At 40.4% G+C, this 72,089-nt stretch overlaps 2 protein-coding genes and 1 pseudogene across 2 annotated transcripts; all 3 read left to right on the top strand.

Annotated features, from left to right (window-relative positions):
• The first annotated feature begins 32,181 nt into the window (after positions 1-32,181).
• LOC123860245 (filaggrin-2) lies at positions 32,182-36,398 on the top strand. Its single transcript, XM_064587522.1, has 3 exons — positions 32,182-32,319; positions 33,128-34,982; positions 35,038-36,398. Exons 1-3 carry the CDS (start codon positions 32,182-32,184, stop codon positions 36,396-36,398), a joined length of 3,354 nt encoding a protein of 1,117 aa, XP_064443592.1.
• A 24-nt stretch (positions 36,399-36,422) lies between these two features.
• Positions 36,423-41,041, top strand: LOC135364037 (filaggrin-2-like). The gene is made up of 2 exons (XM_064587521.1): positions 36,423-36,518; positions 36,560-41,041. Exons 1-2 carry the CDS (start codon positions 36,423-36,425, stop codon positions 41,039-41,041), a joined length of 4,578 nt encoding a protein of 1,525 aa, XP_064443591.1.
• A 16-nt stretch (positions 41,042-41,057) lies between these two features.
• Positions 41,058-70,483, top strand: LOC123860246 (alpha/beta hydrolase domain-containing protein 17B-like; annotated as a pseudogene).
• Positions 70,484-72,089: the final 1,606 nt, after the last annotated feature.

The raw sequence follows: 72,089 nt of genomic DNA, 5'->3' as shown, positions 1-72,089 counted from the left end.
AGATAATATATTGGGTGCCTGGGTGTCTCAGTCAGTTAAGCATCTGTCTTCAGCTCAGGGCATGATCTTGGGTCCTGGGATTGAGTCCTGCACTGGGCTCCCTGCTCATCTGGGAGTCTGCTTCTCCCTCTGCCCCTCCACCCTGCTCGTGCTCTCTCTCTTTCTCTCTCTCTCATGCATGCACGTGCATGCAAAAATAAACAAATAAAATATTTTAAAATAAAATTTAAAAAAAGATGTCATATACTGTCCAGAGCCTGGCACTTCAGGAAGTGTCTCTGATGTGTGCTACATGGACTCTGTTGCTGAGTTTTGGCTGCTCTTTCCCTTGGGTCAGTCCTCTGCAGAGCTTCTCCTTGCATGCAGTAGGGAGTATTTGGACCTTGTTTTTACTAGGCATGCTCTGATCTGCTTGTTAAAAGAGGCCAGATCCTATTTCCACTAGAGCTGAAGCTTTGCTGCACTCTATGGTCAGTAGACTTGGTGCATGTTGGGGGTTTATGCTGGTCTTCTGGGGGGTGGGGAGCACACTGCTCTGGATCTCAGGCACATTTGCCCTAGTAAAGAAGGACCTGTAGAGCACAAAAGGGTGGGCATTGGTGTAAGCATCTCAGGCTTTCACTGTGGGTACTGTGCTGCTCACTGAAGTCAGTCCATGCTGATAGGTGGTGGAGAAAAATGGTACCAGCCCTCTCCCTCATCCCCAGAGAGGGGATTTGACATCCACTGCTGTCCAGGTAGCCCTCAGAGAAAAGCAATCTCCCCTCATGTGTCCTATGTGTCCCTCGGATCCCTACATTCACCCTGTCCATGTCTGAGCCATCTGTCCACCTAGCAGCTCAGTGCACCTATGTTTTATCTCAGGCATATTGGCTGAGTTTCAAAAGTCCAGACTTTAGGAAACCAGTGTGGCACGAACTCACACTGTTCCCCTGAAGGATAGTCTTGCCATGCTGGGGCTGGTGCAGATTTGTCCCCAAAGCGTAGTCACACCAATGCCCAGGAGTTTGGAGTTTAGAGTAAAGTGCAGGAAAAAGTCTGTATCCAGGTTAGCTGTCCTCAGCAGGTGTCTCTACCCCTGTGCTAAGGAACAGGGCAGTGCAATATCACCCACCAGCTCTTTTGTCCTCTGAGAGGCAATGGCACCTCTCCCAGAGGTGCTCCAAGAAGGGGAAACTGTATCTCCCAGTGCATCCTAGGGGATCCTCAGATTGCACCCTCTGCTCCCAGACCTCTGTCCTTTTCCAAAGGAGTACCACTGTGCCCACCAGGCTCCACACTGACCTCAGTGCAGACTTCCAAAACTCCAATATTTGAGCTCTGCTGGTTGTAAAACCCATGATAATCAGCCCCTCTTGCTTTCCCAGTCAGTGGTTTTAGGGAAGTGTTTTTCTTCTGCAATCTCTTCTCTCTCTCTCTCTCTCTCTCTCTCTCTCTCTCTCTCTCTCTCTCTCTCTCTCTCCTCTCTCCATGATCACGGCTCCCTCCCCTCCACAGAACCTCCAATGCTTTCCTACCCCAAAATCATATCTCCACACCTCCTACCTTCCATGATGTGGCCTCTTCTCTCCCTCTAGTTGTGCAGTTTGTTCTCTCAGTCTTCAGATCAATTTCTTAGGTGTTCAGAATGATTTGATATTTATCTATCTGTGTCAGAAATGAGGCAAGCATAGGGTCCTCCTACTACTCTGCCATCTTAACTCTCTGTATCTGATTTTGGACATTACATTTATAGAGCCCAGAATGTATATCAGTTAACCAACAGATACTTATTAAGTGTCTACATCAATGTTACTGAAATCAATCAATAAGTAGTTCTCAAACTACACCATTACAACCCTAAAGTTGATGACTAAGGATGCATGGGATCTTGGAAGTGAACAGATAGGAACCATCTCATTTGGGAGTATTTAAAGGTGTATGCAACACTGACACAGACTAACAGTAAGTTTTTACTGCATTAGTTACTTGTTGCCACTGTAATAAATTACCACAAGTCTAATGGCTTAAAACAACACAAATCTTTCTCTTATAGTTCTGGAGGTCAGAAGTCCAAAATGGTGGTGCCTGGGTGGCTCAGTTGGTTAAGCAACTGCCTTCAGCTCGGGTCATGATCCCAGGGTCCTGGGATCGAGTCCCACATCAGGCTTCCCTTGCTCTGCAGGGAGCCTGCTTCTCCCTCTCCCTCTGCCTGCCACTCTCCGTGCTTGTGCTCTCTCTCTGTCAAATAAATAAATAAAATCTTTAAAAAAAAAAAAAGAAGTCCAAAATGGGTCTTAAAAGTTAAAATCAAGGTGTTGGCAAAGCTGTATTCCTATTTCTATAAGTTCTAGGAGAGAATCCATTTCCTTGTCTTTTCCAGCCTCTATAGGCCATCTGCATTCTTTGGTTCAAGAACACTTCCTCCATCTTTAAGGCACATCATTCTGACCTCTGCTCCCATCGTCACATCTCTTCTCTCTGACTTTGACCCTCTCGCCTCCTTCTTATACAGATACATGGGATTACACTGGCCACCTGGATAATCTAGGACACTTCCCCCACCTCAAGATCCTTAATTTAACATATATTAAAAGTCTTTTTAGCCATTTTCCCTTCCGTTCCCATATGATCCTCTATTTTGTTTCTTAAATTCTACATGAGTGAAATCATATGATAATTGTCTTTCACTGGTTGACTTATTTCACATAGCATAATACCATTTAGTTCCATCCACATCATTACAAATGGCAAGATTTCATTTTTTGATGGCTGAGTAATATCCCATTATATATATATATACACCACATCTTCTTTATCCATTCTTTAGTGTGATTAACAGGGATTACATTGTGGCTGATTTGCATTTCCTTGATGATTAGTGATGCTGAAAATCTTTTTTTTTATTATTTTCTGCCAACTTTTATTATTACTATTTTTTATTATGTTTAATTAACCAACATATAGTACATCATTAGTTTTTTATTTTTTATTGTTATGTTAATCACCATACATTACATCATTAGTTTTTGATGTAGTGTTCCATGATTCATTGTTTGTATATAACACCCAGTGCTCCAGGCAGAACATGCCCTCTTTAATACCCATCACCAGGCTAACCCACCCCCAAGCCCCTCCCTTCTAGAACCCTCAGTTTGGTTCTCAGAGTCCATCGTCTCTCATGGTTCCTCTCCCCCTCTGATTTAACCCCCTACATTCTTCCTCTCCTGCTATCTTCTTCTTCTTCTTTTTTTTTTTTTTAACATATATTGTATTATTTGTTTCAGAGGTACAGATCTGTGATTCAACAGTCTTACACAATTCACAGTACTCACCATAGCACATACACTCAACAATGTCTAACACTTAGCCACCCCATCCCTCCCACCCCCCACACTCCAGCAACCCTCAGTTTGTTTCCTGAGATTAAGGATTCCTCATATCAGTGAGGTCATATGATACATGTCTTTCTCGGATTGACTTATTTTGCTCAGCCTAACACCCTCCAGTTCCATCCACATCGTTGCAAATGGCAAGATCTCATTTCTTTTGATGGCTGCATAATATTCCATTGTATATATATACCACTTCTTCTTTATCCATTCACTGTCGATGGACATCTTGGCTCTTTTCATAGTTTGGCTATTGTGGACATTGCTGCTATAAAAATCAGGGTGCATGTACCCCTTCGGCTCCCTACATTTGTATCTTTGGGGTAAATACCCAGTAGTGCAATTTCTGGATCTTATGTTGCTCTATTTTCAACTTTTTGAGGAACCTCCATACTGTTTTCCAGAGTGGCTACACCAGCTTGCATTCCCACAAACAGCATTCCCCTTTCTCTGCATCTGCACTAACATCTGTCCTTTCCTGACTTGTTAATGTTAGCCATCCTGACTGGTGTGAGGTGATATCTCATTGAGGTTTTGATTTGGATTGCCCGGATGCCAAGCGATGTTGAGCACTTCTTCATGTGTCTGTTGGCCATTTGGATGTCTTCTTTGCAGAAATGTCTGTTCATGTCTTCTGTCCATTTCTTCATTGGATCATATGTTCTTTGGGTGTTGAGTTAATAACTTCTTTACAGATTTTGGATACTAGCCCTTTATCTGATATGTCATTTGCAAATATCTTCTCCCATTCTCTTGGTTGTCTTTTGGTTTTGTTGACTGTTTCTTTTGCTGTGTAAATGCTTTTTATCTTGATGAGGTCCCAATAGCTCATTTTTGCCCTTGCTTCCCTTGCTTTTAGCAATGTTTCTAGGAAGAAGTTGCTGCGGGTGACGTTGAAGAGGTTGCTGCCTGTGTTCTCCTTGAGGATTTTGATGGACTCCTGTCTCACATTGAGATCTTTCAACCATTTGGAGTCTATTTTTTGGGGGGTGTAAGGAAATAGTCCAGTTTCATTCTTCTGCATGTGGTTGCCCAATTTTCCCAACACCATTTGTTGAAGAGACTGTCTTTCTGCCATTGGACATTCTTTCCTGCTTTGTCAAAGATTGGTTGACCATAGAGTTGAGGGTCCATTTCTGGGCTCTCTATTCTGTTCCATTGATCTCTGTGTCTGTTTTTGTGCCAGTACCATACTGTCTTGATGATGACAGCTTTGTAATAGAGCTGGAAGTCCGGAATTGTGATGTCGCCAGCTTTGCTTTTCTTTTTCAACATTCCTCTGGCTATTCGGGGTCTTTTCTGGTTCCATACAAATTTTAGGATTATTTCCTCCATTTCTTTGAAACAAGTGGATGGTATTTTGATAGGGATTGCATTGAATGTGTAGATTGCTCTAGGTAGCATTGACATCTTCACAATATTTGTTCTTCGAATCCATGAGCATGAAACATTTTTCCAATCCTTTGTGTCTTCCTCAATTTCTTTCATGAGTATTTTAGAGTTTTCTGAGTACAGATACCTTGCCTCTTTGGTTAGATTTATTCCTAGGTATCTTATGGTTTTGGGTGCAATTCTAAATGGGATCGACTCCTTAATTTCTCTTTCTTCTGTCTTGTGGTTGGTGTATAGGAATGCCACTGATTTTTGTGCATTGATTTTATATACTGCCACTTTACTGAATTCCTGTATGAGTTCTAGCAGTTTTGGGGTGGAGTCTTTTGGATTTTCCAATAAAGTATCATATAATCTGCAAGGAGTGAGAGTTTGACTTCTTTGCCAATTTGGATGCCTTTTATTTCTTTTTGTTGTCTGATTGCTGTGGCTAGGACTTCTAATACTATGTTGAATAGCAGTGGTGATAGTGGACATCCCTGCCGTGTTCCTGACCTTAGGGGGAAAGCTCTCAGTTTTTCCCCATTGAGAATGATATTGGCTGTGGGTTTTTCATAGATGGCTTTTATGATATTGAGGTATGTACCCTCTATCCCTATACTCTGAAGAGTTTTGATCAAGAAAGGATGCTGTACTTTGTCAAATGCTTGTTCTGCATCTATTGTATGGTCTTTGTTCTTTCTTTTTAATGTATTCTATCACGTTGATTGATTAGTGGATGTTGAACCAACCTTGCAGCCCAGGGATAAAGCCCACTTGGTCGTGGTGAATAATCCTTTTAATGTACTGTTGGATCCTATTGGCTAGTATTTTGGTGAGAATTTTTGCATCCATGTTCATCAAGGATATTGGTCTGTAATTTTCCTTTTTGATGGGGTCTTTGTCTGGCTTTGGGATCAAGGTAATGGTGGCCTTATTGGACGACTTTGGAAGTTTTCCTTCCGTTTCTATTTTTTGGAACAGTTTCAGAAGAATAGGTATTAATTCTTCTTGAAATGTTTGGTAGAATTCCCCTGGGAAGCCATCTGGCCCTGGGCTTTTGTTTGTTGGGAGATTTTTGATGACTGCTTCAATTTCCTTAGTGGTTATAGGTCTGTTCAGGTTTTCTATTTCTTCCTTGTTCAGTTTTGGTAGTTGATACATCTCTAGGAATGCATCCATTTCGTCCAGATTCTAATTTTCTGGCACATAGTTGCTTATACTATGTTTTTATAACTGTTTGTATTTCTTTGGTGTTTGTTGTGATCTCTCCTCTTTCATTCATGATTTTGTTGATTTGGGTCATTTCTCTTTTCTATTTGATATGTCTGGCCAGGGGTTTATCAATATTATTAATTCTTTCAAAGAAGCATCTCCTAGTTTCATTGATCTGTTCTACTGTTCTTTTGGTTTCTATTTCATTGATTTCTGCTCTGATCTTTATTATTTCTCTTCTCCTGTTGTGTTTAGGCTTTATTTCCTGTTCTTTCTCCAGCTCCTTGAAGTGTAGGGTTAGGTTGTGTATTTGAGACCTTTCTTGTTTCTTGAGAAAGGCTTGTATTGCTATATACTTTCATCTTCGGACTGCCTTTGCTGTATCTCAAAGATTTTGAACAGTTGTGTTTCCATTATCATTTGTTTCCATGAATTTTTTTAATTCTTCTTTAATTTCCTGGCTGACCCATTCATTCTTTAGCAGGATGCTCTTTAGCCTCCATGTATTTGAGTTCTTTCTGACTTTCCTCTTGTGATTGAGTTCTAGTTTCAAAGCACTGTGGTCTGAAAATAGGCAGGGAATGATCCCAATCTTTTGGTACTGGTAGAGACCTGATTTGTGACCTAGGATGTGATCTATTCTGGAGAATGTTCTATGGGCACGAGAGAAGAATGTGTATTCTTTTGCTTTGGGATGGAATGTTCTGAATATATCTGTGAAGTCCATTTGGTCCAGTGTGTCATTTAAAGTTTTATTTCCTTGTTGATCTTTTGCTTAGATGATCTGTCCATTTCAGTGAGGGGGGTGTTAAAGTCCCCCACTATTATTGTATTGTCAATGTGTTTCTTTGCTTTTGTTATTAATTGGCTTATATAATTGGCTGCTCCCATGTTAGGAGCATAGATATTTACAGTTGTTAGATCTTCATGTTGGATAGACCCTTTAAGTAGGATATAGTGTCCTTCCTCATCTCTTATTACAGTCTTTGGTTTAAAATCTAATTTGTCTGATATAAGAATTGCCACCCCAGCTTTCTTTTGGTGTCCATTAGCATGGTAAATGGTTTTCCACCCCCTCACTTTCAATCTGGGAATGTCTTTGGGTCTAAAATGAGTCTCTTGCAGACAGCATATTGATGGGTCTTGTTTTTCAATCCAATCTGATAGCCTGTGTCTTTTGATTGGGGCATTTAGCCCATTTACATTCAGGGTAACTATTGAAAGATAGGAATTTAGTGCCATTGTATTGCCTGTAAGGTGACTGTTACTGTATATTGTCTGTGTTCCTTTCTGGTTTATATTACTTTTAGGCTCTCTCTTTGCTTAGAGGACCCCCTTCAATATTTCTTGTAGGGCTGGTTTCGTGTTTGCAAATTCCTTTAGTTTTTGTTTGTCCTGGAAGCTTTTTATCTCTCCTTCTATTTTCAATGACAGCCTAGCTGGATATAATATTCTTGGCTGCATATTTTTCTCGTTTAGTGCTCTGAATATATCATGCCAGTCCTTTCTGGCCTGCCAGGTCTCTGTGGATAGGTCTGTTGCCAATCCAATGTGTCTACCATTGTAGGTTACATATCTCTTCTCCTGAGCTGCTTTCAGGATTTTCTCTTTGTCTCTGAGTCTCGTAAGTTTTACTATTCGATGTCAGGGTGTTGACCTATTTTTATTGATTTTGAGAGGGGTTCTCTGTGCCTCCTGGATTTTGATGCCTGTTTCCTTCCCCAAATTAGGGAAGTTCTCTGCTATAATTTGCTCCAATATACCTTCCACCCCCTCTCTCTTCTTCTTCTGGGATCCCAATTATTCTAATATTGTTTCGTCTTATGGTATCCCTTATCTCTCGAATTCCGCCCTCGTGATCCAGTAGTTGTTTACCTCTCTTTTGCTCAGCTCCTTTATTTGCCATAATTTGGTCTTCTATATCACTAATTCTCTCCTCTGTCTCATTTATCCTAGCAGTTAGAGCCTCCATTTTTTATTGAACCTCATTAATAGCCTTTTTGATTTCAACTTGGTTAGATGTTAGTTCTTTTATTTCTCCAGAAAGGGTTTCTCTAATAACTTCCATGCTTTTTTCAAGCCCAGCTAATATCTTTAAAATCATCATTCTGAACTCTAGGTCCAACATCATACTAATGTCCGTATTGAGTAGGTCCCTGGCTGTTGGTACTGCCTCTTGTTCTTTTTTTTTTTTTTTTTTTTTGAGGTGATTTTTCCGTCTTGTCATTTTGTCCAGAGGAGAATAAATGAATGAGAGAACAAAATGCTGACAGGGTAACAACGTCCCCAGAAAATATACTCTAAACAAATCAGAAAAGATCTGAAACCAGGGGAAAAGAAAGGTAAAGAAAGAAAAAAGAAAAAGAAGGAAAAAAGAAAAAGAAAAAGATAAAAACAAACAAAAACAGAACAAAAAAAACAGAATATGATCAAATATGATCAGGCTGGTGCATAGATCAGTGCCACACACTAGATTTGGGGTGTCTTTTGGTCTGTTAGAAGAAAGTGCCTCCCAAAATTTTAAAGAAAGAAAAACTTATATATGTACAAAAATAAGGGTTGATATGATGAAGGGATGGAATATGACTGTAAAGATGAACATTATAAAAGATTTTATAAAAGGAATTGATAAGATAAGAAGTTATTTGAAAAAAGAAAGAAGAGGATTTTTTAAAAAAAGAAAGAAAAAAAAGGGGTGAGAGAATGTGATCAGTCAGGAGACTAGAACAAAGCCATATACTAGAGATTTAGGGTATATTTTGATCTTTTAGAAGAAACTGTATCTCAAAATTTTAAAGTGAGAACAACTTATATATATATGCCAAAAATAAGGGTAAGTACTATGAAGGGATAGAATATGACTCTAAAACTGAAAAATAAAAAATGTTTTTTAAAAAAGGGATTGATAAGATGTTGGTTGAGAAAGGGAAAAAGAAAAATTTAAAAAAAAAAGTTAAAAAAAATTAACTTTGAAAGACTAAAGAACCATGGTAAAAAAGCCATGAGTTCTATGTGCAGTATTCCCCTAGCACTGGATTTCTGCCATTCTCATTAATGGGTAAATTTGGTCTTGGCTGGCTGTTCTTGCTGATCTTCTGGAGGAGGGGCCTGTTGCCATGGTTCCTAAGTGTCTTTGCAGGAGGCGGAATTGCCCCACCCTTGCCAGTTCCGGACTAAGTAATCCGCTCAGGTTTGCTCTCGGGAGCTTTTGTTCCCTGCAAGCTTTCTGTACAGCTTTGGAGGACAAGAGTGAAAATGGCGGCCTCCCAATCTCTGCCCCAGAGGAGCTGAGAACTCAGGGCCCCACTCCTCAGTGTGCCCCCAGAGAAAAGCAGTCAATCACTCCTGTCTCCCTGGTCTCCGGCCACACTCCGTGATCACCCAGCCTCTGACCAAGTGTTTTTGTCTCTGGCACCCGACCCGGTGTGGAGTCTCCAAACCCAGCAGATTCCTCCAGTGCGCTCCCACACCGCTCCTCCCAGGGGATGAAGGCGAGTCTCCCTGCCTCTGCTACTTGTTGGGTCCCTTCCAAAAAGTGGTTGCTTTTTTGTTCAGAGAGTTGTTGCTATTCTTTTCTTCGATCTCCTGTTGAGTTCGTAGGTGTTCAGAATGGTTTGATCCCTATCCAGCTGAATTCCTGGGACCAGACAAAATCCAGGTCTCCTACTCCTCCACCATCTTGCTCCTCCCTCACATCAATACTTTTTGATGTTGTGTTCAACGATTCATTAGTTGCGTATAACGCCCAGCGCTCATCATGTCACATGCCCTCCTTAATACCCATCACCTGACTACCCCATCCCCTCACCCCCCTCCCTTCTATAACCCTCAGTTTGTTTCCCAGAGTCCAGAGTCTCTCATGGTTTGTCTCCCTCTCTGATTTCTTCCCATTCAGTTTTCCCTCCCTTCCCCTATGGTCATCCGCACTATTCCTTAGCTCCACATATGAGTGAAACCATATGATAATTGTCTTTCTCTACTTAACTTACTTCACTTAGCATAATCTCCTCCAGTTCCAACCATGTCAATGCAAATCGTAGGTATTCATCCTTTCTAATGGCCTAGTAATATCCCATTGTGTATATGGTTCACATCTTCTTTATTATTTATCTGTTGAAGGACATTTCGGCTCCTTCCACAGTTTGGTTATTGTGGACATTGCTACTAGGAACATTGGGGTGCATGTGCCCTTTCTTTTCATTATATCTACATCTTTGGGGTAAATACACAGTAGTGCAATTGCTGAGTCATAGGGTAGCTCTGTTTTTAATGTCTTGAGGAACCTCCATACTGTTTTCCAGAGTGGCTGTACCAGCTTGCATTCCCACCAACAGTGTTCCCCTTTTTCTGCATCCTCGCCAACATCTGTTGTTCCCTGTCTTATTAATTTTTGCCATTCTAACTAGTGTAAGGTGGTATCTCATTGTGCTCTTGATTTGTATTTCCCTGATGGCTAGTGATATGGAGCATTTTTCATGTGTCTGTTAGCCATTTGTATGTCTTCTTTGGAGAAGTGTCTGTTCATGTCGTCTGCTCATTTTTTTAAAAAAGATTTTATTTATTTATTTGACAGAGAGAGAGAGAGACAGTGTGAGAGGGAACACAAGCATGGGGAGTGGGAGAGGGAGAAGCAGGCTTCCCACTGAGCAGGGAGCCCAATGTGGGGCTCGATCCCAGGACCCTGGGATCATGACCCGAGCCGAAGGCAGACGCTTAACAACTGAGCCACCCAGGTGCCCCTGTCTGCCCATTTTTTGACTGGATTATTTGTTTTTTGGATGTTGCATTTGAGAAGTTCTTTACAGATTTTGGATACCAGCCCTTTATCTGATATGTCACTTGCAAATATCTTCTCCCATTCCATGGGTTGCCTCTTTGTTTTGTTGACTGTTTCCTTTGCTGTGAAGAAGCTTTTTATTTTGATGAAGCCACAACAGTTCATTTTCACTTTTGTTTCCCTTGCCTTTCGAGACCTGTCATGAAAGAAGTTGCTGTGGCCAATGTCAAAGAGGTTACTGCCTATGTTCTCCTCTAGGATTTTTTTTTTTTTATGTTCAGTTAGCCACTGTATAGTACATCATTAGTTTTGATGTAGTGTTCAATGATTCATTAGTTAAGTAAAACACCCAGTGCTCATCACAACACGTGCCCTCCTCAATACCCATCACCCTATTATCCCCACCTTCCTCCCCTCTGAAACCCTTAGTTGGTTTCCTGGGGTCCATAGTCTCTCATGGTTCATCTCCCTCTCTGATTTCTCCTCCTTCAGATTTCCCTCCCTCCCCCTGTGGTCCTCCGTGCTACTGCTTATATTCCACATATGAGTGAAACCATATGATAATTGTTTTTCTCTGCTTGACTTACTTCACTTAACATAATCCCCTCCAGTTCCATCCATGTTGATGCAAATGGTGAATATTCATCATTTCTGATGGCTGAATAATATTCCATTGTATATATGTACCACGTCTTCTTTATCCATTTATCTGTTGAAGGGCATCTTGGCTCCTTCCACAGTTTGGCTATTGTGGATATTGATGCTATGAACACTGGGATGCATGTGTCCCTTCTTTTCACAGCATCTGTATTTTTGGGGTATGGATTCCTGTCTCACATTGAGGTCTTTCATCCATCGTAAACTCTAAAGAGTAAGAGAATGATCAAGTTTCATTCTTCTGTATATAGCTGTCCAATTTTCCCAGCACCATTTATTGAAGAATGAAATAAGTCAAGCAGAGAAAGACAATGATCACATGGTTTCAGTCATATGTGGAACATAAGGAATAACATGGAGGACATAAGGGAAAGGAAGGGAAAACTGAAAGGGGGGAATCAGAGGGAGAGATGAACCATGAGAGACTATGGACTCTGGGAAACAATCTGAGGGTTTCAGAGAGAAAGCGGGTGGGAGGATGGGTTAGCCTGGTGATGGGTATTAAGGAGGGCACGTATTGTAATGAGCACTGGGTGTTATACGCAAATAATGAATCATGGAACACTACATCAAAACTAATGATGTACTATATGGTGACTAACATAACACACAGAAAAGAATTGGGTCAATTTCTGGAATTTAAGAAACAACACAAGTGAACAAGAAAAAAAAGACAAACAAAAAAACAGACTCTTAAATATAGAGAACAAGCTGGTGGTTGCCAGAGAGAAGGTGGGTGGGGGAATGGGTGAAATAGATAAAGGGGATTAAGGCTACACCTATTTTGATGAGCACTGAAAAGGTGTAGAATTGTGGAATCTTTATATTGTACACCTGAAACTAATATAACACTGTATGTTAATTATACCTGAATAAGAAATTTCTTTTCCTGGACGTTCTACTCTATCCCATTGTTCTATATGACTAACCTTCTGTCCATAAGATACTTTCTTGGTTACTGAGGCTTTATGGTAAGTCTTGAAGTCAACCAATGTGGGTTCTCCAGTTTTGTTCTTTTTCAGGTTGTTTGCCTACTCTAATTCCTTTGCCTTTCCCTGTAAATTTTGGGATCAACTTGCTCATTTCTACAGAACAAAAGAAAAAGCCTATTAGGATTCTTATTAGGATCTTGTTGAATCTACACAACATTTTTTTAAAAAAATTTACAACTTAATATTGAGTCTTGGAAGGCTAGAATCCATGAATATGGGTAACTTCATTTATTCAGATTTTTTTAAATTTCTTTCATCAGTATCTTATAGTTTTCAGCACACATATCTTGCACATATTTTTTTAGAATTATACTTAAGTATATCATGAATTTGGTGCTCTTGTAAGTGGTATTTTTATTTCAATGGTTTATTAATATTATGTAGAAATATAATTGACCAATGAATGGATAAAGAAGATGTGGTATATATATATATGCAATGGAATATTACTCAGCCATCAAAAAAATGAAATATTGCCATTTGCAATGAAGTGGATGGAACTAGAGGGTATTACACTAAGTGAAATAAGTCAGGCAGAGAAAGACAAATACCATGTGATTTCACTCATATGTGGAATTTAAGAAACAAAACAGAAGAACATAGCGGAAGGGAAGGAAATATAAAATAAGATAAAAACAGAGAGGGAGGCAAACCATAAGAGACTCTTAACTATAGGGAACAAACTGAGGATTGTGGAGAGGAGGTGGGTGGGGGGATGGGGTAATTAGGTAATGGACATTAAGGAGGGCACTTGATGTAATGAGTACTGGGTGTTATAGGCAACTAATGAATCACAAAATTCTACCCCTGAGACTAATAATTCACTGTATGTTAATGAACTTGAAGTTTAATGAAATCTAAAAAAAGAAGAAAAAGAAAAAAAGAAACATAACCGCTTTTTTTTTTTTTTTTGTATACTGACCTTATTATCCCAGGACTTGATAAAACTCACTTATTAGTTCTAGTTGAGGTTTTTTGTTTTGGGGTGTTTTTCTTTCTGTAATTTCTTTGGGGTTTTTCTACATTGACAATCACAACATCTGTAAATAAATAAAGTTTTACTTTCTCCTTTCCCACCCATAGCCTTATTGTACTGGCTAAGGTCTCTACTATGATGTCGAATATGAGTGGTGAGATTCATACTCCCAATTTTAAAGGGAAAGCATTCAGTCTTTACCATTAGGTAAGATGCTAGCTGTAGGAATTTTCTAGATGCCTGCTATCAGTCTGAGAAAGTTACTTCTATTCCAAATTAGCTAAGAGATTTCTTATCACAAATGGATGCTGAATTTCATCAAATGCTTTTTCTGCATCTATTGAGATGATAATATGGTTCTTTCGTATTTTGATATAATACATTACCTTGATTGATTTTTGAATATTGAATCAACCTGGGATTCCCAGGATAAACCCCACTTGACCATAACATATTATAGTTTTAATACATTGTCAAATGATTTACCAAATTTTCTTTTTTCTTTTTATTTTTTTGAACTCTTTTAAATTTTATTATGTTATGTTAGTCACCATACATCATTAGTTTTTGATGTGGTGATTTGCCCAATTTTCTTAAGAATTTTGGCATCCATGTTAATGAGGGATATTAGTCTGCATTTTTCTTTTCCTATAATGTATTTGTCCAGCTTTGGTATCAGGATAACGTTGGCCTCATAGAATGTGTTGGGAAGTATTCTCTCCTCTTCAACTTTCTCAAAGAGTTTATAGAGAATTGGTATTATTTCTTCATTAAATGTTTGATTCAATTCACCAGTGAGGCCATCTAGGCCTAGGGGGTTTTTTTGTATGTGTGTGAGAAGGTTTTTAACTACATATTTAATTTATTTAATACACATAAGGCTATTCATAAGGCTATTTATCTCTTTGTGATATCTTCTTTCTCATTCTAATATTGAAAATTTATGTCACCTCCACCTCTCTCTCTTTCTCTCTTCTACTTAGTCTTACTAAAGGTTTTCAATTATTTTGATCTTCTCCAAGAGCCAGATCCTATTTCACTGATTTTTCTCTATCATTTTTCTGTTTTCTATGTCATTGACTTATTCTTTTGTCTTTATTATCTTTTTTCTTCTTACTTTAAGTGAAATTTGCTCTTCTTTTTTCTAGTTCTTCTTTTTTACTTAAATTCAATTAGCCAAGGTATAGCACATCATTAGTTTTTGATATAATGTTCAATGATTCATTAGTTGAGTATATCAGTCAGTGCTCATCATATCACGTGCTTAAAGTGGAAGCTTAGGTTATTGAGTTGAGGCCTTTCTTCTTATCTAATATAGATATTTTAGTGCTATAAATTTTCCTCTAAGCACACTTTAGCTGCAATTCACAAATTTTGTGGGTTTTTTATTTCTATTCAGCTCAAAATACTTTCTAATTTCCTCTTTGATTTGTTGTTCTTTAACTTATAAGTATTTTGAAGTGTGTTTTAGTTTCTGAATATTTAAGAATTCCCAGATATCTTTCTGTTAATTCCTAATTGCAATCAAACACAGTCTGTAGCACTTGAACCATTTGAATCTATTGAGACTTGTTTTATGGCCCAGAATTCAGTCATTCTAGATAAATGTTCCAAGTGCACTTTAAAATAATATGTATTCTGCTGCTGTTGAGCGTTCTATAAATGTCACTTAGGTCAAGTTGGTTGATAGTGTTCAAGACTTCTATACACTTACTGATTTTGTGTCTACTTATTTTACCTAATACTGAGGGAGTTTTGAAATCTCTGACTATAAATGACTATTTCTTCTTGCAGTTCTATTCAGTTTTGGTTCATATTACACTTAGAATGGTAATGTTCTTTTGACAAATTGACCCCACCTAGGTTTTCTCTCATGTTGCAGCCTGAAAACTCTCTCTAGGTTTCAAACTGAGGATCACTTCATTTATTTCCCCCATGTTGCATGCTGTCCAATTCATGAAAATATTTGTTTCATTTTTTAACTAGATTGTAGCTGACAAAAGTGGGAAGGTAAAATTCAATCCATATTACTCCATCTTGGCCAGAAGTGAAAATCCCAAAGGCAATAGCTGAGCATAGACTTAAAGGAGAAAAAGGAGCAATACCTGTGAAAGAACACTCCAGAGAGAGGAAACTCAGATGAGAGACCAATGTGGTTGCAACAAAGAGAATAAGGGGAGTAGCAGGGTGAGGTCAGAGACCTTATAGTCCCTCTCAGGCCTCTGGTTTACTCTGAGAAAGACAGGAGACACTCTAGGGTGTTAAGCATAGGAGAGACATGGTCAGCCTTCGGTTTTGAAATGTTCAGACTGTCCACTGTTAAAGAGTAGGAGCAGCATATCAGTTCGGAGGCTAAGAGTACCCACAAGAAATGGTGGCAGTTGAACCTGGGTAGTAGCAGTGGTGATGGTGAGAACTGTGCAGATTCTGGTTATAACCTGAACATAGAAACAGTAGGATTTGTTGATAGTGTGACTTTGAGGTATGAAAGAAAGAAAGAAGTCAGGAATGATCTAGAGTTCTTTGCATTATACTGTATCATATTTATCTTTTATATTTTCACAAAAAGGTTTGGGAGTAGCTCTCCTATTATTGTGACTGTGTCTAGAGAATGAGCACTGGTGTATATGTGGTACTTTTTCTCCTATTCCTTTTTCAATGATCCAGCAATTACCTGCTCCTATGAATATTTCTAGGGTATAAGAATAAAGCATATGGGACTGACTTATTTCAAATTGGCTAAGGGTTGAAGTACAGTCCTCTGCCATGAACTTGACACAGGTGTGGTTTAGGACAGCCAACCTCTGCATTTCTTAGGGCAGGAGCACAGAATCTATATTTAAATTAATATACAAAGGACCTTCCCTTCACTACCATTCTCAAAATGGAAACTCAGTCTGCCTTATCATTCATGATGCTGTTTGACAAATAGCCCAGCCTAGGCCCTAGATTGCTAGGTTGTGGAACTAACAGATGAGAGAACCAGTCCTACAGCAGGCAGGATCTGAACTTGGCTGGTATGTACCTGACTCAATTTGCCTCTGGCTTTACTTAAAGATCTAAATTGGGTTGGATTTTGCCTCAGCTGAACTCCAGGCACTGGCAGGTTTGAGCAGCTTGCTGAACAAAGAAGTGGCTGGACTTGATAGCCCAGCTTTACATGTAGGTAGAGGAAGTTTCTAAAGCTGCAAAATATGCCTCAGTCAGCAAATGTCTCCCTGATATTTAGACCAATCCAAATCACACAAAACTACTTCTCTATCACAATTCTTTCGAATGGATTAACTGGGTTTTGGGTATTAAGGAGGGGGTGTGATGGGATGAGCACTGGGTGTTATATGCAACTAATGAATCATTGAAAATACAACAAAAACTAAGGATCTATTTTAAAAAAAAAAAAAGAATTCTTTCTATGTAGGCACCTGGGTGGCTCAGGCAGTTAAGTATCTTTCAGCTCAGGTCACGATCCCAGGGTCCTGGGATTGAGTCCCACAATGGGCTCCCTGCTCAATGGAGAGTCTGGTTCTCCCTCTCCCTCTACTGCCCCCCCTGCTTGTGCACACACTCTCTCTGTCAAATAAATAAATAAAATCTTAAAAAAAAAAAGAGTTCTATGGGAGTATAGGGTAAGAGGCAGTGGAGGAATCCATAAATCCACAATCCATTACAGACTGCTAGGAATCTGGCTTCTTTATGAGAGAAGGGACAGAAAGATTTTTCTACTTATAAAGCCCCAAAAGAATCCATGGTCTCTATATTTGGGGAGAGAAAGCCTTTCTGATTAAGATGAGGTGGCTAAAAACCATAGACAACAAACCAGGAAGGGGCTTCCAGGGGCTAGAGCATAACCAGAGAAAGGAAGGTTATACATTATAAAAGCAAGATAAATGCATCATACCCCCTCTGCCCCCCACAGTAGATAAGCCATAGAATGAATAGAAGAGAAAGAAGACAATCTATGTACCCTGCAGTCAAATCTCAATCCTGTTCCTTGACCTGCTGAAAAATAAATAGGTCTGATCTGAGGATTCTATCCTCATTATGAACAGAGTTTGTGTCATCATCATCACCACCACCACAAACAGCACCAAGATTATAGGCATAATAATTATCTTTAATCAATGTGACCCACTAGCCAACTGAGCCAGAACCAAGGCCTTCTTCCAAGCAGACTAATCACAGGTCACCTTGTATAGTATTTGATGTCTAGAGAAGCTGATTAATCCAGAGTACAATGTCTGACATATGATTTTGGCTCTCAAAACAAACTGGCAAAAGCAACATTCATGTTGATGATATCATCCAAAAAATGGACATAGAAAATATCAATATTTCAAGCAAATGCAAAAAAAAAAAAGGTGGGTTTGGGGTTTTTTTAGTAAAAAAAATAGTAACTTATGCCTCTTTTTAAATTTAAATTCAATTAGCCAAAGTATAGTACATCATTAATTTTTGATATAATGCTCAATGATTCATTAGTTGAATATAACACCCATGGCTCATCATATCACATGTCCTCTTTGCTTCTTAAATGGCTCTTTTGTTCCAGGCATTTGAATTAATTCTTTTAAATTTTATAACTACCCTCTGAAGGAAATTCCCCATATTTACAGAAATATTAAATCACATAACTAGTGAGTGTCAGAGGCAGGATTCCAACCTAGATTTGTCAGATTCCAAGGTTTATGCTCTTAATCACTAGGCTAAACAAGTTTGCTAATAGATTTTGTTTTAGTCTTTAGGGAGAACCCAAGAAACATTCTTTCAAGAACCCTACCCTACCCTCTGTTTGCCCTGAATTATTCTACGTGGACCAGACTTAGGTGTGTGAGAAAGGCCCTGGCAGAGGCCTAGGCTAATAGCCTCTCCTTTTGTGGCAAAGGCCCAAGCCCCACTTTCCATGAGTCCATCTGCCTCTCAAGCCATAACCATCTCAAAAATTAGTAGAATGTCATCTTTGAACATCTTAAAAAGCTAAGTATTTGTCTCCTAGACAAGGGGTCCTGGACCTTCAGGGAACAGTTCTGTTCCACGTTGTCTTTGACCTGCACAAAACTAGGGGCAGTGGGTGAAGCAAATGGATTAGAGGTCAATCCCGGAGACCTTAGTCATCCTTTAACAGTTAACACAAAATAATTACTCTCTCTGCCTTTTGCATTTACCTTGCTAAGCTGGTGATCTAGTGTCCCTAATTTAAGATACCAGTCCTCAAGAAAGAAAACCTCCTACTAAAATAAAAATGAGGTATATGTGTTATACTCAACTAATGAATCGTTGAACACTACATCGAAAACTAATGATGTACTATATGCTGGCTAACTGAACATAATTTAAAAATGAACTAAATTTAAAAAATAAACAAATTTATCAACATAAAATGCCAATATTTTAACCTACCAAATTATATTTAAAAGTATATACTGCTCTAAACGCTTTGAAGGAGGAACTTCCCCCAACATTTTGGGCACATACTTACAGCCTTTCAGGAAGCTTACTTTGGTACATGTTCTAGACTATTTTAAGAAAAAAAAAAGATCAGCTGTCTTATTTGTCAAAATACAAATTCTAGATCATCTAGTGAATCCTAGCATTCCAGAGCTAATGCAAGTTCCTCCTCTTTCAAGTTAGGTTTATGTAGCCAGGAAGTTCCCAAAATCCATACTGTCATCACAGGTTATTGATATTGTGGCCACAAAGACCATTTAAGCATCTGAGACACAGCCTTCCGAAAGGACCCCAAGTAGAATTCAATGAGCATCTAGAGGTCCCAGATGGTACATCTCAGTTAGATCTGGATGGAAGAAGTTGCTGAAGCCCCCTATTCCAGACTGAAAGCCTGGGTGTGTCTGTCAGCAGCATCTCTTTGTGAGACTATTGCTCCAGCACATGGGTCTTGAGATATCAACAAAATTTGGTAAAATAAGAAAGGAATCTGGGGGTATTCTCATCTGGTGAAGCTAGTGGTTCCACCTTCCCCATGGACTTTTCATAACATAAATGTAAAACTCCTTTGAAGACTGTGTTCCAACAGTTCAACCCAATTGGCCTCTGATTTCACTTTGGAAGAGTGGCTACTAGGAGTGAAGAGAGTTAAGAATCATATCCAGGAACCATCACCCCCAAATGCTATTGATAAACTACTAATCAGATTAACCTTGAGATTAAGAAGGAAAAGAAAAGAGAATGTGTTAAATTCCTATCAGGTACTCAACAGTATCCTAATATTATCTCATCTAATTCCCATATGTCTGATACTATTCTCATTATCCCACAGGTGCAGAAACAGAGACACAGATTTAAAAACTTGCCCAAGGTATTACAGGGGGTATGTTGGAGCTTGTGTATAGAAACAGTATGCCTTACTACAGAGTCAATGTTCTTCCTACTGCATCATACCATGAGTCAAGAACAGCTCCCTAAACCACCTTTAGAGAAAAGAGGCATTTAATATGCTCTAGTCCCCTAGAGCAGTACCCAGGTATCAGCTCTAAGGTGAGTTCATTGAAAAATCCCAAAATCAGGGCTCCTAAGAGTCCCAGCACAGAGAAAGTGCTTGGCTGTTATGACAGGCACAGCCCCACTTAGGCCCTAAGGCAAGGCATTAAGGAATTCCATTTGAACATGATAGGAAACCAAAGCAGAAGTACTTTAACTTAAAAAAGACCCCCCTTTGAACAGGATGAGCCATAGAAACAAAATTCAGCTGACATTCGGTGAAGAAAAAACAAAAGCTGGTACTTTCACAGGTATAATTACCATTATTTTTAACATTCCAAATTATTGCTTCTGCCTCAAGACAATCCAGTGGCCAGTAATGCACCAGCTTCACCAAATGGGCCTAAAATCGAAGAGAGCCCAGAGCAGTGTAAATGTGGAATGAGCAGAGGGTGATGAGATAAGTAGAATAGGGCAGGAAGGAGGCCCAGACCCAGAGAAATGGTGTAGCTGAAACTGCACCCTAGCTCCAGGCTCCAGGGTTCTGCTTCACTGGACTAAACCACCTTTCAGAACCCAGGCAGGCAAAATTCTCTGCAGGTGTCATCCAATCAATCCTTAGAGACCATCACTTTGGTTCCTTTCCAAAAAGTGGAGCTCTGGTAGGATCCTAACTGTTTCTGAGAATTGCAGCTAAAATGGCCTGACACGAGTCCACTTGCACCCTGACACTAATACCTCTTTGTGGTTATTACAGAGGGAAAACTGAAGCCTTGACAAGTGAGGTAAATTACTTAAGAACACAGATATCATGACAAGCCTGACTTAGTTGCACAACTCCGTGACTATATTAAAAACCACTGAATTGTACAATTTAAAAGGTTGAATTTTATTGTATATAAGTTATGGCTCAATAAAATTGTTATTTTTTTAATAAAAAGAATCATGAGCTATCATGCTTTTGACAGAGAAGTAGTATTTCTGCCTTTAAAGGCCTACTGTTGGCTCTCCTAACTTAATTTTTACCTAACATGATTGAGTGCCTCCTATATGTGATATTATCTTAAGCAATCTCCACTAGTGAGGTTGGTGTTATTATTCCTACTTTTATAAAGTTGGAAAACTGAGGCTCAGAAGATTAGAGAACTTCCCAAGGAACATAGCCAGGAAAAGAGAGAGCTCAGATTGGAGCTCAAAATCATTCTCACTGCTACTCTTCTCTCTGATAACAAGTCAGAAGAGGAAGAGAGACCTGAACACACAGAACATACAAGAGTGCATAGTGGAGTTCCAAAGAGGCAAGCAATGGAACTGGCTTCAAAGTTCTAAACTGGATTTGCCATGCAAGGGGGGCTTTAAAACCTGTCTTGGCGTGGAGTCTGGGCTCTGAAAATCTTACTGACATTGCAGTCATCTCAGCAAAAACAAGCACAGTTCCAAAGATGCCTACCATTGAAAATGACCACAATATCCAGGGGACAACACAACTTTTTCTGTGGCCATTTTGGTTTAGGGCTCCCTGGCTACAAGAGCAATGGGTGTATGTCAGTGGTGTAACCATTATTTGTGAACAGACACCCATTCTAAGTATTACTAAGTTCTAGGCACTGTCTAGATGGTGGGGTAATTTAAGATGCCTTCCCTGGAGGAACACCCAGATAGGAATCAACCCTCCCCACCCCCAAGTATGTGCTATAGATGTGGTTATAGATATGCCCAACTTTCACATTGGACAGCATAGGTTTCTGTTTAAGTGTTGCCATTTACTAGCTGTGCTTTTTTTTAATTTAATTTAATTTTATTATGTTATGTTAGTCACCATACAGTACATAATTAGTTTTTGATGTAGTGTTCCATCATTCATTGTTTGCATATAACACCCAGTGCTCCATGCAATATGTGCCCTCCTTAATACCCATCACTGGGCTAACCCAGTCCCCCAGCCCCCTCCCCTCTAAAACCCTCAGTTTGTTTCTCAGAGTCCATAGTCTCTCATGGTTCATCTCCCCTTCCAATTCCCCCCCTTCATTTTTCCCTTCCTTCTCTTAATGTGCTCCATGCTATTCCGTATGTTCCACAAATAAGTGAAACCATATGATAATTGACCTTCTCTGCTTGACTTATTTCACTCAGCATAATCTTCTCCAGTCCCATTCATGCTGATGTAAAAGTTGGGTATTCATCCTTTCTGATGGCTGAGTAATATTCCACCGTATATATGGACCACATCTTCTTTATCCATTCATCTATTGAAGGGCATCTTGGCTCTTTCCACAGTTTAGCTATTGTGAACATTGCTGCTATGAACATTGGGGTGATTTTGGACAAATTATTAAATTTCTCTATGCTTTCATTTCCTTATTTGTAAAATGAGAATGGCATTAATATTGATCTTACAGAGTTACTGTAAAGAATAAATATATAAGGGACACCTGGGTGGCTCAGTCAGTTAAGTGTCTGCCTTTGGCTCAGGTCATGATCCCAGTGTCCTAGGATTGAGTCCCACATTGGGTTCCTTGTTCAGCAGGGACCCAGCTTCTCCCTATGCCTGCTACTCACCCTGTTTGTGTGTTCTCTCTCTGTCAAATAAATAAATAAAATCTTTTTAAAAAAAAACTTAAAAAAAGAATAAATAAATATGTAAAGCCAGTATGCCTAGAAGATAGTAAGCACTTAATTAATGACAGCTGCTATCTTCAGCAGCAGCAGAAGCGTCATCAGCTGGTGGCAAAGTACAGAAAAGCTGCCTCTTCGTGGTTAATACAACTTTCTGATTATTTTCACTTCTGTAAGGTATTATATTTGATAGACTTTATGTATATAAATGGCATTTGCCCAAGGGCCTAGGCCCAAAGCTGCCAGATAACCAATGGATAGCAGGATGCCAGAAAAAAAAATCCCAAGAAGAAAGCTCACTCTAGATTCACCCTGAACAGTTCTTAAAACATCACTTTTGTATATAGCCTATTTATGTATACTTTTGTAGCTTAGAAAAGAGCTTTCCTGGGGCCAAAGGATATTTCTTGTCTTCCTGGCTGACAGTACTCCTTATAACACTCTTTTGTATATTTGTGTTTGGGTGGGCCTGACACTCCTAAAACAGTGCATAATTTTCCACATAATAGGTGTTTGTGATAGATATACGGAAGTAAGCTAGTATGATGGTTAAGAGAAAGGACCTTACAGTAAGGTAGCTACAGGGTCAAACCCTGGCTCCTCTACTTATAGGCTGTGTGGCCTTGAAGAAGATTCATGTTCCCTGAATGATTTCTCATGGGATGAACAATCAAATATCATAGAAATGTTATAAAGATTAAATGAGATGATATACAAAAAATATTCAGCACAATATCTAGCACATAGTAAATCCTCAATAACTGGTAGTTATTGTTATTGCAAAAAGATATGAATTAGGTAAGGTTCATTGCCTATGTTCATTTTCAATTGAATATGCATTTACTACACACCTGTCAAGTATCACACTTTGCGGGGGGTGGAGCAAGATGGCAGAGGAGGAGGAAACCTGGATTTAGTCTGGTCTCAAGAATTCAGCTGGACAGGGATCAAACCATTCTGAACACCTATGAACTCAACAGGAGATCGAAGAAAAGAATAGCAACAACTCTCTGAACAGAAAAGCGACCACTTTCTTTTCTTTTCTTTTTTTAAGATTTTATTTATTTGACAGAGAGAGACACAGTGAGAGAGGGAACACAAGCAGGGGGAGTAGGAGAGGGAGAAGCAGGCTTCCTGCAGGGCAGAGAGCTCTATGTGGGGCTCGATCCCAGGACCCTGTGATCATGACCTGAGCCAAAGGCAGATGCTTAATGACTGAGCCACCCAGGAGCCCCAAAAAGTGACCACTTTCTGGAATATAGGATGGGCGAAGTGAATCCCAGGAGATATTCAGGAGGATAGATGGCGGGGGAGGGGGCCTCCGTCGGCTGCTTCTGGCAAGTGATAGAGCCCCAGAGCACAAAATTGGAACTTTTAGAAGTCAGCTCTGCTGAGGCACATCACTCCAGTGGCTAAGCGGGGGGTGGAACCCTCACGGGACAGTGTGGTCTCAGGACGCTTGGGGTCACAGAAAGACCAGGGGTGCCTGAGTGTGGCAGAGCTCCCAGGTATTGGAGCGAGGAACCTGGCTGCAGAGACAGAGCCGAGGCGTGGGCCTCAGCTCAGGGTTGCCATAAACCGTGATCCATGGCACAGTCGGGCCACTGCTCCTCCAGCAGGGACCCAACAAGCAGTAGATCCAGGGTGACTCCCCTTCCTCCCCCAGGAGGAGCGGCATGGGAGCGCACCGCAGGGATCTGCTGGGTTTGGAGACTCCACACTGAGTTAGGTGCCAGAGATAGAAACACTAGGTCACAGGTCGGGTGAGTACGGAGTGTGGCCGGAGACTGGGGAGATGGGAGTGATTGACTGCTTTTCTCTGGGGGCTCACTGAGGAGTGGGGCCCCGAGTTCTCAATTCCTCTGGGGCAGAGATTGGGAGGCCGCCATTTTCACTCTTGTCCTCCAAAGCTGTACCAAAAGCTTGCAGGGAACAAAATCTCCCGAAAGCAAACCCAAGCAGATTACTTAGCCCGGAGTAGCAAGGGTGGGGCAATTCCACCTTCAGCAAAGACATTTAGGAGCCTCACCAACAGTCCTGTCCCCCAGATCAGCAAGAACGGCCAGCCAAGACCAAGTTTACCGATCAATGAGAATGGCAGAACTCCAGTGCTAGGGGAATACTGCACATAGAATCTATAGCTTTTTTTTACCATGATTCTTTAGTTTTTCAAAATTAATTTTTTAATCTTTTTTTTTAAAGATTTTATTTATTTGAGAGAGAGAATGAGAGAGAGCATGAGAGAGGGGAGGGTCAGAGGGAGAAGCAGACCCCCCGCTGAGCAGGGAGCCTGACGTGGGACCCAATCCCGGGACTCCAGGATCATGACCTGAGCCGAAGGCAGTCACTTAACCAACTGAGCCACCCAGGCGCCCTGTTAATCTTTTTTTTAAATGTCTTTTTTTTTTCAATTTTTTTTTCCCTTTTTCAACCAACATCTTACCAATCCCTTTTTTAAAAAACATTTTTATTTTTCATTTTTAGAGTAATATTCTATCCCTTCATAGTACTTACCCTTATTTTGGCATATATATGTAAGTTGTTCTCTCTTTAAAATTTTGAGATACAGTTTCTTCTAAAAGATCAAAATATACCCTAAATCTCTAGTGTATGGCTTTGTTCTAGTCTCCTGCCTGATCACATTCTCTCCCTTTTTTTTCTTTCTTTTTTCTAAATCCTCTTCTTTCTTTTTTCAAACAACTTCTTATCAATTCCTTTTATAAAATCTTTTATACTGTCCATCTTTACAGTCATATTCCATCCCTTCATCATATCAACCCTTATTTTTGTACATATATAAGTTTTTCTTTCTTTAAAATTTTGGGAGGCACTTTCTTCTAACAGACCAAAATACACCCAAAATCTAGTGTGTGGCATGGATTTATGCACCAGCCTGATCATATTTGATCATATTCTGTATTTTTTGTTTTGTTCTGTTTTTGTTTGTTTTTATCTTTTTCTTTTTCTTTTTCTTTCTTTCCCTTCCTTTTCCCCTGGTTTCAGGTCTTTTCTGATTTGTTTAGAGTATATTTTCTGGGGACGTTGTTACCCTGTTAGCATTTTGTTCTTTCATTCATTTGTTCTCTGCTGGACAAAATGACAAGACTGAAAAAATCACCTCAACAAAAAGAACAAGAGGTAGTACCAACTGCCAGGGACCTACTCAATACGGACATTAGTATGATGTCAGACCTAAGCTCAGAATGATGATTTTAAAGATATTAGCTGGGCTTGAAAAAAGCATGGAAGTTATTAGAGAAACCCTTTCTGGAGAAATAAAAGAACTAAAATCTAACCAAGTCGAAATCAAAAAGGCTATTAATGAGGTGCAATAAAAAATGGGGGCACTAACTGCTAGGATAAATGAGGCAAAAGAGGGAATCAGTGATATAGAAGACCAAATGATGGAAAATAAAGGAGCTGAGAAAAAGAGAGATAAACAACTACTTGATCACGAGGGCAGAATTTGAGAGATAAGCGATACCATAAGATGAAACAACATTAGAATAATTGGGATCCCAGAAGAAGAAGAAAGAGAGAGGGGGGCAGAAGGTATAATGGAGCAAATTATAGCAGAGAACTTCCCTAACTTGGGGAAGGAAACAGGCATCAAAATCCAGGAGGCACAGAGAACCCCTCTCAAAATCAATAAAAATAGGTCAACACCCCAACATTGAATAGTATAACCTACGAGTCTCAGAGACAAAGAGAAAATCCTGAAAGCAGCTTGGGAGAAGAGATATGTAACCTACAATGGTAGAAACATTAGATTGGCAACAGACCCATCCACAGAGACCTGGTAGGCCAGAAAGGACTGGCATGATATATTCAGAGCACTAAAGGAGAAAAATATGCAGCCAAGAATACTATATCCAGCTAGGCTGTCACTGAAAATAGAAGGAGAGATAAAAAGCTTCCAGGACAAACAAAAACTAAAGGAATTTGCAAACACAAAACCAATCTTGCAAGAAATATTGAAGGGGGCCTCTAAGCAAAGAGAGAGTCTAAAAGTAACATAAACCAAAAAGGAACACAGACAATATACAGTAACAGTCACCTTACAGGCAATACAATGGCACTAAACTCCTATTTTTCAATAGTTACCCTGAATGTAAATGCGCTAAACGACCCAATCAAAAGACACAAGATATCAGATTGGATACAAAAACAAGACCCATCATTATGCTGTCTGCAAGAGACTCATTTTAGACCCAAAGACATTCCCAGATTGAAAGTCAGGGGGTGGAAAATCATTTACCATGCTAATGGACACCAAAAGAAAGCTGGGGTGGCAATCCTTATATGAGACAAATTAGATTTTAAACCAAAGACTGTAATAAGAGATGAGGAAGGACACTATATCTTACTTACAGGGTCTATCCAACAAGAAGATCTAACAACTGTAAATATCTATGCCCCTAACATGGGAGCAGCCAATTATATAAGCCAATTAATAACAAAAGCAAAGAAACACATTGACAAAAATACAATAATAGTGGGGGATGTTAACACCCCCCTCACTGAAATGGACAGATCATCTAAGCAAAAGATCAACAAGGAAATAAAACTTTAAATGACACACTGGACCAAACGGACTTCACAGATATATTCAGAACATTCCATCACAAAACAACAGAATACACATTCTTCTCTAGTGCCCCTGGAACGTTCTCCAGAATAGATCACATTATAGGTCACAAATCAGGTCTCAACTGGTACCAAAAGATTGGGATCATTCCCTGCCTATTTTCAGACCACAATGCTTTGAAACTAGAACTCAATCACAAGAGGAAAGTCGGAAAGAACTCAAATACAAGGAGGCTAAAGAGCATCCTACTAAAGAATGAATGGGTCAACCAGGAAATTAAAGAATTAAAAAAATTCATGGAAACCAATGAAAATTAAAACACAACTAAAAAAAAGAAAAGAAAAGAAAACACAACTGTTCAAAATCTTTGGGATGCAGCAAAGGCAGTCCTAAGAGGAAAGCATATAGCAATACAAGCCTTTCTCAAAAAACAAGAAAGGTCTCAAATACACAACCTAAGCATACACCTAAAAGAGGTAAAGAAAAAACAGCAAATAAAGCATAAACCCGGCAGGAAAAGAGAAATAATAAAGATCAGAGCAGAAATCAATGAAATATAAACAAAAAGAACAGTAGAACACATCAACAAAACTGGGAGATGGTTCTTTGAACGAATTAACAAGATTGATAAACTCCTGTCCAGACATATCAAAAAGAAAAGAGAAATGACCCAAATCAACAAAATCATGAATGAAAGAGGAGAGATCACAACCCACACCAAAGAAATACAAACAATTATAAGAACATATTATAAGCAACTATATGCCAATAAATTATATAACCTGGAAGAAATGGATGCATTCCTAGAGATGTATCAACTACCAAGACTGAACAAGGAAGAAATAGAAAACCTGAACAGACCTATAACCACTAAGGAAATTGAAGCAGTCATCAAAAATCTCCCAACAAACAAAAGCCCAGGGCCAGATGGCTTCCCAGGGGAATTCTACCAAACATTTCAAGAAGAATTAATACCTATTCTTCTGAAACTGATCCAAAAAATAGAAATGGAAGGAAAACGTCCAAACTCGTTTTGTGAGGGCACCATTACCTTGATCCCAAAACCAGACAAAGACCCCATCAAAAAGGAGAACTACAGACTAATATCCTTGATGATCATGGATGCAAAAATTCTCACCAAAATACTAGCCAATAGGATCCAACAGTACATTAAAAGAATTATTCACCATGCCCAAGTGGGATTTATCCCTGGGCTGCAAGATTGTTTCAACAACCACAAATCAATCAACGTGATACAATACATTAACAAAAGAAAGAACAAGAATCATATGATCCTCTCAATAGATGGAGAAAAAGCATTTGACAAAGTACAGCATCTTTTCTTGATCAAAACTCTTCGGAGTATAGGGATAGAGGGTACATACCTCAATATCATAAAAGCCATCTATGAAAACTCCACAGCCAATATCATTCTCAGTGGGGAAAAACTGAGAGCTTTCCCCCTAAGGTCAGGAACACGGCAGGGATGTCCACTATCACCACTGCTATTCAACATAGTATTAGAAGTCCTAGCCACAGCAATCAGACAACAAAAAGAAATCAAAGGCATCCGAATCAGCAAAGAAGAAGTCAAACTCTCACTCTTTGCAGATGATATGATATTTTATGTGGAAAACCCAAAAGACTCCACCCCAAAACTACTAGAACTCATATAGGAATTCAGTAAAGTGGAAGGATATAAAATCAATGCACGGAAACCAGTGGCATTCCTATACATCAACAACAAGACAGAAGAAAGAGTAATTAAGGAGTCGACTCCATTTACAATTGCACCCAAAACCAAAGATACCTAGGAATAAATCTATCCAAAGAGGCAAAGAATCTGTACTCAGAAAACTATAAAATACTCATGAAAGAAATTGAGGAAGACACAAAGAAATGGAAAAATGTTCCATGCTCATGGATTGGAACAACAAATATTGTGAAGATGTCAATGCTACCTAGAGTAATCTAGGCAGCATTCAATGCAATCCCCATCAAAATACCATCCACTTGTTTCAAAGAAATGGAGGAAATAATCCTAAAATTTGTATGGAACCAGAAAAGACCCCAAAGAGCCAGACGAATGTTGAAAAAGAAAAGCAAAGCTGGCGGCATCACAATTCTGGATTTCCAGCTCTATTACAAAGCTGTCATCATCAAGACAGTATGGTACTGGCACAATAACAGACACATAGATCAATGGAATAGAATAGAGAGCCCAGAAATGGACCCTCAACTTTATGGTCAACTAATCTTCAACAAAGCAGGAAAGAATGTCCAATGGAAAAAAAGACAGTCTCTTCAACAAATGGTGTTGGGAAAATTGGACAGCCACATGCAGAAGAATGAAACTGGACCATTTCCTTACACCACACACAATAATAGACTCAGAATGGTTGAAAGAACTAAATGTGAGAGAGGAGTCTATCAAAATCCTCAAGCAGAACACAGGCAGCAACGTCTTCGACCTCAGCTGCAGCAACTTCTTCCTAGAAACATTGACAAAGGCAAGGGAAGCAAGGGCAAAAATGAACTATTGGGACTTCATCAAGATAAAAAGCTTTTGCACAGCAAAAGAAACAGTCAACAAAACCAAAAGACAACTGACAGAATGGGAGAAGATATTTGCAAATGACATATCAGATAAAGGGCTAGTATCCAAAATCTATAAAGAACTTATCAAACTCAACATCCAAAGAACAAAGAATCCAATCAAGAAATGGGCAGAAGACATGAACAGACATTTCTGCAAAGAAGACATCCAAATGGCCAACAGACACATGAAAAAGTGCTCAACATTGCTCGGCATCAGGGCAATCCAAATCAAAACCTCAATGAGATACCACCTCACACCAGTCAGAAAGGCTAGAATTAACAAGTCAGGAAGTGACAGATTTTGGCGTGGATGCGGAGAAAGGTGAACCCTCCTACACTGTTGGTGGGAATGCAAGCTGATGCAACCACTCTGGAAAACAGTACAGAGGTTCCTCAAAAAGTTGAAAATAGAGCTACCATACGGTCCAGCAATTGCACTACTGGGTATTTACCCCAAAGATACAAATGTAGGGATCCAAAGGGGTACGTGCACTCTGGTGTTTATAGCAACAATGTCCACAATAGCCAAACTGTGGAAAGAGCCAAGATGCCCAACTACAGATGAATGGATAAAGAAGAAGTGGTATATATATACAATGGAATATTATGCAGCCATCAAAAGGAATGAGATCTTGCCATTTGCAATGACATGGATGGAACTGGAGGGTGTTATGCTGAGCGAAATAAGTCAGAGAAAGATATGTATCATATGACCTTACTGATATGAGGAATTCTTAATCTCAGGAAACATGAGGGTTGCTGGAGCCGGGGGGGTGGGAGGGATGGGGTGGCTGGGTGATAGACATTGGGAAGGGTATGTGCTATGGTGAGCACTGTGAATTGTGCAAAACTATTGAATCACAGATCTGTACCTCTGAAACAAATAATGCAATATATGTTAAGAAAAAAAATAGAAGAAGATAGCAGGAGGGGGAGAATGAAGGGGGTGGAAATCGGAGGGGGAGGCAAACCATGAGAGACTATGGACTCTGAAAAACAAACTGAGGGTTCTAGAGGGGAGGGGAGTGGAAGCTGGGTTAGCCTGGTGATGGGTATTAAAGAGGGCACGTTCTGCATGGAGCACTGGGTGTTATACACAAACAATGAATCATGGAACACCACATCAAAAACTAATGATGTAATGTATGGCGATTAACATAACAATAAAAATTTTTAAAAAGTATCACACTTTGCTACTTATTTGTGTACTAAATGAAAGGAATGAACTACACAAGTCCTCTAAAACATATTCTCTGCTTTTCACGTGTGTATGACCCTGAAAAAAGTGTCCTACAACATGTCCTCATACTGGAAGCTAGACCAGCACCATCCTTCTTGCAATCATCTCAAAGATAAGAATGTGAAGAAGTAGGAAGATAAACATGGACAGAGGTGGGGTTAGATTTGATTAGAAATGAATCAGTCCATCCCACAGACAAAAGCACCCACACATTTTTAGCTATATAAAGGCCACTATCTCAATCCACCGGTCACCCTGCAAGCTGCATCAGGCTTTATCCTACGTGTTCCTTTGGTGAACCAGGTGAGAGAAAATTCATCCAGCTACATGGATGGATATTTGGTTGATTGTTGTCCACATTCGAAATTTAGGAGTAAAAGCTAAGTCAGAGTTAATATATATTTGGCTATTTCATTCTTGTTTCTTTTTCTTCTTTTTGTTTGTTTATTTGTTTGGTTAGTTTTGTTTATTCTGGGGTCTTTTTAGAATAAGTTTGTTGTTGTCAAGATGAATAATGAAAGAAGTTCATCTTTTTCTAGGCCATTCCACACTCTCTTCCTAGTCTTTTGCATGTTATTTTTTTTCTGGGTTGGCCAGCTGAAATTGAGAGGAGGCCAGCACTGGTGTAGAGTCCCTTCCCTGTTCAGTCAGTGCCTGGGGCTCCAAGATCGAGTCATCCACTAGTCAAACTACTGCCTGCATTGCTGAGCCCTTCTCCCTGGTTATTGAAAAAGAATAAGATTAGAGTGTTTGGTTGAACCTGAGATTAGGATAGTTCCTTAGCTCTGCTGTGGGCTATCTCATGCTTCTGAAGCACCAAGGTAATGGGTAACTTGCCCATTGTTTATTTGCTGAAGGCCTTAACAATCCTGTTTAGCTTCTGGTGCCCAGAGAAGAAAAAGGTATGATAGAAGGTCTGTCACTTTTGTCTCAAAAGAACCAGTGAAACTACCAGAGAGACTGGGACAATACATCTGCGTGGTTCTGGAAACTTTGGAAGCTCCAGGACAACACTCAGAACACCAAAGTACACAAAGTATAGAGACATTATGTAAGGAATATATTCACCCAGGACATGGGGATATGAGCTCTAATCCTAGTTCAGTCAACAACATGCAATGACTTAGCAAAGTAATTCAAAATTAACAAAGTTTTCACTGTATTGAAAGATCCCTAACCCATCTTTACTTGTTGAAGTATTTTAGGTTTAAAAGAGACAAGAGATTTGAAAAACCATCATGATTATTATTAAAATCAGAATTGCTTATAAATTAAAAGAAAAGAACAAGAATAATAGGGTCTTTTGTTTCTTTTTTCTTCAGGTTCACTTAAACTTGCAAAAAAGATGACTGACCTCTTGAGGAGTGTTGTCACGGTCATTGATGTTTTCTACAAATACACCAAACAAGATGGGGAATGTGGCACACTGAGCAAAGATGAACTAAAGGAACTTCTGGAGAAAGAGTTTCGTCCAATTCTGAAGGTGAGAACTCATACACCAGGATTGAAGGCTGCTAGGGTCTCTTGTAAATTCTCTGTTATGTGACCAAAGATTAGCTAAAAAGTGCACAGTCTCAATGGTCTTTGGGCAAACTCTATGAGTGTACTTTTGGGGGACATCAGAAAGTCTGCTGGGGCATTATTTATTTTTAGAAAGGTGAATGTTTTTTCATTTTCCTGTGTACACCCACCATGTAGACCTTAAGACTTTTTCATACCCCCAGGTTTCCCCTTCTGAAAAAACAGAATATAAATATGTGCTAAAACATGAGTTAACAGATTGCCCTATCAAATTTGGAAGAAAAAGTATAGAGAGGTAAATGCCTACAAGGAGAGCTGACCAAGTAGCCAGGATGACTAAAAACTGCAAACAAAAAAACAAGCATTTCTTCCATCTACTTGGGAAGGACTCAGCTATTACCTTTAAAATTATAAATCCTAACATAGAATATATTAGCATGTAATGTTTAAAATGTATGTAAAACTAAAATATACCAGGTACTGAAGTTGATTTATTCAACTCCTTCCTGTACGCTATACCTGAGTACCTAGTCCCCTAGCTTAGGTCCTTGAACTGTATTCTGCTGGGGTTCCCAACAGATTTTATTCTTTTCTATTATCTCTTTTCAGCTGCTGGGTCCTATTAGGCTGCTTTAGCTTAAAGTAACCCTTGATTGGATTTAAAATACCTAATGTTAAACATCCACAATTCCACAGCTCTACCTGAATATTTTACCTGCCTATGTAAGCTAGGCTGACTAGGTCTCCTTTGGTATGTCACTTGTATACAGAACCCAGATGATCCAGATACAGTGGATGTTATCATGCACATGCTAGATCGAGATCATGACCGAAGACTGGACTTTACTGAATTTCTTCTGATGGTATTCAAGTTGGCTATGGCTTGCAACAAGGTTCTCAGCAAAGAATACTGCAAAGCTTCAGGGTCAAAGAAGCATAGTCATGGTCATCGACACCAAAAGGAAGAAAGTGAAACAGAAGAGGAAGAAGAAGACACAACGGGACAGAAATCAGGTTACAGATATTCAAGTTGGAGTGAGGGAGAGGAGTATGGTTATGATTCGGAGGGCTTAAGGGAAAGTATGAAACATAGACATGGGTCAAACTCCAGGAGGCTGGGAAAGCAAGGTGGATTATCTAGCTCAGGAAACCAAGAGCAATTTGAGAAAAGACACCATGGGTCTAGCTCTGGTCACTCATGGAGTAGTGGCAAAGAAAGACATGGTTCCAGCTCTGGAGAGCTGGGGGAAAGAAGAAACAAGTCACATGTTAGCCCCTCCAGGGAATCTGAGAAGGAATATGAATCTGGATCTGGATCAAAGAGTAGGAGGAGGAAAGGTCGTGGTGGTCTATCACATGGATTGGATGCTAGTGGAGATGAATCAAACTCTACTCAGTCAAGAAATAGTGGAGGACAAAAGCTTGGATCTAGCTCTAGAGGTTCAGGAGACGATGGAAGGCAAAGCTATGAATGTGGCTCCAGCAATTCAGGTGGGTGTGGAAGGCCACAAAATGCTTCTACTTCTTGTCAGGAAGGTAGATTTGGAGGGCAAGGAAATCAATCTAGCTGTACCCAGTCAGGATATCAATCAGGAAGTAGTGGAGGACTAGGTCGTGGATGTATTTCAGGAGGTCAGTCCTCTGGATATGGTCAACATGAGCCTAGATCCTGTAGCCAGTCTTCTAGTCAGAGAGAATATGGATCTAGAGCATGTGATCAAACACAGAACTGTGGAAGACAACAGAGAACAGGTTCAAGTCAATCCTCTTGCTGTGAACAATACGGGTCTGTAACAAGTCAGTCTTCTAGTTATGGTCAGTATGGATCTGGTTCTTATGGACACTTTTCAAACTCTCAGCAAAAAGGGTCTGGTTCAAATGAATTTGCTAAATGTGGACAACATGGGTTTGGCTCTGGGCAGTCCTCTGGCTTTGGCCAACATGGGTCAAGCTCAGGACAGTCCTCTGGCTTTGGACAACAGGGATCTGGCTCAGGACAGTCCTCTAGTTTTGGCCAACGTGGGTCAAGCTCAGGACAAGCCTCTGGCTTTGACCAGCATGGGTCTGGCTCAGGACAGTCCTCTGGCTTTGGACAACATGGATACAGCTCAAGTCAGTCCTCTAGCTTTGGACAACAGGGATCTGGCTCAGGACAGTCCTCTGGTTTTTATCAGCATGGGCTTGCCTCAGGACAGTCCTCCAGCTTTGGAGAGCATGGGTCTGGCCCAGGAGAGTCCTTTGGCTTTGGACAACATGGGTCTGGTGAACATCAATCTTCTAGCTCTGGACAACATAGATATGGCTCAGGTCAACCCTCCAGCTTTGGATATGGATCTAGCAAACATCAGTACCATAGCTTTGGGACTGGATCAGGTCATTCTCTGGGCTTTGGACAACATGAGTCTAGATCAGGTCAGTCTAGCTATGGCCAACATGGTTCCAGCTCAGAGCAATCTTCCAATATTGGCTCTGGGTCTTCCTCAGGCAGGACTTCCAAACACAGTCAATATGGATCTAACTCAAGCCAGTCTTCTGGTTATGATCAACATGAGTCAACCTCAGGTCACTCCTCTGGCTATGACAAATATGACTCTAGAATAGGGGAACAAGAAACCTATGGGACTAGTTCAGGAAAAGGGTATCCAAATTGTGGAAGGCCAATATCAGATTCAACTGACAGTCAAACAAGAGAAAGAGCTAAAGGGAGACAGGGAAGAACCCAAGGACAGTCAGGAGACAAAAGTAGACATGCCCAGTCTGGTCATGGACAAGCCACCAGGACAGAATCTTGTAGGACTACAAGAAGGCGATCTAGTGTCAGTGACTCCAGTGACACTGAAAGACACTCAGGAGTCGTGCAGGCACACGCAGGATCCCCTTATGGCCACTCTGGATTTCAACATGGAGAGTCAGAATCCACAGCCAAAGGGACACAGGGAACAACTCATGCACAGTCAGGAGACACCAGTAGAGATGCTCAGTCTGGGCATGGACAACCCACCAGGACAGAATCCTCTAGGACTGCAAGAAGGGGATCAAGTGTCAGTGAGTCTAGTGACACTGAAAGGCACTCAGGAGTCACACAGACAGACACAGGATCCTCTCATGCCCACTCTGGATCTCAACATGGAGAGTCACAATCCACAGCTAAAGGGAGACAGGAAACTACCCATGGACAGTCAGGAGACACCAGACATGCTGTCTCCGGGCATGGGCAAGCAACTAGGACCGAATCCAGTAGGGCTGCAAGAAGAGGATCTAGTGTCAGTGAGTCCAGTGACACTGAAAGGCACTCAGGAGTCGCACAGAAACATGCAGGATCCTCTCAAGACCAATCTGGATCTCCACATGGAGAGTCAGGATCCACAGCTAAAGGGACACGGGAAAAAACTCAAGGACAGTCAGGAGACACCACTAGACATGCACAGTCTGGTCACGGACAAGCCACCAGGACAGAATCCAGTAGAACTACAAGAAGGGGATCCAGTGTCAGTGAGTCCAGTGACACTGAAAGGCACTCAGGAGTCCCACAGACACACGCAGGATCCTCTCGAGGCCAGTCTGGATCTCAACATGGAGAGTCAGGATCCACAGCTAAAGAGAGACAGGGAACTACTCATGGACAGTCAGGAGACACTAGACATGCCTGGTCTGGGCATGGAGAAGATAACAGGACAGAATCTACTAGGACTGCAAGAAGGGGATCCAGTGTCAGTGAGTCTAGTGACACCGAAAAGCACTCAGGAGTCCCACAGACACATGCAGGATCGTCTCGAGGCCAGTCTGGATCTCAACATGAAGAGTCAGGATCCACAGCTAAAGGGACACAGGAAAAAACTCAAAGACAGTCAGGAGACACCACTAGACATGCACAGTCTGGTCATGGACAAGCCACCAGGACAGAATCCAGTAGAACTACAAGAAGGGGATCCAGTGTCAGTGAGTCCAGTGACACTGAAAGGCACTCAGGAGTCCCACAGACACACGCAGGATCCTCTCGAGGCCAGTCTGGATCTCAACATGGAGAGTCAGGATCCATAGCTAAAGAGAGACAGGGAACTACTCATGGACAGTCAGGAGACACTAGACATGCCTGGTCTGGGCATGGAGAAGACAACAGGACAGAATCCACTAGGACTGCAAGAAGGGGATCCAGTGTCAGTGAGCCTAGTGACACCAAAAAGCACTCAGGAGTCCCACAGACACATGCAGGATCGTCTCGAGGCCAGTCTGGATCTCAACATGAAGAGTCAGGATCCACAGCTAAAGGGACACAGGGAACCACTCGTGGACAGTCAGGAGACATCAGGGGACAAGCTAGGTCTGGGCATGGACAAACCACCAGAACAGAATCCAGTAGAACTACAAGAAGACGATCTAGTGTCAGTGACTCCATTGACACTGAAAGACACTCAGGAGTCGTGCAGGCACACGCAGGATCCCCTTATGGCCACTCTAGATTTCAACATGGAGAGTCAGAATCCACAGCCAAAGGGACACAGGGAACAACTCATGCACAGTCAGGAGACACCAGTAGAGATGCTCAGTCTGGGCATGGACAACCCACCAGGACAGAATCCTCTAGGACTGCAAGAAGGGGATCAAGTGTCAGTGAGTCTAGTGACACTGAAAGGCACTCAGGAGTCACACAGACAGACACAGGATCCTCTCATGCCCACTCTGGATCTCAACATGGAGAGTCACAATCCACAGCTAAAGGGAGACAGGAAACTACCCATGGACAGTCAGGAGACACCAGACATGCTGTCTCCGGGCATGGGCAAGCAACTAGGACCGAATCCAGTAGGGCTGCAAGAAGAGGATCTAGTGTCAGTGAGTCCAGTGACACTGAAAGGCACTCAGGAGTCGCACAGAAACATGCAGGATCCTCTCAAGACCAATCTGGATCTCCACATGGAGAGTCAGGATCCACAGCTAAAGGGACACGGGAAAAAACTCAAGGACAGTCAGGAGACACCACTAGACATGCACAGTCTGGTCACGGACAAGCCACCAGGACAGAATCCAGTAGAACTACAAGAAGGGGATCCAGTGTCAGTGAGTCCAGTGACACTGAAAGGCACTCAGGAGTCCCACAGACACACGCAGGATCCTCTCGAGGCCAGTCTGGATCTCAACATGGAGAGTCAGGATCCACAGCTAAAGAGAGACAGGGAACTACTCATGGACAGTCAGGAGACACTAGACATGCCTGGTCTGGGCATGGAGAAGATAACAGGACAGAATCTACTAGGACTGCAAGAAGGGGATCCAGTGTCAGTGAGTCTAGTGACACCGAAAAGCACTCAGGAGTCCCACAGACACATGCAGGATCGTCTCGAGGCCAGTCTGGATCTCAACATGAAGAGTCAGGATCCACAGCTAAAGGGACACAGGAAAAAACTCAAAGACAGTCAGGAGACACCACTAGACATGCACAGTCTGGTCATGGACAAGCCACCAGGACAGAATCCAGTAGAACTACAAGAAGGGGATCCAGTGTCAGTGAGTCCAGTGACACTGAAAGGCACTCAGGAGTCCCACAGACACACGCAGGATCCTCTCGAGGCCAGTCTGGATCTCAACATGGAGAGTCAGGATCCACAGCTAAAGAGAGACAGGGAACTACTCATGGACAGTCAGGAGACACTAGACATGCCTGGTCTGGGCATGGAGAAGACAACAGGACAGAATCCACTAGGACTGCAAGAAGGGGATCCAGTGTCAGTGAGCCTAGTGACACCAAAAAGCACTCAGGAGTCCCACAGACACATGCAGGATCGTCTCGAGGCCAGTCTGGATCTCAACATGAAGAGGCAGGATCCACAGCTAAAGGGACACAGGGAACCACTCGTGGACAGTCAGGAGACATCAGGGGACAAGCTAGGTCTGGGCATGGACAAACCACCAGAACAGAATCCAGTAGAACTACAAGAAGACGATCTAGTGTCAGTGACTCCAGTGACACTGAAAGACACTCAGGAGTCGTGCAGGCACACGCAGGATCCCCTTATGGCCACTCTAGATTTCAACATGGAGAGTCAGAATCCACAGCCAAAGGGACACAGGGAACAACTCATGCACAGTCAGGAGACACCAGTAGAGATGCTCAGTCTGGGCATGGACAACCCACCAGGACAGAATCCTCTAGGACTGCAAGAAGGGGATCAAGTGTCAGTGAGTCTAGTGACACTGAAAGGCACTCAGGAGTCCCACAGACACACGTAGGATCCTCTCATGCCCACTCTGGATCTCAACTTGGAGAGTCAGGATCCACAGCTAAAGGGAGACAGGGAACTATTCATGGACAGTCAGGAGACACCACTAGACATGCCCAGTCTGGTCATGGACAAGCCACCAGGACAGAGTCCAGTAGGGCTACAAGAAGGGGATCCAGTGTCAGTGAGTCCAGTGACACTGAAAGGCACTCTGGAGTCCCACAGAAACACGCAGGATCCTCTCATGGCCACTCTGGATCTCAACATGGAAAGTCAGGATCAACAGCTAAAGGGACACAGGGAACTACTCATGGACAGTCAGGAGACACCAGACATGCTGGGTCTGGGCACGGACAAGCCACCAGGACAGAATCCAGTAGAGCTACAAGAAGAGGATCTAGTGTCAGTGAGTCCAGTGACACTGAAAGGCACTCAGGAGTCCCACAGACACACACAGAATCCTCTCATGCCCACTCTGGATCTCAACATGGAGAGTCACAATCCACAGCTAAAGGGAGACAGGAAACTACCCATGGACAGTCAGGAGACACCAGACATGCTGTCTCCGGGCATGGGCAAGCAACTAGGACCGAATCCAGTAGGGCTGCAAGAAGAGGATCTAGTGTCAGTGAGTCCAGTGACACTGAAAGGCATTCAGGAGTCCCACAGACACACGTAGGATCCTCTCATGCCCACTCTGGATCTCAACATGGAGAGTCAGGATCCACAGCTAAAGGGACACAGGGAACTATTCATGGACAGTCAGGAGACACCAGGGGACAAGCTAGGTCTGGTCATGGACAAGCCACCAGGACAGAGTCCAGTAGGGCTACAAGGGGATCCAGTGTCAGTGAGTCCAGTGACACTGAAAGGCACTCTCGAGTCCCCCAGACACACGCAGGATCCTCTCAAGCCCACTCTGGATCTCAACATGCAGAGTCAGGATCCACAGCTAAAGGGAAACAGGGAACTACTCATGCACAGTCAGGAGACACCAATAGAGATGCTCAGTCTGGTCATGGACAAGTCACCAGGACAGAATCCACCTGGGCTGCAAGAAGGGGATCTAGTGCCAGTGAGTCCAGTGACACTGAAAGGCACTCAGGAGTCTCACAACCACATGCAGGATCCTCTCATGGCCTCTCTGGATCTCAACATGGAGAGTCAGGATCCACAGTCAAAGGGAGACAGGGAACTACTCATGGACAGTCAGGAGACACCAGGGGACATGCTGGATCTGGGGATGGACATCCCACCAGGACAGAATCCAATGGGACTGGGAGAAGGGGATCTACTGTCCATGCGGCCAATGACAATGAAAGGCACTCAGTTTTGAGCCATGGGCATTCCGGGTCTGTCCCCAAACACACTGGTACTGATACAACTGGAAAGTATAAATCTAGGAATGAACAGTCAGGAGATAGTTCTAAACATTCAGTCATAGATCAAGGGCGGACATCAATTCATAAGCAACCAGTTTCTAGAAGTTCACAGAATTTTGGGTCCTCCCATGAGCAGACAGGAGACAAATCTACATCATCAGGCTCTGTTCAGGGACATACCACATCTTCCCATGGGCAGTTAGGAACTGGCACAATAGAGAGACATGGGTCCAGCCATACACAGTCACGTGATACTCATAGGCAGTCCAAGGATAGCATAAGGAAACAGTCACATAGCAGTCATCCCCAATCTAGAATAAGTCATTCTCAGTCACAGATTAGTGGAAGACAACGACATGGATCAGGTCAAGGATGGAAACATGGCAGTTATGGAAATGCAGAATATGACTATGGGCAGTCTGGGTATGGACCTTCTGGGGGCAGCAGAACAAGCAGCTGCAATTCTAGCCCTTTGCAGTCATTAGATAGAGCTGCAAACAATCAAGTGTCTACACATGGACAATCAGTTTCTAGGTTTAACCATACAGGATCAAAAGCAACTGAAATAGTAGGAAGACAAAGCTCAAGTCATGGACAGTCAATTGAGTCCCATAATAAGTCTGGATCCAATGTAACTAGAAGGCAGGGATCTATTCATGGGCATTCAGTAGTAAACCACGAACCATCAAGTGACACCCATGTTCCATATGGAAGGCAGGGATCTACTACTCATAGGCAGCCAAGCAATCATTCTGTATCCAGCCATGGAGAGTCCATATTAGCTCACAGCCATTCAGCATTTAGTTCAACTCTAAAGCATGGATCCCATAGTGATAATAAAGAGCATTCAGAAGATTGGGGGAAACAGATTCATGAACCATCAGGGTCTAGGCATGGACAATCAGAATTCAGCACTATAGGTATACATGGATCCAGCCAGCAGCATTTGGGAGATACATCTTCTCATGAGCAGGAAAGATCCAGCACAAGTTTAGTAAGACAGGGATCAAGTAATAGACAATCAGGAGACATCCAGGGTCAATCTGGATTCAGCACCAATGAAAGACAAGTATATAGCCATTGACAATCAAGTGACAGCTATGGGCAGTCAATTGACAGCAGAAGCAGAAGTCAAGGATTCATTTCCAGTCACTCTCATGATAGCCAAGATCCTAAAGGAACTGAAGAATATGGGTATAGATATTTATCAAGCAGTACAATCATGTGGAGTGGGGAAAGGCAAAAGCAAGGGCCCGAATCAAGTTTGTTAGGAAGCATCAGAATATATAGTCAGGATGTGGACGATAAGCAGGCAAGAAACATGGAGGCCAGAGGTTGCCATAAAAGGGAGAGAACAAACTCAGGTTCCTTTTACTTAGATAGCAACACTCCACTCTATGAATATGCCCAAGAACAAAGGTGTTATTACTTCGAATAATCATTTGAGGCCAACAGAAAACAAACTAACTCAAGATAAGAACTAACCCAAGAAGAAATGAGAATATAGCATGGAATTAAGATATTTACCATTATCCTTTCTTTTCTTAGTGGGGCATATGTCTGTTCTTTTATTTAACTGTAGCACTGTACTCTACTCCTCTTGTTTGGTGCAGGTTTTGTTTTTGTTTTTTTTTTTTGTAAGGCTCCATAATCACTAAGCTCTTTGGTTAGAAAACAGTGAATGGAAGAAGTAAATAGCACTTGGAACTATATTCAGAACTATATAACAAAGTGATTTGAGTGCTTTGGGATAAAATAAGCGTTTTTAAAAAATGTCTGAGACTCAGATTTTGGACTTTCCAGATTTTATTTTAATTGACCATTGACAAACCTAACCAGGGAGCTAAGAAACATGATTTTGGAGCCAAAATTTCTCTAATAATATTGTAATACATTCCATGTCCTGAACAAAAAATGCTGCAGTAGTTGATTAGTCAGAATATTTGCATCTTTTGTGCCACCACTGGTACTTCATACTACTACTTTTGAATTTATTGTCATGACCTCCTGTATTGCATAAAAATTGTCAATAAACTTTCAACAAGGTATAGTTTCTCTTCTTTTTCATCTTCACAAACAAACATAGCTCCCTGCCAAAGGATCAAATGCAGATTTCTTTTTTTTCTTTATCTTATTTAAATTCAATTAATTAACATATACTGTATCATTAGTTTCAGAGATAGAGTTCAGTTATTCATCAGTTCCATATAACACCCAGTGGTCATTACATCACGTGTTCTCTTTAATGCCCATCACTCAATAAACCCATCCCCACACCTACTTCCCCTCCAGCAACCCTCAGTTTGTTTCCCATTGTTAAGAGTCTCTTATGGTTTGCCTCCTTCTCTGTTTTTATCTGATTTTACTTTTCTTGTTTTGTTTCTTAAATTCCACATATGAGTGAAATCATATGATATTTGTCTTTCTCTGACTGACTTATTTTGCATATATATATATCTTGGGCTATTTGTGGACACTGCTGTTATAAACATTGCATTTCCTTCCACCTTCACTTTTGAAATTCAAATTAAAGTGAAATTCATCAATGGGTGTTCAAGATCAGAAGTCCCTACTGGGGGCAGAAGTTCTATGAAAAAACAAAACACGGGCTAAGTTTTCTGAATAGACTCAGAATATATTCCATTTACTTTTAAATATTTTAAGAAAGACTATACAAACTTTGATCACTGTGCTATGTGATAAACACAACACTAGTCATATTAGTTTATTAGTGAAAGAAAATAATTGTTATACTATAAATGTACACATAAAAAATAACTGAATATATGATAGTTACCCTAAATAGTAATCAAGTCATACAAATCTATCCATCAGCATTCATTCTTTGAATAAACACTAATTTTCAAAGCATCATTAGACATTGCTGCTATAAACATTGGACTGCATGTGCCCCTTTGAATCACTATGTTTGTATCCTTTGGATAAATACATAGTAGTGCAATAGCACCAATGTCCACAATAGCCAAAATATGGAAAGAGCCCAGATGTTCATTGAAATATAAATCAATAAAGTTGTGGTATATATGGGGCGCCTGGGTGGCTAAGTCAGTTAAGCGTCTGCCTTTGGCTCAGGTCATGATCCCAGCGTCCTGGGATCAAGCCCCGCATCGGGCTCCCTGCTCGGTGGGGAGCCTGCTTCTCCTTCTGCCTCCTCTGCCTGCCACTGCCCCTGCTTGTGCTCTCTCTCTCTCTGACACAAATAAATAAAATCTTTTTTAAAAAATGTGGTATATATATGTATGTGTATACACACACACACACACACACACTGGAATATTACTCAGCCACCAAAAAATGATATCTTGCCATTTGCAATGACATGGATGAAACTAGAAGGTATTATGTTAAGTGAAATAAGTCAGTCAGAGAAAGATAATACCATATGATGTCACTGATCTGTGGAATCTAAGAAACATTACAGAGGAATATAGTGAAGGGAAGGTAAAATAAAATAAGATGAAAATTGAAAGGGAGGCTTACCATAAGAGACACTGAACTCCAGGAAACAAATTGAAGGTTGCTGGAGGAGAGGTGGGTGGGGGAATGGGATAATTGGGCAATGAGCATTAAGAAGGGTACTTAAAGTAATGAGCACTGGGTGCTGTATGCAACTGATGAATCACTGGACTGTACCTCTGAAACCAATAATACAGTATATGTTAATTAAATTGAACTGGGTGATGAGCATTAAAGAGGGCACATGATCTGATGAGCACTGGGTGTTATACTGAACTAACGAATCATTGAACATTATATCAAAAACTAATGATGTACTATACCTTGGCTAATTGAATTTAAATTTAAAAATAAATAAATGATGTGGTGCTCGATCCCAGGACCCAGGGATCATGACATGAGCCTAAGGCAGATGCTTAACTGACTGAGCCACCCAGGTGCCCCTTTACTAGAGTTTTTTTTAGGAACAGTTTGAGGTTCACAGCAAAACTGAGCAGAAAGTGAAGAGAGGTTTCACACATCTACTAAAATCACACACATGGACAGCCTTCCCCACTATCAACATCCCCCACCAGATGGTACATTACTCACACAGGAGGAAACTCTATGGACACATCCTTATCACTCAGAGTCCATAGTTTACCTCAAGGTTCATTCTTGGTGTTCTCCAGTCTATATCTTTTGTGATATCTATGTAATGTTCACCACACACACACACACACACACACACACACACTTATAGTACAAGAGAGTTTCACTGCCCTTAAAATCATCTGAGCTCTGTCTATTGGTTCCTTCCTCTCCCCAACCCCTGACAAACATTGCTATTTTTAATGTTCCCATTTTTTTTTTTACTTTTGCAGAATGGCTGCCATTGAATACAGAGATACAATAGAGCCCTAAATCGCTTTGAGACACCAGACTCAATGGGAGAAGCCTGGGCTCCTGAATGACTGGATGTGGTCAGGATGTGTCATGAACAGGCCACTGGGAGCACCCTGCTTAGGGTCAATGTAACAATTATTTTAAAAGTCCAGCAAGGAGGGGCATGTTATCTGTAATACTGACTAGAAAAAGTAGCTTATGGTAATCATTCAAAGCAGTTGACTTTTTGGGGGAGGGTATGTGCTATGATGAGCACTGTGAATTGTGTAAGACTGATGAATCACAGACCTGTATGCTGAAACAAATAATACATCAGTGGAGAGCCTGCTTTTCCCTCTCCCTCTGCTACTCCCCCTGCAGTTCTCTCTCTCTCTCTGTCAAATAAATAAATATAAATAAAATCTTTTTTTAAAATCTCTAATAAAGACAAGAAAAGAAGAAAAACTTGTTATTAAGAGTAGTGAAAAGAAGGGCCATATGCACCCCAATGTTCATAGCAGCAATGTCCACAATAGCCAAACTGTGGAAAGAGCCAAGATGCCCTTTAATAGATGAATGGATAAAGAAGATGTGATCCATATATACAATGGAATATTACTCAGCCATCAGAAAGGATGAATACCCAATTTTTACATCAACATGGATGGGACTGGAGGAGATTATGCTAAGTGAAATAAGTCAAGCAGAGAAAGTCAATTATCATACAGTTTCACTTATTTGTGGAACATAAGGAATAGCATGGAGGACATTAGGAGAAGGAAGAGAAAAATGAAGGGGGAAGAAATTGGAGGGAGAGATGAACCATGAGAGACTATGGACGCTGAGAAACAAACTGAGGGTTTTAGAGGGGAGGTGGGTGGGGGGATGGGTTGACCCAGTGATGGGTATTAAGGAGGGCATGTACTGCATGGAGCACTGGGTGTTATACGAAAACAATGAACCGTGGATCACTACATCAAAAACTAATGATGTATTGTATGCTGACTAATATAACATAATAAAATAAAATAAAAATAAAATAAATAAAATAAAAATGAATAAATGAGACTATGGATTCCGAGAAACAAACTGAGGGTTTTAGAGGGGAGGGAGGGTGAGGGGACGGGTTAGCCTGGTGATGGGTATTAAGGAGGACACGTATTGCATGGAGCACTGGGTGTTATATGCAAACAATGAACCATGGAACACTACATCAAAAACTAATGATGTACTGTATGGTGATTAACATAACATAATAAAAAATAAAATAAAATATAAATAAAGGACTTGGGAAAAGATGACAGAGGAATAGGATACCCTCTTCCAACCACTCCCCTGAATTGACCTGATATCCACCAGACCACTCTGAAGAATAAGCCTGAGATGTAAGAAGACAGACCTGGATCTCTACAAACAGAATATCGCAGGCGGTTAGTTTTGAGGTATGAAGTGGAGAGCCATGATTCTGCGGGCAGATAATGGAAGATAAACAGAAGGGGGAGGGAGCATTTGGGATTCTGCACTGTGGGATCCCAATAGTCTCCCGCACTGGGGATAGGGCACAGACTCACAGACTGGTAGTGGTGGGACAGCCCCCCGGACTGAAACCTGGAGTGGCAGGGCCACCCGTGTGAACTGGGGGCAGCTGGAGGTCTTAGAGCACAAAGGGCAAATACATGCCCCAACCTGGAGGGGAAGACTGGGAGCCCTGCTGAGGGGCGCACAACCCAGGACGCTGCAGTCTATAGCAGCACAGACAGAAGTGGACATAGTGTGGTCTGGAGAGCACACTGAAGAACAGACTGCAATCTCTCTGCTCTGAGGCAGAGGGTTGGAAACGGTCTCTTCTGCTCTGACTCTCGGAAGAGACAAGAAAAGCCACCAGGGAAAGCTGCCAGAGAACAGAAGCCCCAAAAATCCGGTTGTCACTGAGCCCACACAGGGGGCAGGGCAACTCTGACCAAACAGGGTTGCCTGAGTAACACTGCAGCAGGCCCATCCCCCAGAAGACAGGCTGGGAGAACAAGAGGCCAACAACCATAAGGTCCATATAAACAGGTGCATCTCCGAATCAAAATTCCAATAACATTTTTCAAAGTGCTGGAACAAACAATCCTACAATTTGTATGGAATAAGAAAAGACCTCAAATCGCCAAGGAAATGTTGAAAAAGAAAAACAACACTGGGGGCATCATGTGGCCAATTTCAAGCCATATTACAAAGCAGTGATCACCAAGACAGCATGGTACTGGCACAAAAACAGACATATAGACCAATGGAACAGAATAGAGAGCCCAGATATGGACCCTCAACTCTATAGTCAAATAATCTTCAACAAAGCAGGAAAAAATATGCAATGGAAAAAAGACAGTCTCTTCAATAAATGGTACTAGGAAAATTGGATAGCTATATACAGAGTAATGAAACTTGACCATTCTCTAACACCACACGCAAAGATAAACTCAAAATGGATGAAAGATCTCAATGTGAGACAGGAATCCATCAAGATCCTAGAGGAGAACATAGGCAGTAACCTCTTTGACATCGGCCCCAGCAACTTCTTTCAAGATACATCTCCAAAGGCTAGTGAAAAGGAACTTTTGGGACTTCATCAAGATAAAAAGCTTCTGCACAGCAAAGGAGACAGTCAACAAAACAAAGAGGCAACCCACACAATGGGAGAAGATATTTACAAATGACACTACAGATAAAGGGCTGGTATCCAAGGTCTATAAAGAACTTCTCAAACTCAACACCCCAAAAAACAAATAATCAAGTCAAAAAACGGGCAGAAGACATGAACAGACACTTCTCTGAAGAAGACATACAAATGGCTAACAGACACATGAAAAAATGTTCATCATCATTGGCCATCAGGGAAATTCAAATCAAAACCACACTGAGATACCATCTTACACCAGTCAGAAGGGCAAAAATTGACAAGGCAAGAAACAAAAATGTTGGAGAGGTTGTGGAGAAAGGGGAACCCTCTTACACTGTTGGTGGGAATGCAAGTTGGTACAGCCACTTTGGAAAACAGTGTGGAGGTGCCTTAGAAAATTTAAAATAGACCTACCCTATGACCCAGCAATTGCACTACTGGGTATTTACCCCAAAGAAACAGATGTAGTGAAAAGGAGGGCTATATGCACCCCATTGTTCATAGCAGCAATGTCCGCAATAGCCAAACTGTGGAAAGAGCCGAGATGCCCTTCAACAGATGAATGGATAAAGAAGATGTGGTCCATATATACAATGGAATATTACTCAGCCATCAGAAAGGATGAATACCCAACTTCTACATCAACATGGATGTGACTGGAGCAGATTATGCTAAGCGAAATAAGTCAAGCAGAGAAAGCCAATTATCATATGGTTTCACTTATTTGTGGAACATAAGGAATAGCATGGAGGCCATTAGGAGAAGGAAGGGGGAAATGAAGGGTGGGAAATCGGAGGGAGAGAGGAACCATGAGAGACCATGGACTCTGAGAAACAAACTGAGGGTTTTAGAGGGGAGGGGGTAGGGGGATGGGTTGGCCCGGTGATGGGTATTAAGGAGGGCATGTACTGCATGGAGCACTGGGTGTTATACGAAAACAATGAATCGTAGATCACTACATCAAAAACTAATGATGTATTGTACGCTGACAAACATAACATAAATAAAATAAAAATAAAAAAATAAAATAAAATAATAAAAAATAAAATAAAATAAAAAACAGGTGCATCTTACTTGTGTTGTGTTCAATAATTTGGACTCTGTACATTCCCTCAACCACCCCTCAACAGAATGACTACGAGGAGGAACCCCAAAAATAAGAAAGACTCAGAGACTGACTTCTGCCACAGATTTACAAATGGATACAGATATAACCAAGATGTCGGAAATGGACTTCAGGGTAACAGTTATGAAGACAATAGCTAGAATGGAGAAATCGAATAATGGCAACATAGAGTCTCTAAGAGCAGAAATGAAAGCTGAACTGGCAGAACTTAAACATGCTATCAATGAGGGGCTCCTCATTGATTAGGCTCCTGATTTGCCTTCAAATCAGGTCATGATCCCAGGGTCCTGGGATCAAGCCCCGCATTGGGCACCCTGCTTGGCAGGAAGCCTGCTTCTCCCTCTCCCACTCCCCCTGCTTGTGTTCCCTCTCTCACTGTGTCTCTCTCTGTTAAATAAATAAAATCTTTTTTTTTTTTTAAATGCTGTCAATGAGATCCAATCTAATCTAGATACTCTAAGAGCTAGGGTAAATGAGGCAGAAGAAAGAGTTAGCGATCTAGAAGACCAATTGATAGAAAATAAGGAAAAAGAGGAGGTTTGGGAGAAACAGCTCAAAATCCATGAAAACAGAATTAGAGAAATAAGTGACGCCCTGAAACGCTCCAGTGTCAGAATTATTGGGATCCCTGAGAGGATGGAGAGAGAGAGAGAGGACTAGAAGATATATCTGAGCAAATCGTAGCTGAGAACTTCCCTAATCTGGGGAATGAAACAAACATTCATGTCCTAGAGGCATAGAGGACCCCGCCCAAGATCAAGGAAAATGGGCCAACACCCCGGCATGTAATAGTAAAACTCGCAAATCTACGAACCAAAGAAGCCATCTTAAGGGCAGTTAGGGGGAAGAGATTCCTTACATACAGTGGGAGGAACATCAGAATAACATCAGACCTATCCAGAGACCTGGCAAGCCAGAAAGGGTTGGAAAGACATATTCAGGGTACTAAATGAGAAGAACATACAGCCAAGAATACTTTATCCGCCAAAGCTGTCATTTAGAATGGATGGAGAGATGCAGAGCAAGACCGGCAGAAACTGAAAGAATTGTGACCAACAAGCCAGCCCTGCAAAAATATTAAGGGGGATTTTATAAAACGAGAAAGACCACAAGAGTGATATAGAAAAGAAATTTACAGAGACAATCTATAGAAACAGGGACTTCACAGGCACGTGGTGACAATAAATTCATATCGTTCAATAATCACTCTCAACGTGAATGGCCTAAATGCTCCCATAAAATGGCACAGGGTTGCAGATTGGATAAAAAAACAGGACCCATCCACATGCTGTCTACAAGAGACCTATTTTGAACCTAAAGATACATCCAGATTGAAAGTGAGGGGATGGAAAACCATTTATCATGCCAACAGACCTCAAAGGAAAGCTGGGATAGCAATTCTCATATCAGAGAAATTAGATTTTAAGCCAAACACTGTAATAAGAGATGTAGGGACAGTATATCATACTTAAAGGGTCTATCCAACCAGAAAATCTAACAATGGTAAATATCTATGCCCCCAACATGGGAGCAGCCAACTACATAAACCAACTATTAACTAGAGTAAAGAATCACATTGATAATAATACATTAATAGTAGACTTCAACAGTCCACTTACAGCAATAGACAGATTATCTAAGCAGATCAACAAAGAAACAAGAGCATTGAAGGACACATTGGACCAGATGGACTTCATATATACAGAGAGAGAGAGAACATACCATCCTAAAAAAACATAATACTGATTCTTCTGGAGTGTGCATGGAACTTTCACCAGAATAGATCACATACTGGGTCACAAATCAGGTCTCAACTGATACCAAAACAATGAGAATATTCCCTGCATATTTTAAGACCACAATGCATTGAAACTGGAACTCAACCACAAGGGAAAATTTGGAAGGAACACAAACACTTGGAGGTTAAAAAGCATCCCGCTGAAGAATGAACGGGTCAACCAGGAAATTAAAGAGGAAATTAATTAATGCAAAACAATGAAAATGAAAACACAACTGTTCAAAACCTATGGGATACTACAAACGCAGTCCATAGAGGGAAGTACATAGCCAGCCAAGCCTCTCTCAAAATATTACAAAAATCCTAAATGCACAAACTAACCTTACACCTAAAGGAGCTGGAGAAAGAACAGCAAATAAAGCCAAGCAGGAGAAGAGAAATAATTAAGATTAGAGCAGAAATCAATGAAATAGAAACTAGAAGAAGAGTAGAATAGATCAATGAAACTAGAAGATGGTTCTTTGAAAGAATTAATAAGATTAATAAACCTCTGGCCAGACTTATCCAGAAGAAAAGAAAAAGGACCCAAATTAATAAAATCATGAATGAAAGGGGAGAGATCATGACCAATACCAAGGAAATAGAGGCAATTATTAGAACTTATTACCAACAGCTATATGTCAACAAACTAGGCAATCTCCAAGAAATGAATGCATTCCTGGACACTTATAAACTACCAAGACTGAAACAGGAAGAAATAGACAATCTGAACAGACCAATAGCCAGCAGGGAAATTAAAACAGTAATCAAAAACCTCCCAAAAAACAAGAGTCCAGGACCAGATGGCTTCCCAGGGGAATTCTACAAAACATTTAAAGAAGAAATCATACCTATTCTACTGAAGCTGTTCCAAAAAATAGGAACAGAAGGAAAGCTTCCAAACTCGTTCTATGAGGCCAGCATTACCCTGATCCCAAAACTGGACAAAGACCCCATCAAAAAGGAGAATTACAGACCAATATCCTTGATGAACATGAATGCCAAAATACTCAACAAGATCCTAGCCAATAGGATACAACACTACATTAAAAGGATTATTCACCATGACCAGGTCGGATTTATTCCGGGGATGCAAGGGTGGTTCAACATTCACAAATCAATCAATGTGATAGATCACATCAACAAAAGAAGAAACAAGAACTATGTGATACTCTCAATTGATGCAGAAAAAGCAACGGACAAAATACAGCATCCTTTCCTGATTAAAACTCTTCAAAATATCCACCCCCAAATTATTAGAAACTCATACAGCAATTCAGCAACGTAGCAGGATACAAAATCAATGCACAGAAATCAGTTGCACTTCTATACACTAACAATGTGACCGAAGAAAGAGAAATTAGGGAATCAATTCCATTTATAATAGCACCAAAACCATAAGATACTTAGGAATAAACCTAATCAAAGAAGTAAAGGATCTATATTGCAGAAACTACAGAACACTTATGAGAGAAACTGAGGAAGACACAAAGAGATGGAAAAACATTCCATGTTCATGGATTGGAAGAACAAACATTGTTAAAATGTCTATGCTGCCCAGAACAATCTACACTTTCAATGCAATCCCTTTCAAAATACCATCGACATTTTTCACAGAACTGGAACAAACAATCCTACAATTTGTAGGGAACCAGAAAAGACCCGAATTGCCAGGGGATGGTTGAAAAAGAAAACCAAAGTTGGGGGCATCACAATGCCTGACTTCAAGCTGTATTTAAAGCCATAGTCATCAAGATAGCATGGTATCAGCACAAAAACAGACACATGGATCAATGGAACAGAATAGAGACCCCAGAAATGGACCCTCAACTTTATGGTCAACTAATCTTTGACAAAGCAGGAAAAAATATCCAGTGGAAAAAGGAAAGGATAGTCTCTTCAACAAATGGTGTTGGGAAAGTTGGAAAGCCACATGCAGAAGAATGAACGTGGACCATTCTCTTACACCATATACAAAGATAAGCTCAAAATGGATGAAAGACCTCAATATGAGACAGGAATCCATCAAAATCCTAGAGGAGAACATAGGCAGTAACCTCTTTGAGACATGTCTCTAAAGGCAAGGGAAACAAAAGCAAAAATGGACTTTGGGGACTTAAAAAGCTTCTGCACAGGGGCACCTGGGTGGCTCAGTCGTTAAGCGTCTGCCTTCGGCTCAGGTCATGATCCCAGGGTCCTGGGATCGAGCCCCGCATCAGACTTCCTGCTCGGCGGGAAGCCTGCTTTTCTCTCTCCCACTCCCCCTGCTTGTGTTCCCTCTCTCACTGTGTCTCTCTGTCAAATAAATAAATAAAATCTTCAAAAAAAAAAAAAAAGCTTCTGCATAGCAAAGGAGACAGTCAACAAAACAAAGAGGCAACCCACAGAATGGGAGAAGATATTTGCAAATGACACTACAGATAAAAGGCTGGTATCCAAGATCTATAAAGAACTTCTCAAACTCAACACCCAAACAACAGATAATCCAGTCAAGAAATGGGCAGAAGATATGAACAGTCAGTTCCCCAAAGAAGACATACAAATGGCTAATAGACACATGAAAAAAATGTTCAACATCACTAGCCATCAGGGAAATACAAATCAAAAGCACAATGAGATACTGTCTTACACCAGTTAGAATGGCCAAAAACAACAATACAGGAAACAACAAGTGTTGGAGAGGATGTGAAGAAAGGAGAACCCTCCGACACTGTTGGTGGGAATGTAAGCTGGTACAGCAAGTCTGGAAAACAGTATGGAGGTTCCTCGAGACATTAAAAATAGGGCTACCATCTGAATCAGCAATTGCATTACTAGGTATTTACCCCAAAGATATAGACATAGTGAAATAAAGGGCATACACACCCTAATGTTCATAGCAGCAGTGTCTCCAATCGCCAAACTGTGGAAGGATCCCAGATGCCCTTCAACAGATGAATGGATAAAGAAGATGTGGTTCATAATGTAATACCCATAATACCCACCATTTGCATCGACATGGATGGCACTGGAGGGGATTATGCTAAGTGAAATAAGTCAAGCAGAGAAAGTCAATTATCATATGGTTTCACTCATATGTAGAACATAAGGAGTAGTGTGGATGACCATAAGGGAAGGAAGGGAAAACTGAATGGGAACAAATCAGAGAGGGAGACAAACCATGAGAGACTCTGGACTCCAGGAAACAAACTGAGGGTTACAGAAGAGATGGGGGGTGGGTAAGGGGCAACAGGGTGATGGGCATTAAGCAGGGCATGTGTGGTGATGAGCAATGGATATTATAAGCAACTAATGAATCACTGAACAATACATCAAAAACTAATGATGTTGAACTAATTGAACATAAAAAAACCCAAAAAACAAAACAAACAAACAAAAAAGACATAGGGTGTCAGAATATATAATAAAAAATAAGAGCCATCTATATGCTGCCTACAAGAGACTCATTTTAGACCTAAAGACACTTGCAGATTAAAAATTATCATGCTAATTGACATCAAAAGGAATCCAAAGTAGCCATACTTGTATCAGACAACCTAGATTTTAAACCAAAGACTGTAACAATAGATGAAGAAGGGCACTATATCATAATAAAGGACCTATCCAATAAGAAGATCCAACAATTGTAAATATTTATGCCACCAACTAAGGAGCACCCAAATATATAAAACAGTAACATAAAGGAATTCTCTGATAATAATACAATATGAGGAGTGTACTTTAACACCTCACATACAGCAATGGATAGATCATCTAAGCATAAAATCAACAAGGAAATAATGACTTTGAATGACACCTTGGAACAGATGGATTTAACAGATATATTCAGAACATTTCATCCTTAAGCAGCAGAATACACATTCTTTTTGAGTGCACTAGGGACTCTGTAGAATAGATCACATACTGGGCCATGAATCAGGCCTCAACAAGTACAAAAAGATGGAGACTGGGAGGCAGTTAAGATGGCAAAAGAGTAAGGGACCCTATGTTTGGTCCCTAAAATACAGTTAGATACTTACCAAATGATTCTGAATACCTGCAAAATCTATTGGAGATCTGAGAAAGGAAATGCTGCAATTCTACAAATAGAAAAGTGACCACTTTGTGGAAGGTAGGAGATGTGGAGACTTGAATCCCGGGTGATATATTGGAGGATATGGCAGAAGAGAGGGAGCCAGTTTAAGGAGGCTAACGCAAAATATTATGAGCAGCAGAACACAAAATCAGAACTATTAGAAGTCTGCTACCGTGGGGTATGTCCCTGGCATAAAGGTGCTCAGATGCTGATGCAGGGTGGAATCCCAGGTGGGACAGTGTGGTCTCAGGATCCCGAGGGTCACATAGAAGAAAAGGGGTGCCTGAGAGTGGCAGAGTTCACAGGCATACAAGTGGGGAAGCCAGCGGAAAACAGGAAGTCTAGGTGTCAGCTTTTTGCTCTGTGTTGCCATATAATGTGAACTGCTACATGGTTGTGGAACCACTTTCCTGGCAGGGGTCCAGCAAAAAGCAGCAGTGTGGTGAGACCTCACCCTTCCTCTTCCAGGAGGAACAGTGCAGCTCTGCACTGCAGAGGTCCATAAAATTTGGAGTTTTGGAAACTCAGTTGCATGCCTGCAATAAAAATGCTCCATCACAGGATTGGGTGAATACAGAGTTCTGACGGAAACTGGTGAGACAAGAGTGACTGACTGCAGGGGAGAAGCAAGATGGCGGAGGAGTAGGAGACTTAAATCTCATCTGGTCCCAGGAATTCAGCTAGATAGGGATCAAACCATTCTGAACATCTATGAACTCAACAGGAGATCGAAGAAAAGAATAGCAGCAACTCTCTGAACAGAAAAGCAACAACTTTCTGGAGGTAGGACCTGTGGAGAAGTGAATCCGAGGCGACATACGGGAAGATAGATTGCAGGGAGAGGGAGCCTGCAACAGCCTGCTACTGGCAACTGATAAAGCAGTGGAGCACAAAATCAGAACTTTTAGAAGTCTGCTCCACTGAGTGACATCCCTCCAGTAGCTAAGTGGGGGGTGGAACCCTCGCTGGGACCTTGTGCTCTCAGGACCCTTGAGGTCACAGAAAGACCAGGGGTGCCTGAGTGTGGCAGAGCTTCCAGGTATCGGAGGGGGGAAGCTGGCTGCAGAGACAGAGCCGAGGAGTGGGTTCTCAGCTTGGGGTTGCCATAAACCATGATCTGCAGCACAGTCGGGCCACTGCTCTTCCAGCAGGGACCAACAAGCGGCAGATCTGGGGAGACTCACCTTCCTCCCCTGGGAGGAGTGGCCCGGGAGCGCACTGCAGGGATCTGCTGGGTTTGGAGACTCCACATGGGGTCGTGTGTAAGAGATAGAAATGCTTGGTCACAGGCCAGGTGAGCATGGACTCCAGTGGGAGACCGGGATCACAGGAGTGATTGACTGCTTTTCTCTGGGGGCTCACTGAGGAGTGGGGCCCCGAGTTCTCGGCTCCTCTGGGGCAGAGACTGGGAGGCCGCCATTTTCACTCTCATCCTCCAAAGCTGTACCAAAAGCTTGCAGGAAACAAAAGCTCCGGAGAGCAAATCCTAGCAGATTACATAGCCTGGCACTGGCAAGGGCGGGGTAATTCTGCCTCCAGCAAAGACACTTGAGAAACACAGCAACAGGCCCCTCCCCCAGAAGATCAGCAAGAACAGCCAGCCAAGACCAAGTTTACCGATCAGTGAGAATGGCAGGACTCCAGCACTAGGGGAATACAGCACATAGAATTTGTGTTTTTTTCTTTAGTCTTTCAAAGTCAATTTTTTTAATTTTCTTTTTTTTCTTATTTAAAAATTTTAAAAATTTTTCTTTTTCCCTTTTTCAACCAACATCTTATCAATCCCTTTTTTTTTAAAAACTTATTTTTCATTTTTAGAGTCATATTCTATCTCTTCATAGTAGTTAACCTTATTTTTGGTATATATATATATATAAGTTGTTCTCTCTTTAAAATTTTGGGATACAGTTTCTTCTAACAGACCAAAATATACCTTAAACTCTAGTGTATGGCTTTGTTCTAGTCTCCTGCCTGATCACATTCTGTCCCCACCCCCCTTTTTTTTAATTCCTCTTCTTTTTTCAACAAAATTCTTATCTTATTAATTCCTTTTATAAAATCTTTTATAATTTTCATCTTTAAAGTCATATTCCATCCCTTCATCATATTTACCCTTATTTTTGTACATACATAAGTTGTTCTTTCTTTAAAACCTTGGGAGGCACTTTCTTCTAACAGACCAAAATACGCCCAAAATCTAGTGTGTGGCACTGATCTATGCACCAGTCTGATCATATTTGATCATATTCTTTTTTTTTTATCTTTCTTCATTTTCTGGTTTTTCTTTTTTCTTTCTTTCCCTTTCTTTTCCCCCGGTTTAAGGTCTCTTCTGATTTGCTTAGTGTATATTTTTCTGGGGTCATTGTTACCCTGTTAGCATTTTGTTCTCTCAGTCATCTATTGTCTTCTGGACAAAATGACAAGATGGAAAAAATCACCTCAAAAAAAAGAACAAGAGGCAGTACCGACTGCCAGGGACCTAATCAATACGGACATTAGAAAGATGTTGGAACTAGAGTTCAGAATGATGATTTTAAAGATAGTAGCTGGCCTTGAAAAAATCATGGAAGATACTAGAGAAACCCTTCTGGAGAAATAAAAGAACTAAAATCTAACCAAGTTGAAATCAAGAAGGCTATTAATGAGGTGCAATAAAACATGGAAGCTCTAACTACTAGGATAAATGAGGCAGAAGAGAGAATTAGTGATATAGAAGACCAAATTATGGAAAATAAAGAAGCTGAGAAAAAGAGAGATAAACAACTACCGGATCACGAGGGCACAATTCAAGAGATAAGTGATATCATAAGGCGAAACAATATTAGAATACTTGGGATACCAGAAGAAGAAGAAGAAAGACAGAGAGGGGCAGAAGGTATATTGGAGCAAATTATAGCAGAGAACTTCCCTAATTTGGGGAAGGAAACGGGCATTAAATCCAGGAGGCACAGAGAACCCCCCCCCTACAATCAATAAAAATAGGTCAATTACCCAGCAACTAATAGTAAAACTTACAAGTCTCAGGGACAGAGAAAATCCTGAAAGCAGCTTGGGACAAGAGATATGTAACCTACCATGGTAGAAACATTACATTGGCAACAGACATATCCACAGGGACTTGGCAGGCCATAAAGGCCTGGCATGATATATTCAGAGCATTAAAGGAGAAAAATATGCAGCCAAGAATACTATATCCAGCTAGGCTGTCATTGAAAATAGACGGAGAGATAAAAAGGTTACAGGACAAATAAAAAATTAAGGAATTTGCAAACACGAAACCAGCCCTACAAGAAATATTGAAAGGGGGCCTCTAAGCAAAGACAGAGTCTAAACATAACATAGACCAGAAAGGAACACAGACAATATACAGTACAGTCACCTTACAGGCAATACAATGGCACTAAATTCCTATCTTTCAATAGTTACCCTGAATGTAAATGGGCTAAATGTCCCAATCAAAAGACACAGGCTATCAGATTGGATACAAAAACAAGACCCATCATTATGCTGTCTGCAAGAGACTCATTTTAGAACCAACACCTCCAGATTGAAAGTGAGGGGGTGGAAAACCATTTACCATGCTAATGGACACCAAAAGAAAGCTGGGGTGGCAATCCTTATATCAGACAAATTAGATTTTAAATAAAAGACTGTAATAAGAGATGAGGAAGGACACTATATCTTACTTACAGGGTCTATCCAACAAGAAGATCTAACAATTGTAAATATCTATGCCCCTAACATGGGAGCAGCCAATTATATAAGCCAATTAATAACAAAAGCAAAGAAACACATTGACAAAAATACAATAATAGTGAGGGGCTTTAACACCCCCCTCACTGAAATGGACAGATCATCTAAGCAAAAGATCAACAAGGAAATAAAGACTAAATGACACACTGGACCAAATGGACTTCACAGATATATTCAGAACATTCCATCCCAAAGCAACGGAATACACATTCTTCTCTAGCGCCCATGGAACATTCTCCAGAATAGACCACAACCCAAATACAAATCAGGTCTCAACCGGTACCAAAAGAGTGGGATCATTCCCTGCATATTTTCGGACCACAGTGCTTTGAAACTAGAACTCAATCACAAGAGGAAAGTCAGAAAGAACTCAAATACATGGAGGCTAAAGAGCATCCTACTAAAGAATGAATGGGTCAACCAGGAAATTAAAGAATTAAAAAACCTCATGGAAATAAATGATAATGAAAACACAACTGTTCAAAATCTTTGAGATACAGCAAAGACAGTCCTAAGAGAAAAGTATATAGCAATACAAGCCTTTCTCAAGAAACAAGAAAGATCTCAAACACACCTAAAGGAGCTGGAGAAAGAAGAGCAAATAAAGCCTAAGCCAAGCAGGGGAAGAGAAATAATAAAGATCAGAGCAGAAATCAATGAAATAGAAACCAAAAGAACAGTAGAACAGATAACGAAACTAGGAGCTGAAATTATTAATAAGATTGATAAACCCCTGGCCAGATTTATTGAAAAGTAAAGGACCAAATAAATAAAATCATGAATGAAAGAGGAGAGATCACAACCAACACCAAGGAAATACAAACAAGCATGAGAACATATAATGAGCAACTATATGCCAGCAAATTAGATAATCTGGAAGAAATGGTGCATTCCTAGAGAAGTATCAACAACCAAAACTGAACCAGGAAACAATAGAAAACCTGAACAGACCTATAACCACTAAGGAAATTGAAGCAGTCATCAAAAATCTCCCAACAAACAAAAGCCCAAGGCCAGATGGCTTCCCAGGGGAATTCTACCAAACATTTAAAGAAATAATACCTATTTCTGAAACTGTTCCAAAAAATAGAAATGGAAGGAAAACTTCCAAACTCGTTTTATGAGGCCAGCATTACCTTGATCCCCAAACCAGACAAAGACCCCATCAAAAAGGAGAACTACAGACCAATATCCCTGATGAACATGGATGCAAAAATTCTCACCAAAATACTAGCCAATAGGATCCAACAGTACATTAAAAGGATTATTCACCATGACCAAGTGGGATTTATTCCTGGGCTGCAAGGTTTGTTGAACATCTGCAAATCAATCAGTGTGATACAATACATTAAGAATGAGCTAGACCCATATGATCCTCTCAATAGATGCAGAAAAAGCATTTGACAAAGTACAGCATCCTTTCTTGATCAAAACTCTTCAGGGCGCCTGAGTGGCTCAGTTGGTTAAGCGACTGCCTTCGGCTCAGGTCATGATCCTGGAGTCCCGGGATTGAGTCCCACATCGGGCTCCCTGCTCAGCAGGGAGTCTGCTTCTCCCTCTGACCCTCCTCCCTCTCATGCTCTCTGTCTCTCATTCTCTCTGTCTCAAATAAATAAAAATAAAATCTTTAAAAAAAAAAAACTCTTTGAGTATAGGGATAGAGGGTACATAACTCAATATCATAAAAGCCATCTATAAAAAACCCACAGCCAATATCATTCTCAATGGGGAAAAACTGAGAGCTTTCCCCCTAAGGTCAGGAACACGGCAGGGATGTCCACTATCACCACTGCTATTCAACATAGTATTAGAAGTCCTAGCCACAGCAATCAGACAACAAAAGAAATAAAAAGCATCTGAATCAGCAAAGAAGTCAAACTCTCACTCTTTGCAGATTATATGACATTTTATGTGGAAAACCCAAAGACTCCACCCCAAAACAGCTAGAACTCATACAGGAATTCAGTTAAATGGCAGGATATAAAATCAATGCACAGAAATCAGTGGCATTCCTATACACCAACAACAAGACAGAAGAGAGAGAAATTAAGGAGTCAATCCCATTTACAATTGCACCCAAAACCATAAGATACCTAGGAATAAATCTAACCAAAGAAGCAAAGAATCTGTATTCAGAAAACTCTAAAATACTCATGAAAGAAACTGAGGAAGACACAAAGAAATGGAAAAATGTCCCATGCTCATGGATTGGAACAACAAATATTGTGAAGATCTCAATGCTACCTAGAGCAATCTACACATTCAATGCAATCCCCATCAAAATACCATCCACTTGTTTCAAAGAAATGGAGGAAATAATCCTAAAATTTGTATGGAACCAGAAAAGACCCCGAATAGCCAGACGAATGTTGAAAAAGAAAAGCAAAGCTGGTGGCATCACAATTCTGGACTTCCAGCTCTATTACAAAGCTGTCATCATCAAGACAGTATGGTACTGGCACAAAAACAGACACACAGATTAATGGAACAGAATAGAGAGCCCAGAAATGGACCCTCAACTCTATGGTCAACCAATCTTTGACAAAGCAGGAAAGAATGTCCAATGGAAAAAAAGACAGTCTCTTCAACAAATGGTGTTGGGAAAATTGGACAGCCACATGCAGAAGAATGAAACTGGACCATTTCCTTATACCACACACAAAAATAGACTCAAAATGGTTGAAAGACCTCAATATGAGACAGGAGTCCATCAAAATCCTCAAGGAGAACACAGGCAGCAACCTCTTCGACCTCAGCCGCAGCAACTTCTTCCTAGAAACATTGCCAAAGGCAACAGAAGCAAGGGCAAAAATGAACTATTGGGACTTCATCAAGATAAAAAGCTTTTGCAAAGCAAAAGAAACAGTCAACAAAACCAAAAGACAACCGACAGAATGGGAGAAGATATTTGCAAATGACATATCAGATAAAAGGCTAGGATCCAAAATCTATAAAGATCATATCAAACTCAACACCCAAAAAACAAATGATCCAATCAAGAAATGGGCAGAAGACATGAACAGACATTTTTCCAAAGAAGGTATCCAAACGGCCAACAGACACATGAAAAAGTGCTCAACATTGCTCGGCATCAGGGAAATCCAAATCAAAACCTCAATGAGTACCACTTCACACCAGTCAGAATGGTTAAAATTAACAAGTCAGGAAATGACAGATTTTGCCAGGGATTTAGAGAAAGGGGAACCCTCCTACACTGTTGGTGGGAATGCAAGCTGGTGCAGCCACTTTGGAAAACAGCGTGGAGGTGCCTCAGAAAATTTAAAATAGACCTACCCCATGACCCAGCAATTGCACTACTGGGTATTTACCCCAAAGAAACAGATGTAGTGAAAAGGAGGGCTATATGCACCCCATTGTTCATAGCAGCAATGTCCGTAATAGCCAAACTGTGGAAAGAGGCGAGATGCCCTTCAACAGATGAATGGATAAAGAAGATGTGGTCCATATATACAATGGAATATTACTCAGCCATCGGAAAGGATGAATACCCAACTTCTACATCAACATGGATGGGACTGGAGGAAATTATGCTAAGTGAAATAAGTGAAGCAGAGAAAGTCAATTACCATATGGTTTCACTTATTTGTGGAACATAAGGAATAGCATGGAGGACATTAGGAGAAGGAAGGGAAAAATGAAGGGAGGGAAATCAAAGGGAGAGATGAACCATGAGAGACTATGGACTCTGAGAAACAAACAGGGTTTTAGAGGGGATGGCGGTGGGGGGATGGGTTAGCCTGGTGATGGGTATTAAGGAGGGCACGTATTGCATGGAGCCTTGGGTGTTATACGAAAACAATGGATTGTGGATCACTACATCAAAAACTAATGATGTATTGTACGGTAACTAACATAACATAATAAAATTTAAAAAAAAAAAGAAAATGTGGTATGTACATACAATGGAATATTATTTAGCCTTAAAAGAAAAATAAAAAAAGGAAATCCTGCCATTTGCAACAACATGGATGAACCTGGAAGGACCTTATGCTAAGTGCAATGAGCCAGGCACAGAAGTACAAATACTGCATGATTCCATTTATAGAGGGTATCTACAATAGTAAAACTCATTGAAACCGAGAATACAATATAGTTGTCAGGGGTTGGAGGAAGGGGGAAATGGGAAGTTGTTGTTCAATGGGTAAAAAATTTCAGTTATGCTAGGTAAATAGATTCTAAAGATCTGATATACAATATAGGGCCTATAGTTAACAATACAGTACTGTGCATTTCAAAATTTGTTATGAGAGCATAATTCATAAACTTGTAGATTCACATGTTGCACACCTGAAACTAATATAACATTTTGTGTCAACTATACTCAAATTAAAAAAAAGAGAGAATAGGGGTGCCTGGGTGGCTCAGTTGTTAAGCATCTGCCTTCGGCTCAGGTCATGTTCCCAGGGTCCTGGGATCGAGCCCCCGCATCAGGCTCCCTGCTCGGCGGGAAGCCTGCTTCTCCCTCTCCCACTCCCCCTGCTTGTGTTCCCTCTCTCGCTGTGTCTCTGTCAAATAAATAAAATCTTTAAAAAAAGAGAGAGAATAGACCTCAAGTTAAGAGTTCTTACCATGAGGGAAAAAAGAGACATAAGGAAACTTGGGAGGTATTGAATATGCCTATTACCTTGACTGTAGTGATGACATCACTGGTGTTTGCATATGGGCAAACTTATCAAAGTGTATTCACCAAATATGTGCAGTTCTTTGTATATCAATTATATCCCAATAAAGCTGTTTTTAAAAAACTAAAAATAGATTGTCAAGCTCAACCTATTACAAACATAAGAATTCTATCCATCAAAATGGGACTATGCACTCTTCTAGGACAAAGTCAAAAAAAATGACTATTCAGACCATAAAGCAATAAATTCTTGAAGATCAGTATCATATGGCCTAGAGTCTCTACCATAATACAGCAAATAACTAGTAGCAAATGGATACAAAAGAACCCCCTCATATTTTTGGAAACTAACAGTCTTTGGGTTAAAGATAAATAATAAGGAGAACTGAAAGGCACTTAGAACTAAATTATGATGAAAATACTCCATGTCAAAATTTGTGAAATAGACATCAAAGAGTTCTTACAGGGAAATGTATAGCATCAAATACATTAATTAGGAAATAAAAAGGTAAAACAAATGTGCTAAACCTTCAAATGAAGGCTTAGGAAAATGGCAAGAAGGAACAAAAGAATAAAGTGATACCTCCCCAACAAATTTTATAAAATAGCATAACCTTGATTCTAAAGCTAGATATGAACAATACAATAAAATCATAGTCCCATTTAATTTATGAAAGTATATTCAAAAATCCTAAAGTATTAATTAACCATATCCAACAGTGTGTTTAAAAATATGTCATTATCAAAGCAGGATTATACCAAGAATCCAAAAATTATTCAAAATCAGATAACCTGGGTTTGCAGTTTGTCACATTAATATTCTAGAAGAGAAAAAGAATATATTGCTCTCAAACAAAGCAGAAAAGCAGTTGACAGAAGAAGGAAGGCAAGATGGCAGAGGAGTAGGGGACCCCATTTAAACTGGTCCCCTGAATTTAGCTGGATATCTATCAAACTATTTTGAACACACACAAAATCAACCTGAGATGTCAGAACATATATCTGCATCTCTACAAGCAGAAAAGTGATTGTGTTTGGCAAGATGTCTACTACCAACTCATTTTTTCATAGGTGCTTTTTAACTTGTATTTCTACACACCTATATTTTTTATAGATATATGCTTTATTTTAGACTGTTTTACACTCTACTCAGTTTTACCTTTTTTTAAAGATGTGGAGGATTTTATTTTATTCCTTTTTTAAATTAAAATATTATGTATTATTTGTTTCAGAGATACAGCTCTGTGATTCATCAGTCTTACACAATTCACAGCACACACCATAGCACATACCCTCCCCAGTGTTCATCACCCAGCCACCCCATCCCTCCGAACCCCCTCCACTCCAGCAACCCTCAGTTTTCCTGAGATTAAGAGTCTCTTATGGTTTGTCTCCCTCTCTGGTTTCATCTTGTTACATTTTCCCCTCCCGTCCCCTATGATCCTCTGTCTTGTTTCTCAAATTCCACATATCAGGAGATCACATGATAATTTTCTTTCTCTGATTGACTTATTTCATTTAGCATAATACCCTCTAGTTCCATCCATGTCGTTGCAAATGGCAAGATTTCATTTTTTGAAGGTTGCATAATATTCCATTGTATATATATATACTTCATCAAGATAAAAAGCTTTTGCACAGCAAAGGAAACAGTCAACAAAACCAAAAGACAACCAACAGAATGAGACAAGATATTTGCAAATGACATATCAGATAAAGGGCTAGTATCCAAAATCTATGAAGAACTTATCAAACTCAACACCCAGAGAACAAATAATCCAATCAAGAAATGGGCAGAAGACATGAACAGACATTTCTGCAAAGAAGACATCCAAATGGCCAACAGACACATGAAAAAGTGCCCAAAATCACTCGGCATCAGGGAAATACAAATCAAAACCTCAATGAGATACCACCTCACATCAGTCAGAATAGCTACAATGAACAAGTCAGGAAACGACAGATGTTGGTGAGGATGTGGAGAAAGGTGAACCCTCCTACACTGTTGGTGGGAAAGCAAGCTGGTGCAGCCACTATGGAAAACAGTATGGAGGTTCCTCAAAAAGTTGAAAATAGAGCTACCATATGACCCAGCAATTGCACTACTGGGTATTTACCCCAAAGATACAAACGTAGTGATCTAAAGGGGCACCTGCACCCCAATGTTTATAGCAGCAATGTCCACAATAGTGAAACTATGGAAAGAGCCTAGATGTCTACCTTTTTATATATACAAGTTTTACTTTCTTAGTGATTTTGGGATGTAGTGTGCTCAAATACACAGAACAAAATACACCCATGAACTACTGAAAACCCTGCTTTATCCACATTGAGAGATTAAAGCCCCCTATACTTCCCCCTTTTTTATTTTTTATTTTCTTTTTTATTATGTTCAATTAACCAACCTATAATACATCATTAGTTTTTGATGTAGTGTTCAACAATTCATTGTGTATAACACCCAGTGCCCATCACCACACATGCCCCGCCTAATACCCATCACCCTCTTGCCCCATCTTCCCCCACCCCCCTCCCTTCTGTATCCCTCAGTTGGTTTCCTGGATTCCAGAGTCTTTCATAGTTTGTATCCCTCTCTGATTTCTTCCCATTGAGTTTTCCCTCCCTTCCCCTGTAGTCCTCCATGCTATTCCTTATGTTCCACATACGAATGAAACTATATGATAATTGTCTTTCTCTGCTTGACTTACTTCACTTAGGATAATCTCCTCCGGTTCCATCATGTCAATGCAAATGGTGGGTATTCATCCTTTCTGATGGCTGAGTAATATTCCATTGTATATATGAACCATATCTTCCTTATTCATTCGTATGTTGAAGGGAATATCAGCTCCTTCCACATTTTGGTGCCTGTGGACATTGCTGCTATGAACATTGGGGTGCATGTGCACCTTCATCTCACTACATCTGTATTGTTGAGGTAAATACCTAGTAGTGCAATTGCTGGGCCATAGGGTAGCTCTATTTTTAATTTTTTGAGGAGCCTCCATACTATTAATCAAAGTGGCTGTACCAGCTTGCATTCTGACCAACAGTGTAAGAAGGTTACCCTTTCTCCACATCCTCACCAACACTTGGTGTTTCCTGCCCTGTTAATTTTTCCCATTCTAACCAATGTAAGGTGATATCTCATTGTGCTTTTGATTTCTATTTCCCTGATGGCTAGTGATATGGAGCATTTTTTCATGTGTCTGTTAGCCTTTTGTATGTCTTCTTTTGAGAAGTGTCTCTTCATGTCTTCTGCCCATTTCTTGACTGGATTATTTGTTTTTTGGGTATTGAGTTTGAAAAGTTCTTTATAGATCTTAGATACTTATCTGTAACGTCATTTGCAAATATCGTCTCCCATTCTGTCGGTTGTCTTTTGGTTTTGTTGACTATTTCCTTTGCTGTGCAGCTTTTTATCTTGATGAAATCCCAAAAGTTCACTTTTCCTTTTGTTTCCCTTGCCTTTAGAGACATGCCTTTAAAGAAGTCACTGTGGCCAATGTCAAAGAGGTTACTGCCTATGTTCTCCTCTAGGATTTTGATGGATTCCTGTCTCACATTGAGGTCTTTCATCCATTTTGAGTTTATCTTTGTGTATGATATAGGAGAATGGTCGACTTTCCTTCTTCTGCATGTGGCTGTCCAATTTTCCCAGCACCATTTATTGAAGAGACTGTCTTTTATCCATTGGATATTCTTTCCTGCTTTGTTGAAGAGTGGTTGAGCATAGAGTTGAGGGTCCATTTCTGGGGTCTCCATTCTGTTCCATTGATCCATGTGTCTCTTTTTATACTGGTACCATGCTGTCTTGAGGATCACAGCTTTGTAATATAGCTTGAAGTCAGGCATTGTGATGCCCACAGCTTTGGCTTCCTTTTTCGACATTCCCCTGGCAATTTGGGTCTTTTCTGGTTCCATACAAATTTTAGAATTGTTTGTTCCAACTCTGTGAAAAATGTCAATGGTATTTTGATAGGGATTGCTTTGAAAGTGCAGACTGCATAGACGTTTTCACAATGTTTATTTTTACAATCCATGATCATGGGATATTGTTCCATCTCTTTCTGTCTTTCTCAATTCTTTCATAAGTGTTCTGTAGTTTCTGGAGTATAGACCCTTTACCTCTTTGGTTAGGTTTATTCCTAGGTATCTTATGGTTTTTGGTGCTATTGTATATGGAATTGATTCCTTAATTTCTCTTTCTACAGTTACATTATAGGTGTATAGAAATGCAACCAATTTCTGTGCATTGATTTTGTATCCTGCCACATTACTGAATTGCTGAATGAGTTCTAGTAATTTGGGGGTGGAATCTTTTGGGTTTTCCACATAAAGTATCATGTCATCTGGGAAGAGAGGAGTTTGACTTCTTCTTTGCCAATTTGAACACCTTTTGTTTCTTTTTGTTGTCTGATTGCTGATGCTAGGACTTCTATCTAGTACTATGTTGAACAATAGTGGTGAGAGTGGGCATCCCTGTCGTGTTCCTGATCTTAAGGGAAAAGTTGAGAGTGATATTTGCTGTGGGCTTCTCATAGATGGCTTTTATGAAATTGAAGAATGTTCCCTCTATCCCTACACTCTGAAGACTTTTGATTAGGAAAGGATACTGTATTTTGTCAATTGCTTTTTCTGCATCAATTGAAAGGATCATATGGTTCTTGTCTTTTCTTTTATTAATGTGCTCTATCACATTGGTTGATTTGCAAATGTTGAACCACCCTTACATCCCAGGAATAAATCCCACGTGGTGGTGGTGAATAATCCTTTTAATATACTGTTGGATCCTATTGCCTAGGATCTTGGTGAGTATTTTGGCATCCGTGTTCATCAGGGATATTGGTCTGAAATTCTCCTTTTTGATGGGGTCTTTGCCTGGCTTGGGGATCAAGGTAATGCTGGCCTCAAAGAACAACTTTAAGAAGTTTCCCTTCTGTTTCTATTTTTTGAAACAGCTTCAGAAGAATAGGTATTATTTCTTTTTTAAATGTTTGGTAGAATTCCCCTGGGAAGCCATCTGGCCCTGGACTCTTGTTTTTTGGGAGGTTTTTGATTACTACTTCAATTTCGTTACTGGTTATTGGCCTATTCAGGTTGTCTACTTCTTCATGTTTCAGTTTTGGTAGTTCATAAGTTTCCAGGAAGGCATCCATGTCTTCCAGGTTGCTTAATTTGTTGGCATATAGTTGCTGATAGTAATTTCTAATAATTATTTCTATTTCCTTGGTGTTAGTCATGATCTCTCCCCTTTCATTCATGATTTTATTAATTTGGGTCCTTTCTCTTTTCTATTGGATAAGTCTGCCCAGTGGTTTATCAATCTTAATTCTTTCAAAGAACCAGCTTCTAGTTTCATTGATCTGCTCTACTCTTTTTCTCGTTTCTAGTTCATTGATCTCTGCTCTAATCTTTATTATTTCTCTTCTCCTGCTTGGTTTAGGTTTTATTTGCTGTTCTTTTTCTAGCTCTTTTAGGTATAAGGTTAGCTTGTGCATTCAAGATTTTTCTACTTTTTTGAGTGAGGCTTGGACGGCTATGTATTTCCCCTTTAAGACCATGTTTGCAGTATCCCATAGGTTTTGGACCAGTTTGTTTTCATTCTCATTGGTTTCCATGAATTGTTAAGTTCTTCTTTGATTTCCTGGTTGACCCTGTCTTTAGGAGGATGGTCTTTAACTTCCAAGTGTTTGAATTCCTTCCAATTTTTTTCTTGTGATTGAAATCCAATTTCAAAGCATTGTGGTCTGAAAATATACAGGGAATAATCTCAATCTTTTGGTATTGGTTGAGACCTGATTTGTAACCCAGTATGTAGTCTATTCTGGAGAAAGTTCCATGTGCATTCGAGACAATGAGTGTTCTGTTGTTTTAGAGTGGAATGTTCTATATATATCTATGAAGTCCATCTGGTCCAATGTGTCATTCAAAGCTCTTGTTTCTTTGTTGATCTTCTTAGATGATCTGTCTATTGCTGAGAGTAATAGACCTGTTGAGGTCTCCTATTTTTAAAGTATTATTATCAATATGATTCTTTATTTTGGTTAACAGTTGGCTTATGTAGTTGGCTGCTCCCATGTTGGGGGCAAAGATATTTACAATTGTTAGATCTTCTTGTTGGATGGACCTTTTAAGTATGATATAGTGTCCCTCTGCATTTCTTATTGGCTTTCTTTTTCAACATTCCTCTGGCTATTCGGGTCTTTTCTGGTTGCATACAGTTTTGATTGTTTGTTCTAGCTCTGTGAAAAAATGCTGGTGATATTTTGAATGGTATTGCATTGAATGTGTAGATTGCTTTGAGTAGCATGAGCACTGGTTATGGGTCTGTTCAGGTTTTCTGTTTTTTTCCTGTTTCAGTTTTGGTAGTTTATGTCTCTAGGAATTTATCCATTTCTTCCAGATTGCCAGTTTGTTGGCATGCAGTTGCTCATAATATTCTAATTGTTTGTATTTCTTCAGTGTTGGTTGTGATCTCTCCTCTTTCATTCATGATTTTATTTATTTGGGTCGTTTCTCATTTCTTTTAGGAAGTCTTTTTATTGAATCTTTATATTTCTATGCTTTGGGTAAATACCTAGTTGTGCCATTGCTGGGTCATAGGGTACTTCTATTTTTAACTTTTTGAAGAACCTGCAAACTGTTCTCCAGAGTGGCTGCAACAGTTTGCATTCCCACCAACAGTATAAGAGGGTTCCCCTTTCTCTGCATCCTCACCCACACCTGTTGTTGCTTGTGTTGTTAATTTACACCATTCTGACAGGTGTGAGGTAGTATCTCATTATAGTTTTCATTTGTATTTCCCTGATGATGAATGATGTTGAGCATCTTTTCATGTGTCTGTAGGCCATCTGGATGTCTTTTTTTTTTTTAATTCAATTAGCCAACATATAGCACATCATTAGTTTTTGATATAATCTTCAATGATTCATGAATGGGAAGATATCAAGAGGGAAACAAACCATGAGAGACTCTTGACTCTGGGAAACAAACTGAAGGTTGCAGATAGGGAGGTGGGTGGGGGTTGGGGTAACTGGGTTATACACATCTGGATGTCTTCTTTTGGAAAAGTGTCTATTCATGTCTTCTGCCCATTTCTTAAGTGAATTATTTATTTTCTGGGTGTTGAGTTTGATAAGTTTTTCTAGATTTTGAATACTAAACCTTTATCCGATACGTCATTTGCAAATATCTTCTCCCATTCTGTAGGCTTCATTTTAGTTTTGTTGATTGTTTCCTTCACTGTGCAGAAGCTGTCAATCTTCATGAGGTCCCAATAATTCATTTTTGCTTTTGTTGCCCTTGCCTCTGGCTATGTATCTAAGTCACTGTGGCCAAGGTCAAAGGGGTTTCTGCCTGTGTTCTCCTCTAGGGTTTTGATAGATTTTTGCCTCACATTGAGGTCTTTCATCCATTTTTTTTTCTTTTTCTTTCATTACTTTATTCAGGCAAAATTCATTCAAGGAAAGGCAACTTCATATTTGTGTGTGAGCTTTGTTTTTTATTACATTGTTAAATATAAAAATTATGAATCACAGTTTCTCTTATCTCCTGCATTCAGGAGTGAATCCATGAAATTCTCAGACAGGAATCTAAACTAATAGGTCCTATTAAAAATAGCCCAAGTGAAAAACGACCACATAGCCAGCCTGGAGAAGAACCTCTACGCAGATATAGAAGCTGCTTGGCTTGCTCTTATGACAAGATATGGCATTCACCCTGAAAATGTGAGTATATATGGACAAAGCAAAGGGACAGGACCATCTGTGGGTCTTGCTGCTTAGTCTGAGAGTGCTGCTGCTACTATTCATTCTCCTTTGACCTCAGGAATGGGAGTCACTTTTCCTGACACTAAGAAGACGTACTGTTTGGATGCATTCCCAAACATTGACAAAAACTCTAAGATAACATCTCCTGTATTAATAATTCATGGGACTGAAGATGAAGTCAGTGACTTCTCATGTGGCCTTCCATTGTTTGAGCATTGTCAAAGACCCATGGATCCTCTGTGGGTCAAGGGGGCAGGTCACAATGATGTGGAACTTTATGGATGCAACAGTTTAAAGGATGGTACCTTTATGGAACTTTATGGATGGTACCTTGAAAGGTTGAACCAGTTTGTGCCACAGGAACTACTAAATTTGTAAAACAGTTTGTAAACTTGCATACTGGGCTTTCTGTTCTTGCCAAACTGCACTCTTTGGTAAATAACATAAAACCTGAAGGTTTTGTTTGCAAATCATGTCAGTTGCCTTCATAAATGTACAGATAATGATTTGTTAACAGACTTAATGAAGGTTTTAATTACCATAACCAGAAACTGAAGAGAACAGTATCATTCAGTCAGGCTTGTAATAAAAAATTTTTATGAGAATTTTTTTTAATATCAAAATGAGTACTGTATGAAATTTTCATTCTATAAATCAAATGCTGTAAAAGTATTGCCAAATGCTTTTGCATATCAGAAACAAATTTATTTTATATTTTTTTAAGATTTTATTTATTTATTTGACAGAGAGAGACACAGCAAGAGAGGGAACACAAGCAGGGGGAGTGGGAGAGGGAGAAGCAGGCTTCCCGCAGAGCAGGGAGCCCAATGCAGGGCTCGATCCCAGGACCCTGGGATCATGACCTGAGACGAAGGCAGATGCTTAACCGACTGAGCCACCCAGGTGCCCCCAGAAACAAATTTATATATTATATATATATTTGATCCATCTCTTATTTTTATTAACATATAATGTAGTATTTCAGGGGTACAGGTCTGTGATTCATCAGTCTTACACATTTCACAGTGCTCACCATAGCACATACCTTCCCCAGTGTCCATCACCAGCCACCCCATCTCTCCCACCCCCCTCCACTCCAGCAACACTCAGTTTGTTTCCTGAGGTTGAGTCTCTTATGGTTTGTCTCCCTCTCTGGTTTTGTCTAGTTTCATTTTTCCCTCCCATCCCCTAAGATCCTCTGTCTTGTTTCTCAAATATATATATATATTTTGGGGGGGGGATGTTTGAGAAGTTCTTTATAAATCTTGGAAATCAACACTTTGTCTGTATTGTCATTTGCAAATATCTTCCCCCATTCTGTGGGTAAAAATGGGCAGAAGACATGGACAGACACTTTTCTTTTTTTTTTTTAAGATTTTATTTATTTATTTGAGAGAGAATGAGAAAGAGAGAACACATGAGAGGGGATAGGGTCAGAGGACGAGGCAGACTCCCTGCCGAGCAGGGAGCCCAATGCGGGACTCGATCCAGGGACTCCAGGATCATGACCTGAGCCAAAGGCAGTCGCTTAACCAACTGAGCCACCCAGGCGCCCCATGAACAGACACTTTTCAAAAGAAGACATACAAATGGCTAACACACACATGAAAAAATGTTCATCATCATTAGACATCAGGGAAATTCAAATTAAAACTACATTGAGATACCACCTTACACCAGTTAGAATGGCAAAAATGGACAGGGAAAGAAACAACAAATGTTGGAGAGGTTGTGGAGAAAGGGGAACCCTCTTACACTGTTGGTGGGAATGCAAGTTGGTACAGCCACTTTGGAAAACAGTGTGGAGATGCCTCAAAAAATTAAAAATAGAGCTACCCTGTGACCCAGCAATTGCACTCCTGGGCATTTACCCCAAAGACACAGATGTAGTGAAAAGAAGGGCCATATGCACCCCAATGTTCATTGCAGCAATGTCCACAATAGCCAAACTGTGGAAAGAGCTGAGATGCCCTTCAACAGATGA

Source organism: Mirounga angustirostris, unplaced genomic scaffold (genome assembly GCF_029215605.1).
Source record: "Mirounga angustirostris isolate CCGP_5_RB_7025 unplaced genomic scaffold, mMirAng1.0.hap1 SCAF_4, whole genome shotgun sequence".
NCBI lineage: Eukaryota > Metazoa > Chordata > Mammalia > Carnivora > Phocidae > Mirounga > Mirounga angustirostris.
The sequence above is the reverse complement of the archived record's forward strand: the minus strand, read 5'-3'. Positions and strand labels throughout refer to the sequence as shown.

What these genes read in the sequence shown, in the direction of transcription:
- LOC123860245 (XM_064587522.1), top strand. Translation starts at nt 32,182, where the DNA reads ATGACTGACCTCTTGAGGAGTGTTGTCACGGTCATTGATGTTTTCTAC. An exon ending in AGTTTCGTCCAATTCTGAAG is followed by an intron (nt 32,320 to 33,127) that starts GTGAGAACTCAT and finishes ACTTGTATACAG; the next exon opens with AACCCAGATGATCCAGATAC. An exon ending in ACAAGAAACCTATGGGACTA is followed by an intron (nt 34,983 to 35,037) that starts GTTCAGGAAAAG and finishes TTCAACTGACAG; the next exon opens with TCAAACAAGAGAAAGAGCTA.
- LOC135364037 (XM_064587521.1), top strand. Translation starts at nt 36,423, where the DNA reads ATGGACAGTCAGGAGACACTAGACATGCCTGGTCTGGGCATGGAGAAG. An exon ending in AAGAAGGGGATCCAGTGTCA is followed by an intron (nt 36,519 to 36,559) that starts GTGAGCCTAGTG and finishes GGAGTCCCACAG; the next exon opens with ACACATGCAGGATCGTCTCG.